This window comes from Hyla sarda, chromosome 9 (genome assembly GCF_029499605.1).
Source record: "Hyla sarda isolate aHylSar1 chromosome 9, aHylSar1.hap1, whole genome shotgun sequence".
Classification (NCBI taxonomy): Eukaryota; Metazoa; Chordata; class Amphibia; order Anura; family Hylidae; genus Hyla; species Hyla sarda.
Genome location: NC_079197.1, coordinates 188649753 through 188721841, shown reverse-complemented (window position 1 = coordinate 188721841; position 72089 = coordinate 188649753).

Sequence of the window (72089 nt, the reverse complement as noted above, 5' to 3'; positions counted from 1 at the left end):
TGTCCTGCCTCCACCCCAATCCCCAAGGATAGGGGAAGGATCCTTAAGCCCATGTTTATTCTAGTTCTGGCATAGCCATAAAAGGAGGAACCCCCCCCCCCAGTAATGCATCTGAATCTCACGGCATCCCAATCCATTTGATATTGATGTTGATATTGATGTGAATTGAACTGATAGGAGTTCCTGCACTTGTAACTAATTCACAAAAATAAAAACTTAAAAATTTAGATTAGTAGTTAAGGACAAATCTATAATTTTGGGGAAATTTTTGAATAATTTGCTCATCTCTAGTCACTAGACGATAAGCTTGGAAAATCCAAATATTTCACTGCTGCTCTGATGGGAGTTGTGTATGCTGCATGTGTAACTTATAAAGTTAGGGCAAAATCTGGTAAATTTGTCCTGTCCAGTCAAGTGTCAAACTTTTTTACAGCAATTCACTTTTAGTGTATTGAGCTTCATAAAATACCTTACAGCTTCTGTCCACAGATTCAATGTATTTGGTCATTTGAAAAAACTTCCCAAACATATCAAAAATTTCTATCGTCCGGGATGTCAGAATTGCTGTGACTATTCCTGTGAAGTTTGTGGCAGCACTCCACTCTCCGGCCATTTCCCAATCTGATTATTTTACTCCTTAGACCTATACAGTCAAAGATTTGGGTTTAATTGACAGCCAGGGAGTGATGCACGAGGCAGCTTATAACTTGTGATCCTTGCGGGTCTTAGGACTGAGAACAAGTGTGATCAAAAGTTTATTTTTTTCAACAGTTACTCAAATGAGAGCAACGCAATTATATATTTGTCTAAAACTAGAACTTCTAAGAAGGAACACTCACATTTTGAGTTTTTGGGGGGAATTTATCACTGGTTTTAGCCTATTTTTTGTGGTGTTGAATTGTTACACTGTTTGTCGTAGTTGTCGTTTAGAGACTTTTTATTGCACATTTTTCTTTAAATGTTTTTTCTAAAATTTTTGTACACATTTTTTTCTACAAATAATGAGCAGTTACCACAAAATACTGTATCTGTCCAGAATATTAGTGTTAGGGTTAAGAGTTAAGGGTTAGGGGATAGGGTTTATGGTTAGGGTTTAGGGTTAGGTTAGGGGTAAACTTTTAGAATTAGGGGTTAGGGTTTATGGTTAGAGTTTAGAGTTTAGGGATAGGTGTTAGGATTTATGGTTAAGGTTAGTGTTTAGGGCATAGGGTTGGGGTTTATGGTTAGAGTTTAGGGGTTATGTGTTAGGGTTAGGTTAGGGGTAAGCATTTAGGGTTAGGGTTTAGGGTTTATGGTTAGGGTTCAGGGCATATGGTTAGGGTTTATGGTAAGAGTTTAGGGGTTAGGGTTAGGTGTTAGGATTTATGGTTAGGGTTTAGGTGTTAGTGTTTAGGGCTTATGGTTAGGGTTTAGGGTTAGGGGTAAGCATTTAGGGTTAGGAGTTAGGGTTTATGGTTAGAGTTTAGGGGTTAGGGTTAGGTGTTAGGATTAATGATTAGGGGTAAGGTGTTAGTGTTTAGGGCTTATGGTCAGGGTTTAGGGCATAGGGTTAGGGTTTCTGGTTAGAGATTAGGGGTTAGGTTAGGGGTAAGCATTTAGGGTTAGGGTTTAGGGTTTATGGTTAGGGTTTAGGGCATAGGGTTAGGGTTTCTGGTTAGAGTTTAGGGGTTAGGTTTTAGGGTTAGGTTAGGGGTAAGCGTTTAGGGTAAGGGGTTAGTGTTTATGGTTAGAGTTTAGGGGTTAGGGTTAGGTGTTAGGATTAATGATTAGGGGTTAGGTGTTAGTGTTTAGGGCTTATGGTTAGTGTTTAGGGCATAGGGTTAGGGTTTATGGTTAGAGTTTAGGGGTTAGGTTAGGGGTAAGCGTTTAGGGTTAGGGTTTAGGGTTTATGATTAGGGTTTAGGGCATAGGGCTAGGGTTTATGGTTAGAGTTTAGGGGTTAGGTGTTAGGGTTAGGTTAGGAGTAAGCATTTAGGGTTAGGGGTTAGGGTTTATGGTTAGAGTTTAGGGGTTAGGTGTCAGGAATAATGATTAGGGGTTAGGTTAGGGAAAAAAGTTTGGAGTTAGGGTTTATGGTCTATGATTACAGTTTAGGGGTTAGGGTTAGGTGTTAGGATTTATGGTTAGGGTTTAGGGGTCAGGGTAAGAGTTTAGGAGTTGGGTGATAGGGTATCTGCATTGAATTTGTATAATGATACATTTAAATCCTTAACTGAATTCAATGTATATTTGTATTTCTTTCTGACCCATATACAGGGGTTGGGATGAACTTCCAATCATTTTCCCTTTTTAGTCCCCTGTCCCTTTAACATTTGCCAATTCATTGAGATCTGCATAAAAACTCTATAAAACAGACTGAACCCAAAGGTTATCTCGGGACGTCAAGGCTTTATTTTGTTGGTGCTATAAATTAAAGCATCCTCCCGCTCCGGAGAAGCTCTGATGTATGCCGGAGAGCGTCTACTTATTTGTTTGTAACAATCTCTTGCTTTTGAAGAATTCTATGTTGGAATATATATATTTTTCCCCAGCAATAAGCCGCTTCTGGTATCATTTCTGATCCAAATTACATCCACTAGTAAAAAGGAAATAGTCAGTGTTTTTGTTTCAGCCGTATTACATATCAATCTTGTTCAAATGTATCGTGCAGTGAACTGAAATTACTTTGCGGTGAGAAAATGAGTAAATATATAAATAATTAAATAAATAAAATAAACAAATAATAAAAAAATAAATAAAAATGAATAAACAAATAAAAAATAAATACATTAAAAAAAGAACCATTAAATAAAATGTTTTCCTTTGACTGCCTTCATATTGTCTCTCTAATGCATTGCACTGTACGCCAGCTGGACTCCGTACACAAGCCGCATCTCAATGAGTATCATATATTCTCTCAATATTACTGACTTTACAGATAGTCATCCCCGGTGACCGAGAAATAGAACGCCATGGTCACTCCAAACTCAATCATCAATTTCAGCCTCTTGCCCATATTAGCCATTTCGGGAGTCTATATGTTTGTACGGAAACAATTTATGGCAGATATGAGGGCGCAAATGTGAAGCGTTTTATACTGTATATGTAGAAGAATGGATCCCAGGTGAGATTGTATTTGTATCAACTGATTGGAAACAAAGCACCTGCGGACGATAAAACAAGTTTTTTATACGCGGAACCAACTAGCGGTTAACCAGATCTAAAAAAAATAAGAACTGATATATTGTAAAATGTTAAATGGTCCCAGACTAGGCGCAGAAGAGGAGGCACTGCTGTTCTAAGCAACAGAGACAAGTAAAAAAATGTGAAAAACTGAATATAAAAAGGGCAACAAAACACTGTAATCTGCACTAGAAAATATCATAAAGAGAAAAAATGGGCACTCGCCCTCTAAAACGTAGCTTTTATTTTCTATATACTAAAACTGCTCTCATGGCAGCTGCCGGTGTCTGTTCTGCTCCCTTGTCATGAGAGCGGTTTTAACCCCTTAACAACAATGGACGTACATTGACGTCCATTGCCGTCTGTATTAAACTATTAAAATATAATGTTAATTAAACCGTAAAGGTCAATGGCGTAAAGAAATATCAAAGTCCAGAATTGCATATATTTGGTCACTTCATATATCGTACAGTTCCATTCCCAAAAAATTGTACAGATGAAAACTTAAAAGGGTTATCCAGGAAAAACTTTTTTTATATATCAACTTGCTCCAGAGAGTTAAACAGATTTGTAAATTGCATCTATTAAAAAATCTTAATCTTTTCAGTACTTATGATCTGCTGAAGTTGAGTTGTGCTTTTCTGTCTAAGTGCTCTCTGATGACCCCTGTCTCAGGAACTGTCCAGAGTAGAAGCAAATCCCCATAGCGAACTTCTTCTACTCTGTGCAGTTCCCGAGACAAGCAGAGATGTCAGCAGAGAGCACTGTTGTCAGACAGAAAACAACAACTCAACTTCAGCAGCTGATAATTATTGGAAGGATTAAGATTTTATAATTGAAGTAATTTACAAATCTGTTTAACTTTCTGGAGCCAGTTGATATATAAAAATAAGTTTTTTACTGGAATAACCCTTTAACACCTTAAGGACCAAGTGCATACCAGTGTGCCCTTGGTATTTTGTACGCCCTGGTCCTGTTGCTAGTGTTTAAAGTGTGCTCATGAGCTGAGAACGCTTCAAACTCGGGGGGTTCCAGGGTCCCAGGAGATCAGCAGACTGGACCCAAGGTTAATGCTGGGCATCGCTAATCGGGCCGATGCCCGGTATTAACTCTTTGATCGCGGCATCTAAAATGCGAGTTTAACAATGCCAGCAGCTCAGCAGAACTGATTGGGACCATCGTGGTAAAATCAGGATGTCCCGATCAGCTGAAAGGATGGCGGGAGGGCCCTTGCCTGCCTCTTTGCTGTTCGATCGGTCTTCGGCTGCTCCAGGAAGCCTCAGCAGGCACGAGTAGCAGAGCGCCGATAACACTGATCAATGCTGAGCTTTGCCTGAACAGCGTTGCAATCGGAAGATTACATTGCATAGCCCCCTAAAGGGACATTAAAAAAATAAAGTGTAAAAAAAAGTTAATAAAAGTGAATTAACCCCTTTCTAATAAAAGTTTTAATCCACCCCCTTTCCCAAGTTTTAAATAAAATAATGTAATAAAAAATACAGGTGACCAAGCTGCACATCTGAGTTATAGCCATGATTGCTGTGACCCCTGATGGTGTAAAAGGTGATCATAGACATGTGCGCTAATTTTCACATTGTTCTGACCAGTAATTTAAGATAAAAGTATTCTTTCAAAATATTGCGCAATCCAATATGGCGGCCAAACCATGTGATTAACCCCTTAAGGACCGGAGGTTTTTCCGTTTTTGCATTTTCGTTTTTTGCTCCTTGCCTTTAAAAAATCATAACTCTTTCAAATTTACACCTAAAAATCCATATGATGGCTTATTTTTTGCGCCACCAATTCTACTTTGTAGTGACGTCAGTCATTTTGCCCAAAAATCTATGGTGAAGCGGGAAAAAAAATCATTGTGCGACAAAATTGAAAAAAAAACGCTGTTTTGTAAATTTTGGGGGCTTCCGTTTCTACGTAGTACATTTTTCGGTAAAAATGACACCTGATATGTATTCTGTAGGTCCATACGATTAAAATGATACCCTACTTATATAGGTTTGATTTTGTCGCACTTCTGGAAAAAATCATTACTACATGCAGGAAAATTAATACGTTTAAAATTGTCATCTTCTGACCCCTATAACTTTTTTATTTTTCCGTGTATGGGGCGGTATGAGGGCTCATTTTTTGCGCCGTGATCTGAATTTTTTAAAGGTACAATTTTTGCATTGATAGGACTTATTGATCACTTTTTATTCATTTTAAAATTATATAAAAAGTGACCAAAAATGCACTATTTTGGACTTTGGAATTTTTTTGCGCGCACGCCATTGAACGAGCGGTTTAATTAATGATATATTTTTATAATTCGGACATTTCCGCACGCGGTGATACCACATATGTTTATTTTTATTTTTATTTACACTGTGTTTTTTTTTTATTGGAAAAGGGGGTGATTCAAACTTTTAATAGGGGAGGAGTTAAATGATATTTATTCACTTTTTTTTTTCACTTTTTTTTTGCAGTGTTATAGGTCCCATAGGGACCTATAACACTGCACACACTGATCTTCTATGTTGATCACTGGTTTCTCATAAGAAGCCAGTGATCAACGATTCTGCCGCATGACTGCTCATGCCTGGATCTCAGGCACTGAGCAGTCATTCGGCGATCGGACAGCGAGGAGGCAGGTAGGGGCCCTCCCGCTGTCCTGTCAGCTGTTCGGGATGCCGCGATTAGCCGCGGCTATCCCGAACAGCCTGACTGAGCTAGCCGGGAACTTTCACTTTCACTTTTAGCCGCGCGGCTCAGCTCTGAGCGCACGGCTAAAGGGTTAATAGCGCGCGGCGCCGCGATCGGCGCTGCGTGCTATTAGAGGCGGGTCCCGGCTTCACTATGACGCCGGGCCCGCCATGATATGACGCGGGGTTACTGTGTAACCCCGCGTTATATCAGAAGAGCAGGACCAAGGACGTACCGGTACGTCATTGGTCCTTAAGGGGTTAAATGTGTTACAGAAAGTGATCATGAACATAACATTGTTCTGACCAGCAATTTCAGTCAAAACTATGTTGTAATGACATCAGTCATTTTACCCAAAAATCTACTGCGAAACAGAAAAAAAAATCATTGTGAGACAAAATTGAAAAAAAAATGCCATTTTGTAAAATCATAACTACATGCAGAAAATGTATACCCCTATAACTTTTTTTATTTTTCCGCATATGGGGAGGTATGAGGGCTCATTTTTTTGTGCCGTGATCTGAAGTTTTTAGCGGTACCATTTTTGCATTGATCGGACTTATTGATCGCTTTTTATTCATTTTTTCATGATATAAAAAGTGATCAAAAATACGCTATTTTGGACTGTGCGGTTTAATTAACGATATATTTTTAAAATTCAGACATTTACGCATACCACATGTTTATTTTTATTTACACTTTTTTTATGGGAAAAGGGGGGTGATTCAAACTTTTATTAGGGAAGGGGTTAAATTATCTTTATTCACTTTTATTTTTTTTTTGCAGTGTTATAGCTCCCATAGGGACCTATAACACTGCACACACTGATCTCTTATACTGATCCTTGTTATCCCATAGGAGACTATAACACTGCACACACTGATCTCTTATACTGATCCTTGTTATCCCATAGGGACCTATAACACTACACACACTGATCTCTTATACTGATCATTGTTATCCCATAGGGACCTATAACACTGCACACACTGATCTCTTATACTGATCCTTGTTATCCCATAGGGACCTATAACACTACACACACTGATCTCTTACACTGATCATTATTATCCCATAGGAGACTATAACACTGCACACACTGATCTCTTATACTGATCATTATTATCCCAGAGGAGACTATAACACTGCACACACTGATCTCTTATACTGATCATTGTTATCCCATAGGGACCCATAACACTGCACACAATGATCTCTTATACTGATCATTATTATCCCATAGGGACCTATAACACTGCACACACTGATCTCTTATACTGATCATTATTATCCCAGAGGAGACTATAACACTGCACACACTGATCTCTTATACTGATCATTATTATCTCTTAGGAGACTATAACACTGCACACACTGATCTCTTATACTGATCATTGTTATCCCATAGGAGACTATAACACTGCACACACTGATCTCTTATACTGATCATTATTATCCCATAGGGACCTATAACACTGCACACACTGATCTCTTATACTGATCATTATTAACCCATAGGAGACTATAACACTGCACACACTGATCTCTTATACTGATCATTATTATCCCATAGGAGACTATAACACTGCACACACTGATCTCTTATACTGATCATTATTATCCCATAGGAGACTATAACACTGTACACACTGTTCTCTTATACTGATCATTATTATCTCTTAGGAGACTATAACACTGCACACACTGATGTCTTATACTGATCATTATTATCCCATAGGGATCTATCACACTGCACACACTGATCTCTTATACTGATCATTATTATCCCATAGGAGACTATAACACTGCACACACTGATCTCTTATACTGATCATTATTATCCCATAGGAGACTATAACACTGCACACACTGATCTCTTATACTGATCATTATTAACCCATAGGAGACTATAACACTGCACACACTGATCTCTTATACTGATCATTATTATCCCATGGGAGACTATAACACTGCACACACTGATCTCTTACACTGATCATTGTTATCCCATAGGGAGCTATAGCACTCCACACACTGATCTCTTATACTGATCATTGTTTTCCCATAGGGGGCTATAACACTGCACACACTGATCTTTTACATTGATCAATGGTTTCTCATAGGAAACCACTGATCGATGATTCTGCCGCTTGACTGCTCATGCCTGGATATCCGGCACTGAGCAGTCATTCGGCATTCGGACAGCAAGCAGGCAGGTAGGGATCCTCCAGCTGTCTTGTAAGCTGTTTGGGATGCCGCGATTTTGCCGCTGTGATCCCGAACAGCTCCCTGAGCTAACCGGAATGGTTTCACTTTCACTTTAGATGTGGCGTCCAACTTTGAACGCCACGTCTAAAGGGTTAACAGCGTGCGCACCACGATCAATGCCGCACGCTATTAGCCACAGGTCCCGGCCGTTGTTAGAGGCCGTGACCCCGCGTTATAGATCGGGAGTGGACTCATGACATAAGCGTACGTCATGGGTCCTTAAAAGGTTAAAAAACATTCTGCAATCTAACAAGGCGGACACACCATGTGATCAATAGACTAGTAATAAACATACATAAGTCTGCATTACAGTCTAACCGTAAACAATAGTTTATACATCTGTAGCTTTAGCAGTTGCAGAGAAACAGATGTTTGAATTTTGAACAACAATTTGCCATAAAACAAAGATGGCTGCCTGGTCATGTGACCTAAAACCTATATGTAGAAAAAGATTAAGCACATAACAGCGCTCTACCATTGAGCCCAGTGTCTTACATATTTGCCCAGCAGTGCGCATATTACAGATATTTAAGTACAGGGGCTTATTGGCTTGCAGTGATTGGCTTGCAGTGATTGGCTAGCAATGGCCATATTGATTATGCAACCAGCCTTAACAAAAATGGTAAAGGAGGTGACCATGAACGTGTCCGCCAAATTGTGAAGGATTCTAATAATTGGTTTCCATAAGGAAGATGTTTGTAGAATATTGCGCAATCCAATATGGTGGCTAAACCATGTGACCAATTGACTTGTAATAAACAAATAATCTTGATGCTATTACCACATACAACAATTTATACATCTGTGTCTTTCTGGTTGCATAGAAGCAGATATATGAATATTTTGCAAAAAACATGTAAAAAAATGAATGTCTAATAATTAGTGAACATTGTGTTATACAAAGAGGAAATACATCTTATCATATAACAGGGAATCGTGTGCGAAAGGGAATATGTAACACCTGTGCAAAGGATTAAGGACAGCGTATAAATTAATAAATATATATTAATAAATATTGTATGTAGAGATATAATGTACGAAGAATCTCTCTGTAAATAAATGTTCATTAATATTTTAACAATAGCAAAGTATTTGTGTAATACAGTAATATTCCGGTGTTATTATTGTTGGGAAATGTAAGTATTTTAAATGGAAAAGCAAATAGTTTGACAGCGTAAGATAAAACCTTGGTGCAAAGGATTATTGGTAACTAATAGTCTTGACTTGGTAGAAGATCTCTGTATTAGTCGTAGTCTGACTACAGGGCCACTTAGTTTCAAACTACAATTTCACGTGTCGGTCTTGTTTAATTGCTACAAACAACATGTGGAAAGAATTATTTTATGATATAAAGATATAAAGATGTTATGAAAAAAAAATAAATATATATATATATATACATATGAAAATATATGTTGACACTAACATGCTGGTGTTGCCCCATACTTTTCATTTTCACAAGAGCTAAAAAGAGAAAAAGACCCCCAAAATATTTAACACAATTTCTCCCAAGTACGGAAATACCCCATGTGTGGACGCAAAACAATCTGCGGGCGCAAAACAAGGATTGAGAGCTTACTATGTACATTTGAGGCCTAAATTGGTGATTTGCACAGGGGTGGCTGATAGTTGCAGTGGTTCTGACATAAACCCCCCTCATATGGGACCCCATTTTGGAAACTACACCCCTCAGCATTTACACCCTACAGATTTTTAGAACAGTGAATTGTGAAAATGAAAAAAAAAATTGCTGTTCCAGAGAAGATTTTTGAATATTGTGCAAAATTGACACAAAACCCAAGATGGTGGCCTTACCATGTGACCTATGACCTTTATATTATAGCTGCAAGCAGAAATACAGGTGGCCAAGCTGCACAGCCGGGTTATTATAGGACATGAATGTTGTGACCCCAAATGGTGGAGAAGGTGATCATGTACATGTCTGCCTGATCATTTTCACATTGTTCTTACCAGTAATTTAAGAGAAAACTATTTATGCAGAATATTGCGCAATCCAATATGGCCACAAAATCTGGTGATCAATTATGGTACAGAAAGTGATCATGAACATGTGTGCTAATTGTCACAGAGTTTTGGCCTGTTATTTTAGAGAAAACTATGTTTGCTGAATATTGCGCAATCCAATATGGACGACAAATCTGGTGATCATCTGTGGTACAGGAAGTGATCATGAACGTGTGTGCTAATTTTCAAATTGTTCTGACCAGTAATTTCAGAGAAAACCACTTATGCAGAATGTTGCACAATCCAATATGGCCGCCAAATATGGTGGCCAATTGTGGTACAGAATGTGCATAGTCTACCATAACTTTTAGATTAGCAGATTACACATATTTAACAAAACTGCACATCATTATTAATACTATCTAAATGTTATTGGCGAGCGGTGGCCATATTGATTATGCAAATGAACCAGCTTTAACAATCTTGGTACAGTAGATAACTATGAACTTGTCTGCCAAATGATACGTTATTCTAACAAACGGTTTAAGATAAGAAGATTCTTGTAGAATAGTGCACAATTCAACATAGCGGCTAAACCATGTGATTAATAGACTATTAATTAAGAAGTCATAATTGTGATCACAGTGTAACCAAATGTAACAATTTATAAATCAATAACTTTAGAGATTGAAGAAATGCAGAGATTTCAAAAAGTGCCATACAAACTAATATGGCTGCCTGACCATGTGACCTTTATGTTACAACAGTTTATACATAGTGAATTTCGGGTAGAAAAACAGACATGGCCGCACATCTACAATCTTGTATAATGATCTGATTGCTTCTCAGCATAATATCAGAAACTAACAGGTTGTTATTATACATTTTTGATCAAAAAGTACAAGCCCACTCGCCACGTCAAGCCCACCTATTCAGAGTGAGTCCCTAACATCCCTAGCATAAAATGGCGTAGCACCGCGCGGCAACCACCACCGCCGCGACACAGGTGCCCACGGGGGGGGGGGAGCGACCCACTGGCAGAGCGGCCCCAATGCCACTCAAACCATTCTATGGGCCGCACCCGCCCGCAGACACAGCGCCACGGCAGCAACGGACGCCGCCCTGCACCACACCAGTGTGAACAAGGTGTAATGGCTCACTTACCATGTGCTCCCAGTCAGACTGGGAGGCTGCTAGGAATGAAATGGCCCTAGTGTGGCTAATTACCACCTATATAGGGTTGGGTTGAGGGGGTGGGGAAGAGTGCAGCACATGTTCAAAAAAAAAAAAAAAAAAAAAGGGAAAGGATAGAAATCACAGTATGAATTTCGGGTAGAATACAGACATAGCGCACATCTACAATCTTGTATAATGATCTGATTGCTTCTCAGCTTCTCAGTTTATACATAGTACTGGGCTCTGCCTTTGGGTAAAAATTCATGAGTTTTGAAGTAACATTGAGGCAATTACAGGCATATTACATAAAAACCCATAAAAATAATAGGAATAATTGATGATATTTACATTATTCAATATGGCTGCCGAACCATATGGTTCAATGACGTCAAATAATCATGTATGAGTCTAGGTCACAGTGTAACCATACACGGCTATTTGTACTTCTGTATCTTTAATGGTTTCCAAAAGACATATTTTTGCATATGGCAATGAACATTGTCGCCTAAAACAAAATGGCTGCCTGCTCATTTGACCTATGACCTTTATATGACAAAAATCTAAAGCACAATAGAGTATTCTACCATTGTGCAAAGAAACATGCATTTTTTATTAACAGTCTACATTTTACACACATTTAAAAAGAATTGCGCATTAATATTAATGCTATCTAAAACTTATTGGCGAGCGGTGGCCATATTGAATATGCAAATGAATCAGCTTTAACAACTTTGGTACAGTAGGTCACCATGAACATGTCTGCCAATTTCTAACAAATGGTTTCAGGAAAGATCTTTGTAGAATATTGTGCAATCCAATATGGTGGCCCCACCATGTGACCAAAAGTCTTATAATGAACAAATCTGACTCTGCACAACAGTGTAACCACAATCAGCAAATCATATATCTGTAGCTTTAGCGGTTCCAAAGAAGAAGATTATTGAATATTGTGCAAAATTGCCACAAAAAACAAGATGGCGGGCTTACCATGTGACCTTTATGACCTTTATATTACACAAGATTATGCACAGCTCATGGGTCTACCACTATGCAAATTCTCATGGGTTTTGGAGTTACCGTGCAGCAGCTATAAGCATTTGAAATTTGTGGTGGAATATTAATAATAATAATAATAATAATAAAAAATATATCTGTAAGCAGCAATACAGGTGGCGAAGCTGCACAGCCGGGGTATAGCACACGATTGTTTTGACCCCCTATGGTGGAGAAGGTGATCATGGACATGTGCGCTAATTTTCACATTTTTCTGACCAGTAACTTAATAGAAAAGTATGCTTGCAAAATATTGCACAATCCAATATGGCGGCCAAACCATGTAATCAAATGTGGTACAGAAAGAGATTACAAACATGTGTGCTAATTTTCAAATTTTTTTGACTTGTGATTTTAGTAAAACAATGTTTGCAGAATATTGCCCAATCCAATATGGCCACCAAATCTGGTGATCAATCTCTACCTTTGGGGAAATTTCATGAGCTTTGAAGTAACATTGAGGCAATTACAGGCATATTACATAAAGCTCCGTATAAATAATAGGAATAATTGATGACATTTACATTATCCAATATGGCCGCCGAACCATATGGTTGAATGGCGTCAAATAAACGTGCATGAGTCTAGGTCACAGTCTAACCGTACACGGCTATTTGTACATGTCTATTTTTAATGGTTTCAGAAAGACATGTCTTTGCATATAGCCCTGAATATTGTCACCTAAAGCAAGATGGCCGCCAGCTGATGTGACCTATGACCTTTATGTTATAAAAATCTTACGCACAATAGGGTACTCTACTAGTGTTCAAAGAAATATACATTTTTAATTAACAGTCTACATTTTACACACATTTAAAAAAAACATGTGCATTAATATTAATTCTATATAAATGTTATTGGCGAGCGGTGGCCATATTGATTATGCAAATGAACCAGCTTTTACAACCTTGGTACAGGAGGTGACCGTAAACATGTCTGCCAAATTATAAGTTATTCTAACAAACGGTTTCAGAGAAGAGGATGTTTGTAGCATATTATGCAATCAAATATGGCGGCAGCACCATGTGATCAACAGACTTGTAATGAACAAATCTGACTCGGGACAACAGTGTAACCATATACAGCAAATAATATTCCTGAAGTTTTACTGGTTCCAGAGAAGAAGATTTTTGAATTTTGTGCAAAATTGCCACAAAATCCAATATGACCTGTATATTACACAAGATTATGCACAACTCATGGGTGTACCACTATGCAAAGTTACCGTGCAGCAAATATAAGCATTTGATGATGATTATTAATAATAATAATAATAATAATAATAATAAATAATAATAATGTGAGCAAAAACAATAGGTGTCCAGTGCAACTTCGTTGCTTGGCCACGTAATAATCATATGTGGTAGAGCCGCGTGTGTAAATGTCCAAACTATTAAAATATAAGTTAATATTAGTTAAACCGCACGGTTGTTGGTGATACCAAAGTCCAAAATTTCATATTTTTGTCATTTCATTTACCGTAAAAAAGTTTATAAAAAGCATCAAAAAGTCCCATCAAAATAAAAATGGTTCCGATAAAAACTATTAAGTAGTAAAATAAAAAAAATAAAAAACTACATACATCGGGTGTCCATGAAACCGTATGGACTTACAGAATAAAGATAAGTATATCGTATGTTTCGCCGTGTAAGACGCACTTTTTCTTCACCAAAACTGGGGGGGGGGAAAGTTGGTGCGTCTTATACGGCAAATACACATTAAAACCCTGTCATATCGGGTCGGTCCACGCGGCTAGTACAGGACATCACTGATTGAGATGATGCCCTGTATTAACCCTTCAGACGCGGCGATCAAAACTGACCGCCGCGTCTGAAGCGAAAGTGAAACTAACCCGGCTGCTCAGTCTGGCTGTTCGGGACCGCTGCAGTGAAATTGCGGCATCCCGAACAGCTTTCAGGACACTAGGAGGGACCTTACCTGCCTCCTCGGTGTACCTACTCCGTGCTGGAATCCTCTGCATGGCCGGCACTCTCCTTCATCGTCTTCACGTAGTCGCGCACGCCATCGCGTCATCCAATAGGAGCAGCGTGCGTAGCGACGTGATGGGGGCGACAGAGAGCGAGGATACCGGGCAGCAGAGACGCTCCGGAGCGACGGGGACACCACAGGGACCCGGCGACAGCGATGGAAGGCAACATCCAGGGCAGCGGTGACGAGCGGTGACGGGTCCGGAGCGGCGGGTACACGTGAGTATTACCTCCTATACCAGTGGTCTTCAACCTGCGGACCTCCAGATGTTGCAAAACTACAACTCCTGGCATGCCCGGACAGCCGTTGGCTGTCCGGGCATGCTAGGAATTGTAGTTTTGCTACATCTGGAGGTCCAAAGGTTGAAGATCACTGTCTTATACTTTACATTGTATTTGGTTAAGAATCTTTTTTTTCTAAATTTTCCTCCTTTAAAATTGGGTGCGTCTTATATGCTGAAGCATCTTATATGGCGAAAAATACGGTAGTGATGCAAAAGACAAGCCCTTATATGGTTCTATAGATGCAAAATTTAAAGCGTTAAGATTTTTAGAAGGAGAGGAGGAAAAAACGAAAATTGGCCAGGTCCTTAAGAGGTTAAGATCACGGCTCAAAAAAATGCCCGTACATACTGTCCCATACATGAAATAAAAGCAAAGGGTTACAGGGCACAATTTTATAAAGGGGACACATTTATTTTTTACAGAAGACAATTTTCAGCCTATTCATTTTCATACAAAAAGTTATAATTTTTTTGTTGTAAAAAAACCAAACCTATAAAAAAATGTTTTTATTGTTTGGACAAGCAAAATGTAGATGATATTGCGTATATATATATATATATATATATATATATATATATATATATATATATATTATTTATTTTTTTGTGGTCAAATGAGTCATGTCGTTAGAAAGTAAAGTCGGTGCCACAAAAAACAAGGCCTCATTAGGGGTCTGTAGGAGGGGAAATTTAAAGTGTTAAGGCTATTAGAAGGCAAGGAGGAAAAAAACAAAAGCACAAAAAAAACATGTTGTTCTTAAAGGGGTTATCCAAGAATAGAAAAAACTGAGCAAATTTCTTTCAAAAACTGCTACCCCTTTGTCTTCAGGTTTGGTGTGGTTTGGCAGCTCCATTTGCAATGTCTTTTTATCTGTATTTTGCCTTTTTGTGCTTTGGATCTTTTTCAGACATTGGGGGACATTTACTAATATAGTCTATTCTGGGTATGCTTATAGACCAGCGCATGTGGTAGTCTCTAGTGTTGAGCGGCATAGGCCATATTCAAATTTGCGATATTTCGCGAATATATGGACGAATATTCGTCATATATTGGCTAAATTTGAATATTTGTAATATTCACGTTTTATATTCGCATAGGCGAAAATTCGCGCATGCGAAAATTCACGTATGCGAAAATTAGCATACACCGAAATTAGCATAAGCAAAAATTCACAAATGTGAAAATTTGCATATGCACATTTTCACATATGCGAAAATTTGCACGCCTCACACAGTAGTATTAGAGTAGTATTTACACCACACAAGCTGGAAGCAGAGAGGGGTGATCACTGTGATGTTTACTGTGAAAAAAAAAAAAATACAAAAAAAAAAAAGAATATTCGTAATTACGAATATATAGTGCTATATTCGCGAATATTCGCGAATATGCAATATTCGTGAATAAAATTTGCATTGAAAATATTCACGAGCAACACTAGTAGTCTCCTGTCTAATTGTGCACCTAATTTATCAAAGGTCTCACAGCCCTTGATAAATTCTGTGCTCAGACTTCAGGGTCTACAGCTTAAACTGCATTTAGACTTGCTCCAACATGGTCGGACATTTCAGCGTATTTTGGGCAGATGCGACTTGTAGCACTTGATAAATTCAGCACCAATGCATTTTCCAATGCATTTCCGTCTAAAATAGACTTGCATGCATCATGTTCTAAAAATCTTCTACAGCAAAAGTCGCAGAAAAGTCGCACATATTTAGACTGCAACTTTCTGTGCGACAAATTTAGACAGGAAAAACCAGTCTAAATCCTTTGATAAATCTCCCCCATTATGTTTATGTCTGAACAGTTTCTGTGTTTATTCACCCTGGTTTGGGAAAAGTTAAGAGTGCGTTCACACGCTCTTTGTTTTTGCGGGTTTTCCGCAGCGTATTTCAAAGGGGCGGGCTCTTCTCGGCTGTCCATAGCAGATTGTCCGCGGCGGAATTTACGCTGCGGAAAATCCGCCGCAGTCCCTACTGACTTCAATGGGGATTGCGGCGGATTTTCCGCAGCGTTAATTCCGCCGTGGACAATCTGCTATGGACAGCCGAGAAGAGCCTTCCTCTTTCAAATACGCTGCGGAAAACCCGCAAAAACAGAGAGCGTGTGGACGCACCCTCAAGGGGTATTTCGGGCAAAAACATTTTATCACCTACCCCCCCCCCCCCCCAACCCCACTTTGGATAGGGGATAAAAAAAAATTGCCCGGAATACCCCTTTAACCTTCCTGACTTCAGCACTGGGAGGTTATATAAGGCTCTTCATGTGCTGCTCTCGGCCTGTTACTCTGACCATGTTTGCTTTATGTTCACTATGTCTATCTGAGCACATGTATCCTGAGTTTTAACCATGGTTATCTGTCCTGTTTGATGTATAGATTTTAGCCTGCTTTGTTTTATATTCTTGTTTTGTTTGTTCAGCATATTCTTTGTATGTCCTAGACCGTGTGTTTGTCAGTCCTGTTTTGACCTTGTTTGATCCTGGATCTCCTAGGATAGAATCCTGTTCTGAGCCTTGTGCTAATCCGTCTATCTAGGAGTAAGTGAGTCTTATGTCTGTACCCGTATTTGCTTGTATTTAGGATTTTTGTTTCCTCCTAGGCCAGTATCCTGATCACTCAGTGGAGGGTGCCCGCTCCCTAGGAGCCTATTTGGCTTTAGTATTGATGTCCCTCTATGCTTGGAGTGGGATGTCTAGTGTGTTTCTTGTTCTTAGTCCAGTGTAAACAGTGCTCTTGATTTCCTGACCAATTTTAGTGTTCTTACATTCAGTTAACCTGTTCATCCCCTGCATCTCCTGGCTTTTGTCTGCTGTAAACTTATCCCCATATCTAGTCATGTTCATATTATCATATCTGCCGTTAATCTTGTTCCTGGCTCTTGAACTGTTTTTTAGTTTGCTATATCCATCCTGGTTTATCTGTTTGTAGCTTTGTAATATTCCCGTTATGTTCCTGACATGTTTCCCAACGTGTACAGTTTGTTTTGTTTGACTCTTACGCCCATGCACTTTAGCGCAGTATAGGGTCGGTCTTCGTGGTTGTCAATCCGTTGTTTAGGGCGGATGGGCAATAGAAAGGGAGTTCAGTTGTATAGACAGTTAGGGCTCACTTCTCTCTGCCCACCTTTCATGACACCATTGAAGTGAAGGGAGCCAGGTTGTAATACTCCACCCAACCTGGGGACAGACGTTGAGCTGTTTTTGAAAGAAAATAGCTATGTTTTTCTATTCCTGGATAACCCCTTTAAGGGTCGAGTGTCCATTTTTTTCTCTGTATGATATTCCCTACTTGAATTGTTCCTGGTTGAAGGCTCTTTGGGTCCCTTTACCTGCAGACTTATTCATAAATAACCTCCAATAAACCATTCACCTTGACTATTACAATTGTACATCCTGAGCCCCACAGTCCAGATATTAATAGGGTGTTATGTTTTTCCTGTAAGATCACCTTTACCATTTTTCCATTAAGAACACATAAATTTCTATATTACAATACAATAAATTGTATCTTGCACCAGCTTAGTGTAGACAAGACTATGAAACATAATAAATAATCTCAGTTTTTATGAGAATTTAAGGGGGAAAAAATCTATTTGTGAATTGAAACTATAGCATTGGTACAGTATTATTGCAGTTTCTATCATTGCTGTATTTTATGCTGTAATGGTGTAATATATAAACTGTTTTCGCGTTACCTCATTCTACGCATCTTACTTTTCCTGAGATAAACCTGGACTATTGGATTGGCAGATTTTATAATCATTGTCCTAGTAAAAACACTCAAGGCTTAAAGGGGTACTCTGGCAGAAAACATCTTATTCACTATCCAAAGGATAGGGAATAAGATGTTTAATTGTCGGGGTCCCGCTGCTAGGGACCACTGCGATCTCCACTGTGGCACCCCAGTTATCTGCTGCACAGAGCGCACTCTACTCTGTGCTGGATGACTGGCGACTACAGCCCCCTCCATTCATGTCTATGGGACAGTCATCACACCCCCTCCCATAGACATGAATGGAGGAGGCATGCCGTGAAGCCATGAAAACGGAAGCTTTGAGCATCTGTGTTCCGGATGCCCAACGCTGGTGGCCCAGAAATCGCAGGGGTCCCCAGCGGAGGGACCCCCAAAATCTAACATTTTATCCCCTATCCTTTGGATGTGTCCATCAAATATGAACATAGGTTGACACCCTATAATAAGCAATGGTTGGAAACATCTTAATGCCTTGAAAAGAGGACAACCCAAGATTTTGAGTTTCCTGGTGACTTACATTTTTTTTACCACCAGATGGCAAATGGATCAATTAATCAATCACTGGAGCTTTGATCGTAGCCGATAAACACTAACACTACGATGAAGTGAATAAGATAACAATGTCGAACATGTAAAAAGCACACAAACTCTTCTTTTATCTTGCTCAGATTCAATTAAATTCCATGGCAACGCAAGTCCATAACAGATCCAATAAGCTGCCTGTGAAAATATATAAATGGAACATTCCTCAATGCATGTCACTCACTGATTTCCTGAAGATAAATAGTAGAAAGGATCTATAAGTACTCTTCATTCAGGGTAATGTTTATTCATGCAAATTTACAAATGGCCTCCAAAAAGTCTTCAATAATGCCGGCTGTTGAAAGATCTCTTAGGCTGGGTTCACATATGTCTGGCATATGGCATCGGTGAACTCAGCCTAAATCTTGACGCAATTGATGCCACAACTGATGACAAGATGTAATCAGTTGTGTTGCATCTGGCATCTATTGTTTCTGGAATCTGGACAGGGGAATGCCGCAAGCTGCGTTCCACTGTCCGATACTGTCCAAGTACTGGATCATTGTGAACTGTCCCATTCACATGATTGAAATCAGTTGAAGCATCAGTTTCCCTCTGGTGCATGCCAAAGGGAAAGTATGCCAAACAACTGATATATGTGAAGGGGGCCTAAGTGATCAAAAAGTTACATGCTTGGTGAAAGACTTTTTGGTGGTCAAAACTTTTCAGTCTAAACAAAGATCTCTTGGTGTACAAAAGTTGCAATTGGAGAAAGTCCTCCATCAGGTGAAAACATTGCAGACTAAAGAAGAATCTACAAAAGTAATCATTATGCAAACATGTGCAATTTTTTGCTCTCCAAAAAGTCCTCCTGAAGCCTTGAGAAAGACCTTGTGAAGGTTGAAATGTTGCAACTTGGAGAAAGACCTATTGAAAGTCAATAAAATGCAGACTAGAAAAAACCCTATTGAAGGTCGGAATGTTCCAGGTTGAAGTAAAATCTGCTAGAGGGCAGGACATTTCAGACTGAAGAAGGACCTACTGGAGGATAAAACATTGCAGACTGGAGAAGGACCTACTGGATGATAAAACATTGCAGATTGGAGAAGGACCTTCTGGATGATCAAGCATTGCAGACTGGAGAAGGACCTACTGGAGAATGAAACATTGAAGACTAGAGAAGGACCTACTGAAGGATAAAACATTGCAGACTGGAGAAGGACCTACTGGGTGATGAAACATTGCAGACTGGGGAAGGACCTACTGGATGATGAAACATTGCAGACTAGAGAAGGACCTACTGGAGGATAAAACATTGCAGACTGGAGAAGGATCTACTGGTGGATGAAACATTGCAGACTGGAGAAGCACCTACTGGTTGATAAAACATTGCAGACTGGAGAAGGACCTACTGGAGGATGAAATATTGCAGACTTGGGAAGGACCTACTGGAGGATGAAACATTGCAGACTGGAGACGGACCCACTGGAGGATAAAACATTGCAGACTGGAGAAGGACCTATTGGAGGATGAAACATTACAGACTGGAGAAGGACCTTCTGGAGGATGAAACATTGTAGACTGGAGAAGGACCTACTGGAGGATAAAACATTGCAGACTAGAGAAGAACCTACTGGGTGATGAAATATTGCAGACTGGAGAAGGACCTACTGGTGATGAAACATTGCAGACTAGAGAAGAACCTACTGGGTGATGAAATATTGCAGACTGGAGAAGGACCTACTGAAGGATGAAACATTGCAGACTGGAGACGGACCTACTGGAGGATGAAACATTACAGACTGGAGAAGGACCTACTGGAGGATAAAACATTACAGACTGGAGAAGGACCTACTGGAGGATAAAACATTACAGACTGGAGACGGACCTACTGGAGGATAAAACATTACAGACTGGAGAAGGACCTACTGGAGGATAAAACATTACAGACTGGAGAAGGACCTACTGGAGGATAAAACATTACAGACTGGAGACGGACCTACTGGAGGATGAAACATTACAAACTGGAGAAGGACCTATTGAAGGATGAAACATTGCAGACTGGAGACGGACCTACTGGAGGATAAAACATTACAGACTGGAGAAGGACCTACTGGAGGATAAAACATTACAGACTGGAGAAGGACCTACTGGAGGATAAAACATTACAGACTGGAGACGGACCTACTGGAGGATAAAACATTACAGACTGGAGAAGGACCTACTGGAGGATGAAACATTACAAACTGGAGAAGGACCTACTGGAGGATGAAACATTACAGACTGGAGACGGACCTACTGGAGGATAAAACATTACAGACTGGAGAAGGACCTACTGGAGGATGAAACATTACAAACTGGAGAAGGACCTATTGAAAGTCAATACAATGCAGACAAGAGATAAATCTCTTTAGGTCAGAACATTACAGACTGTTTTAGGAGAAGATACTTTTTCCCCCCCAAAAGTTCTAAAATCAGATCAGTATTCAGTGTGCATTAGGCTTACTGTGAGCCTTAAGATTGTCCGGGCCTTTGTATTTTCCTCTGAGGGAATGTAAATACTTTTCTGTCTTGAAGAGTCTTGGCAAGGTAAAAATCAAATTAAAAATAATTTTCTGCTCCTGGTCCTCTTTAATACGCAATATCTGACTCTTTAAGTAGAATGGCTCGAATACATTGACCGAATGTGATACAGAAAATGGCAGTAATTTTTTTCTCTTTTTTTTTTTTTTCCCCACATGACACGGAAAACTGTTTATCTTTAATGGACAGTGAGACTATACATCATGTGTGAAAGATGGAATGAATGAAAAGCCTTATCACTAAAAAGCCAGTTCTCCAAAGAAAAATACTGTCATGTTTTTGATGTACTGTAGTCTATAAAACTTACCGAATATTGAAGCATGAATCTTTTTCTTATGTCCCCGTTAAGTACTTAAATAGATTCTTTTTTTTTCTGAAGGTTTTGTGTTAAGAGATAGTTGGCATTCAAAACAATGTTTTTATATTATTTAATGTTTTTTGAGAATGTGATAAAAAAAATAAATAAAAATAAAATAAATTCCAATATAACTTCTTCAGATTCGTAGGTTGAACGGCAGGTAACTTAATCAAAGGGAAAATGACTTTGAGCCGCATCTCTTCGTCTTTGTTCTATAGGCTGAGAAGATTCCATAGGGAAATGTTTTGTATAATGCTTTATTTAGTTGATGTTGCTGCTTTGACTTGATGTAAACCACAGTATATTGACAGCGCATCAGTAAAATTACCTTCCATTCTTGTTAAAATGCTGAAGACGTCCCCTGCAGAGGCCTTGACAGTTCTTTAAGTACAATATCGGTGGAATTATACAAACTTATTGTTATTTAGTATAATGCAACCCCTACTGCGGAATAGAAAGATGTTAGAATTTGCGTGGAGAATATATAAAAAACTTCAAGGTTACTTCTATTATCTTTATGTTGCACGGCGGGAGGCTCATCATTCCTTGGAATATGGCGTCATTTGTGACATGAAAACTATACGATCGTCTTTAGTGCTCGAAATTGTGAGAAGGTTGAATTATGTTTTGAAAGACATTGATTGTATTTTAATTAAATATAATTATGTTGATTGCTGTTCTGATATACATTGATTGATGACTCATTAATTTTAATTGTGCAGAACTGTATTTTTATATCTATTAAATATCGATGTCATCGAACGCTTGGATCCTATCATACATTTTTCATGCAATGTTGAGGTTAATAAAACTATCGGGTTTTCCTTGCAATAGCACGTTGTATCTAACCACATATGGTGCTGTTATGGGAAAACATGTGCAGTAAAAATCTCAAAATTATATTAAATTTTAAAGATATTTAATAAGACCTTTAACCGGTTAAAGTCCAGCCTACTGTGGACTGTGGATAAAGGTCCACATGTGCATCTAATGGGCTTTGCATATAAGTTACAGTACAAACTTAAATGGCTTTTATAAAGTTAAATTATTGATGGGATATTATTAGGAACTCCACATCCACATGGTTTATAGAGGCACAGTGCCATGTGTATAAGTCCGGCTGTGAGTTGCATTACCAGCCAGTACCATCTAGGTCAGGGGCATGAAGTTTAATGGCTTTTGTAAAACTACTGTACATTGTATATGGGCTATTATTAGGAATTCAACATCCACATAGTTTACAGAGTGCCATGTGTATAAGTCTGGCTGTGTCTGGAATTGCAGTTCTGTCCCATACACTTAAATGGGGCTAGGTTTCATTACCAGCCAGTACCATATAGGTCTGGGGCAGCAAGTTTAATGGCTTCTGGGAAGTTAAAACATTCATGAGCTATCACACGGAACCCTCCAGTCATTTGGATTGTGAAGGCACAATGTCATGTATATGATTCTGGCTGAAGCTCAGTCCCATTCACTTTTATTTATGGGGGGCTGCAGGAGTGTGGAGGATGGGGGGCTGTGGGAGGATGGGGGCTGTAGCAGTGTGGAGGATGGGGGGCTGTAGCAGTGGGAAGGATGGGGGGCTGTAGCAGTGTGGAGGATGACACACCCTCCCCCATCTTCCACACTGCTACAGCCCCCCATCCTCCCACAGCCCCCCATCCTCCACACTGCTACAGCCTCCCATCCTCCCACAGCCCCCCATCCTCCACACTGCTACAGCCCCCCCGGGTCTGCGGGCATTACTGGCGGCCACGGTCTGGATCTTGACCGTGGTCCGCCAGTTGATTACCCCTGGCCTAGGTCTTATTTTCGTGGGTAGGGCTTATATTGCAGCCCACCCTGAAAATGTTAGGGCTTACTTTCGGGGTAGGGTTTATTTTCGGGGAAACATGGTAGTCATAGCTCCCTTTAAGGGCCAACCGTTAAACCTGTGTAAACAGTAAGAGGCTATGGAACTTCATGAGGCATCAATGCCCCTTTACTTTACTGATCATGAGGAATCTTGTGGCTGAACATTTAGATATAAGGGTGAAAATCTGAGTCCAAGAAAACTGCTTAAGCTTCTCATAAATGTTATTATCTATTCACCACCAGACTGAAAACAGATCAATTACTGGAGCTTTGATTGAAGCCGATAAACATAACACTATGATGAAGTGATTACGATAACAATGTCAAACATGTAAAAGGCACACAAAATCTTCTTTAAAAAAAATATATATATATATATATATATATATATTGCTCAGTGTCCATTAAACCCCATGGCAACGCAAATCCATAACAGATCCAATAAGCTGACTGTGAATATATATAAATGGAACATTCCTCAATGCATGTCATTTACCAATTTACTGAAGATGAATAGTAGAAAGGATCTATAAGTACTCTTAATTCAGGTTAATGTAATGTTTATTCATGAAAACATGTGCAAATGGCCTCCAAAGAGTCCCCCTCAAGCCTTCAGAAAGATGTATTGGAGGTTAAAACATTGCAGGCTGGTGTCTCTTAGAGGTCAAAAAGTTACATGCTTGGTAAAAGTTCCTTCAGTCTACAGAAATATCTCTTGGTAAACAAGTTGCAATTGGAGAAAGACCTTCATTAGGTCACAGTAATGAAGACTAGAGACAAATCTGCTGTATAAGCACTTTTACTCTCCAAAAAGTCCCCCTATAACTTTGAGAACGTCCTGTTTGATGTCATAACATTGCAGTCTGGAGAAAGACCTACTGAAAGGTGATACAATGCAGACTTTAGAAAAGCCTCTTAAATGTTCCAGGCTGGTGAAAGATCTACTAGGGGTAAAATATTGGAGTCTAGTTAAAGACCTATTAAAAGTCAATATAATGCAGTCTGGCAAAAGATTTTTTTAAATCAATATGATGCAGAGTAGAGAAAAACCCTCATGAAGGTCAATATGTTCAAGGCTAAAAAAAAAATCTACTAAATGTCAGGACATTACAGACTAAAGAAGGACCTATTACAAGTCGATACAATGCAGACTAGAGAAAAACCCTCATGAAGGTCGAAATGTAAGATCTACCAGAGGTCAGAACATTGCAGACTGGCAAAAGACCTATAGGAGGATGAAACATTGCAAACTGAAGAAGGACCTACTGGAGGATGAAACATTGCAGACTGGGGAAGGACCTACTGGAGGATGAAACATTGTAGACTGGAGAAGGACCTACTGGAGGATGAAACATTGTAGACTGGAGAAGGACCTATTGGAGGATGAAACATTGTAGACTGGAGAAGGACCTACTGGAGGATGAAACATTGCAGACTGGAGACGGACCTACTGGAGGATGAAACATTACAGACTGGAGAAGGACCTACTGGAGGATGAAACATTGTAGACTGGAGAAGGACCTACTGGAGGATGAAACATTGCAGACTGGAGAAGGACCTACCAGAGGATGAAATATTGCAAACTGAAGAAGGGCCTACTGGAGGATGAAACATTACAGAGTGGAGAAGGACCTACTGGAGGATGAAGCATTGCAGACTGGAGAAGGACCTACTGGAGGATGAAACATAGCAGACTGGAGAAGGACCTACTGGAGAATAAAACATTATAGGCTGGAGAAGGACCTACAGGAAGATGAAACATTACAGACTGGAGAAGGACCTACTGGAGGATAAAACATTATAGACTGGAGAAGGACCGACTGGAGGAATAAGCATTACAGACTGGAGAAGGACCTACTGGTGATGAAACATTGCAGACTGGAGAAGGACCTACTGGTGATGAAACATTGCAGACTGGAGAAGGACCTACTGGTGATGAAACAATGCACATGTTTTCATGGAGAAGAAATCCCTTCTTTTATATTTGTGTGCTGAAGTTTTGTACTTCTTGTTGATAATAAAAATATCTGCGGAACTGGGAAATAATCTGCTGTGCAATACTTACGACAGTTTGGACCTATATCACTATATGGCGGTATAACAACACATCATCACTCAGCATAGTCAATAATCTTTGCCAGAAAAATGGTGGTGACATATCTGGTCAAAAACCACAAGGTAAATGCAAGTTACGTTTGTGGAGTAAACCCTTTAAAAACTCTTGTAGTAAAATGTTCCACCGTATTTAATATTGTCCATAGTTTTTTTTTTTTTATTCTGATACTTTGTTTAAAAAAACAACAACCCAAAAACCCTTCAGGTTCCTCCAATTGTGTAGTCCACAGGCAGCCCCAATAACAATAATAGGAGCTGTTTCCTGAGTGATAAATAATTGCAGTGCGGGAGCTGGAGTGGCCCCTAATTCCCAGGGTTAGCCGTCTTCACACATACAGTAGAATAGCCATTAATGAACAGTGAAATCCTGCTGGAAATATTAAGTGGACTAAGCCGGGTTCCTCTAGAACAACTATGCCACAAATTGACTATTATAAGTAAAACTTTAATGCATGGCTTTTAATCCTGTCACCTATAACTATAGAGCATAACCTCTTGTTCTACCATAAATCTTTGCTCATATTGTACTGCAAGATCTCCTGCTCTTTGTTGATTTCCAGTCCACGGAGGACGGATATTCCGAACAAAGAGATATGACAGAACAAGAGGTCAGGATTTGTTCTTTATACCTTGGGCTTGGAAAGTAATATTGAGAGGACTGAATCATCCATGCATACAAGGGAAAAACTCATCTGTTACTGTAAAATGAAATAAAATGACAGGAAAAATAAAATCATGATATGAAATAAAGCTAAAGAGGAAAGCTTTAAAAAATGTCCCAAAATAAGAAAAATTATGTTTTAAAATGAATTGGTTGGGAATGTGATTGTTGAACATTTTATTTAGAGCTATTTCTGTAGGTAAGATGTTGGAGATAAAAGAAAATGAAAAACAAACAAAAAATAATAATGATTAAAAAAATTTGTGCACTGAGATTTTTCCGCAGAACCAGGCAAATTGTAGTCAGAGACAGGGACATGGAAGTAACGGTTTTACTTCTTGGAAAACAAAAGTACAAAATTCACACTAAAGAATAAAAACACAAAATAAATCCTGATTCTTCACTGCTAAATATACAGAAATCTTCCCTGTCAATACAGATGGCTTACTACCAGCCACCCAAGAAAATAGACGTCAAATATGTGGTGGCTACGACCTACGAACAACGACCACAGATGCAGGGTTACGGAATCTACTAAATTTTACTCAGGAACTTGCATAAATATACAGGAAAAGTTTAACAGTATTGCAAAGTTCGCTAGAGTTTGCTTCAGGGCACTATGGGACTTGTAGTCCTTGCTGACTAACTAGCTTCTTGCTTGCTGAATTATGTTTCGACTGCTCTGGATTGAATGGTATAGCTTACATAAGACTTGGGGGCTTACACTGACACTGAGGAATACTGAATTAGAGTTCACTGCCAGGCTAGGATTGTAGACATATGGACGAGAGTTGTCCATGGCGTTTCATCTCCTGTTAACCCCTTCTTTGCTAATCACGATAGGCAACTGGAAGCTAAGAAAAAAAAATGGTCTTAGGAGGCGCTGCTCGCATAAGTAACAGAACGGAGAGACTCAGGCCAGCACAGGACAAGCTTATTTATTTTGCAAAAAAGCAGACAACACGTTTCGGCACATATAAAGTGCCTTCCTCAGGTCCAAAATGTACAATGCAAACTTCTTGAATAATATGCAGAGTTACTGGAGAAGATCCTGTGTGCAGTTGCGCTGTCGTTGATCAATGCCGTTCTGTTATTTACGCGAGCAGCGCCTCCTAAGACCGTTTTTTTTTTTTAGCTTCCAGTTGCCTATAGTGATTCCCTACTGGCTCTTGCATTAGAGCCCAGCCCCGGTCGGAGTGCGGCAGCTTCCACCATACCACTCACAACTACATCTTGTGAGCTACTACCAAAATTCTACACAAGATCCAGCATTGCATTCTATACTGGGAGCGCCCCCTATTTTAGTTTTTTTCTCTATTTATCCTTCCTCTAATGGGATCTGTGGGCTTTCTCAGCTCTTCTCCCCACTGCAGACTTACTTCTGACTTGGACGACTTGATCAGCGGGATTATGTGAAGAGTGCTGTCACTCTGGAACAGATTAGTGCTGCAACTGGGTTTTCTGGGCCTGTCCTCATGGCAGCAAAGTAGCAAGGTCAGGTCACAAGCGAGAGGTCAGGAACACAATAAGGCACACACAAGAAGACACTCTCAAAAGCACTATGCACAAAGATCCAGCACCATACTGGCCCTTTAAATTAAGCAAAGCCGGCGCGTGCGCCCTAGGGAAAAGCAGAGCAGGAGACACGCCGGGACCAGGAGAAGGTGAGGAGATGCCCGGGGCTCGCATGCGGGCGTGTCCCTCATAGTGGGTCCCAGAGGCACCGACACAGACAGCAGGGGTATGCTCATGGCCGGACAGAACAGCCGGAGCATTACGCATCCCACACTGCGAGTCCTGGGACCACAGGAGATAGGAGAGAGGGGGCGTTCATGGCCATTCATTCCAGCCAGAGCGCTGCCCGTAACAAGTAGTGGGCCCGGAGCAGACACAGGAAGAGAGTTGTTTTCTGCACTGGGAAAATACAAATATGTTACTCCTGAGTGAACCCTGTGGGAGATTGCTCCATACAGCCAGGGAAATAGTGGCAAATAATAGTCACAGATAGGGACATGGAAGTAAAAATTTTACTTTTAGAAAACAAAAATAGGGCCTTCACATTGACGCATAAAAACACAAAATAAATCCTGCTTGTTCAGTGCTAAATATACCGAATTCATCCTTGTCTATACAGATGGCTTATTACCAGCCACCCTACAAAATAGACAACAAATATGTTATTCACCCCAGATCACAGCCCCATGAAACACTGTGGGAGATTGTTCTGCAGAGCCAAGCACATAGCAGCAAATAACAGAGACGGACATGAGATTGTTCTGCAGAGCCAGGCACATAGCAGCAAATAACAGAGACGGACATGAGATTGTTCTGCAGAGCCAGGCACATAGCAGCAAATAACAGAGACGGACATGAGATTGTTCTGCAGAGCCAGGCACATAGCAGCAAATAACAGAGACGGGCATGAAAGTGAGATTTTACTTCTCAGAAAACTATAAAGACAGCCTTCACACTCAAGCAAATATATCAACAAAGCACAGAAAAAACTTTTCGGGAGTGGTCCAAGAATTTTTCAACAAAAAAACGCAGACTTAAAAAAGCAGAGTGTGAACCAGAACTTACACTTAGTGAGTGGTTCTTGACAAACCACTCACAATCTTAAAACGCCTTTTTCACTATCCCCTGTGGTTCCTTGTCCACTGCAATCCCCTTTGGTCGGTGCAAAAGCCCCTCCGAATACAGCAATGGGAAAAAAACTCAAAATAGGAGAGCGGACATGTTCCACTATAAAGTGCATACATAAAATACGATATTCCAAATGCACTTACTTCACTGAGGAGGGTTCTTAGGTCCTAAACCCTCCTCAATCCTGCATGCCTTCAGAGGTCTGAACACCGTTTTATGACGCCGGGCGTTCTCCTCGTTTTCTCTTTCTTTCCACTCCAAAGGTCTTTTTTGAAGAGATTTAAAATGCAGCGGAAAATTCGGAAATTCTCATTCCTTTATCAAACACGAATTTATTGTACTAAAACATGCATAAAAAATAGAAAAGAGTACTAGTACAAACAGCTGACGTGTTGCGGGGATCATTCCCCTTCCTCAAGGATATACAGACTAATATATAAACATATATATATATATATATATATATATATATACACACACACACACTTATTTTTATATAGACATATATATATATATACACTTATTTTTATATAGACATATATATATATATATATATATATATATATATATATATAAGCAAAATCATCAGTGCTTTTTGCATCACTGGACTAATATGGCTACTCCTAACTAATCTATATATATATATATATATATATATATATATATATATATATATATACACTTATTTTTATATAGACACACTTATATATAGATATACTTATTTATATATACACACACTAATATATAGACATACTTGTGATGGTGCCATTTCCAGAGCTGCCATTGATCAACGTAACAAACTTAAAGCAGCTCATTGTGAATGGAGCCGCCGAAATTGTACAAGAAAATATTGGCGCAGAGCCAGGATTACAGCTAATGGAGTTATATCAGCATCTCACTACAGATTCTTCTTTACTGCCAGTTGTTCAAAGTATTGCTATATTTCTTTTTGAAGGTTCAGAAATTCAGAATTAACTCCTTAAGGACCAACCCATTTTCACCTTAAAGGGGTATTCCTCCCCTTGCATCTTATCCCCTATCCAAAGGATAGGGGATATGATGTCAGATTGCGGGGATCCCACCGCTGGGGACCCCCGGAATCTCCGCTGCGGCACCCTGCTATCATTACTGGACAGAGCAAACTTGCTCTGTGTGTAATGACGGGCAATACAGTGATGTCACAGCTCCACCCCCTCGTGATGTCACAGCCCACCCCCTCAATTCAAGTCTATGTGAGGGGGGCGTGGTGGCCATAACGCCCCCTCCCATAGACTTGCATTAAGGGGGCGGCCGCGACATCATGAGGGGCAGAGCCGTGACGTCACAATGCTCCGGCCCCTGTATTGCCCGTCATTACTCACAGAGCGAGTGTGCTCTGTGCAGTAATGATAGTGGGTGCAGCAGCGGAGATCCCGGGGGTCCCCAGGGGAAAGACCCCCACGATCTGACATCTTATCCCCTATTCTTTGGATATGGGATAAGATGCTAGGGGTAGAGTACCCTTTAAGGATCAGAGCATTTTTTGTTCCTCTGACCACTGTCACTTTAAGCATTAATTACTCTGGGATGCTTTTATTCAGAGATTTTTTTTTCGTGACATATTCTACTTTATCATAGTGGTAAATTTATGTTGATACTTGCTTCATTGTTTGGTGAAAAATTCCCAAATTTATGAAAAATTTGAAAATTTTGCATTTAGCTAAATTTGCTAACTTTCTGCTTGTAAGGAAAATAGATATACCAAATAAATTATATATTGACTCACATATACAATATGCCTACTTTATATTTTCATCATAAAGTTGACGAGTTTTTACTTTTGGAAGACATCAGAGGCTTAAAAGTTCAGCAGCAATTTTCCAATTTTTCACAAAATTTTCAAAATCTGAATTTTTCCTGGACCAGTTCAGTTTTGAAGTGGATTTGAGGGGCCTTCATATTAGAAATACCCCATAAATGACCCCATTAGAGAAACTGCACCCCTGAAAGTATTCAAAATGACATTCAGAAAGTGTGTTAATCCTTTAGGTATTTCACAGGAATAGCAGCAAAGTGAAGGAGAAAATTCAAAATCTCCATTTTTTTTACACTAACATGTTCTTGTAGACCCAGTTTTTGAATTTTTACAAGGGGTAAAGGGAGAAAAAGCCCCCAAAATGTGTAATCCAATTTCTCGAGTAAGAAAATAGCTTATATGTGTATGTTAAGTTCTCTGTGGGTGCACTAGAGGGCTCAGAAGGGAAGGAGTGACAATGGGATTTTGGAGAGTGAGTTTTTCTGAAATGGTTTTTGGGGGGCATGTCACATTTAGGAAGCCCCTATGGTGCCAGAACAGCAAAAGAAAACCCACATGGCATACTATTTTGCAAACAACACCCCTCAAGGAACGTAACAAGGGGAACAGTGAGCCTTAATACCCCACAGGTGTTTGATGACTTTTCGTTAAAGTTGGATGAGTAAATTATAATTTTTTTCACTAAAATTCAGTTTTGTCCCCAAATGTAAAATTTTTACAAGGGGTAATAGACGAAAATGCCCCCCAAAATTTGTAACTTCATCTCTTCTGAGTATGGAAATACCCCATGTGTGGACGTTAAATGCTCTGCTGACGAACTACAATACTATGGTGCCAGAACAGCAAAAAAAAAAAACATGGCATACTATTTTGGAAATTACACCCCTCAAGGAACGTAAGAAGGGGTACAGTGAGCCTTAACACCCCACAAAAGTTGGACATGAAAATGAAAAATAAGATTTTGTTCACTAAAATGCTGATGTTACCCCAAATTTTTCATTCTAACAAGGATTAATGGGAGAAAAAGCCTCATAAAATTTGTAACCCTATTTTTTCTGAGTATGGAATTACCCCATATGTGGATGTAAAGTGCTCTGCGGGCGAACTACAATGTTCAGAAGAGAAGGAGCGTCATTGAGCTTTTGGAAAGAGAATTTGGTTGGAATGGAAGTCAGGGGCCATGTGAGTTTAAAAAAGCCCCCCGTGGTGCCAGAACAGTGGACCCCCCCCCCCCCACATGTGACCCCATTTTGGAAACAACACCACTTACAGAATTTAATAAGGGGGCAGTGAGCATTTACACCCCACTGGCATTTGACAGATCTTTTCAACAGTGGGCTGAGCAAATGAAAAATTACACCTGTGGAGTGTAAATGCTCACTGCACCCCTTATTACATTATGTGAGGAGTGTTGTTTCCAAAATGGGGTCACATGTAGATGCAACTGAACCTTTTCACTGCAGATGTTATAGTAAACCAGTGGATTCGCTGGTCTACTGTGACAAAAGAGTTAAGTTGTGCTGCGCAAAAAGTTTGCCACAAACCAAACACTTTTCAAAAATTTCGAAAAACTTGCTCTAATTATTTCTTATTCTGCAAACACATCACAAAATAATCCTAGAAATCATAGATTTACCTAATTTCCCCCACCTAAAATTATTATGATTATTCAATAAATTATAAGTACCCCCCCCCCCCCCCAAAAAAAAAACACAACAACAACCCATTCAACAAAGGATTATGCAACACACTGCACTAATTTGTGACAGATTCGGAGCCCCATTTATAAAGTTAGTGTTTGGTTATATGCTTTTTGATACCTTTTAAAAGCTTCAACACAGTGCTGCACCAGAGAGTGTTTTGCCTCCGTAATTTTTTGTACCCAAAAATAGTGCAAATATTAAATATAACTAATTCAGGGGAAAAAAAACAAAAAAAAAAACTTCATGTTGTTACAGTGTCAGAGAAATAAAAGAAAACTGATGAGGGTCACTCTTCTTCCAATGATCATTATTTCTATGTAAGTCATGTGACAGGTTGATTATGTCAAAAAGAAAAACAATCAGAAGTTATTTCTATATCTGTTCTTGTCAACTCAATTACACCGCTGAGGACTCGGAGCCCATTTTATCCCTGCACTTAGCGGAATGCATTCCAGACCTTGTTACGTGATGAGTGAATGTCATCCTCATAGCGAAAGACAATCACAAATGACCCGCTGAACCACAAACAGAGGAGCAGGGAGCTCGGTACGTGCCGGCAGCCAAATCTGGTGACCGAAAATGTTGGGGTCTCGTGTTGGTCACAAAAGCGGAATTCACTTTGTCAGGAGGTGATTGGGGAGCAGTGTGTGAATTACCCACATTTCAGAAGGTAAATGAGCCGGAAACATTACATTGTTGTCAATGAGAGTGGAATCTGACGGAAATCTTACATAGAGACTGACGGGAGAACAAAGATATAAAGATGCATTTACCCTATAAAGCAAATTTATTGAACATTAAAGGGGTATTCCGGTGTAATTAGAGAACCGTGATTTAAAGCCGAATGTGATACTACAGCTGTGAAAAGGATCTGTGATTGGCTGGGACGCGCACACCCACCCCCTACTACTGGTTGTTGGGGGGGGGGGGGGGTTGGGGAGGGTGCGTGTGTGTCAGCTGATCAACATCACTGTGTTGTGTAACACAGTTTTCTTTGTACGTTGCGCTGCGGAGGACACTTTATTCATTCATTGGGGATAGCACTGCGGCGGGAGAAGCTGTCAGCTTCTGTTCCCCGATCTCCGCTCTTGGGGATCGGGGAAGAGAAGCCCTGAGGCGCTGTGTGGGAAGCATAACTTATTCTCCATTGTGGGGATAGTGCTGCGGGGGGACACGATATATCCCTGCTTGGGATGCATGTCAGTTTTCCCTAGCTGCGTAGCCAGCACTTCTGTTCCCCGATCCCCGAGAGCGGAAATCGGGGAACAGAAGCGAAAGTAATGTGTCCCTGCAGTGCTATCTATCCCCACAGCGGGGAATGAATAAAGTGTCCCCTGCAGCACCTGTCCCCGATCCCTGAGCAAAAATGGGGGAACAGAAGCTGGCAGCTTCTCTCCCCGCAGCGCTATCCCCACAGCGGGAGATGAATAAAGTGTCCTCAGCAGCGCAACGTACAAAGAACACTAAAGAAAACTGTGTTACAAAACAGTGAAGTTAATCAGCTGACATGCGCACACACCCTCAACCACCAATAGTAGGGGGCAGGTGTGCATGTCTCAGCCAATCACAGATCCTTAGGTGACTCGGCACTTTTTACAGCTGTAGTGTCACATTCGGCTTCAAATCACAACGGCCATAGACATCTTATCCCAATCCAAAAGATTGAGGATAAGATGTCTGAACTGGGGGGGGGGGGGGGGGAGGTGTCACTACTGGGACCCCCCACGATTTCTGTGCTGCACCCGGCATCTCGGAAACCTTGGTGTTTCAGGGACTGGAGACGTGATGTCATGCCACGCCCCCTCATGACTTCACACCACGCCATCACGACCCCTCCCATAGACATGAATGGAAGGGGCGTGGCGTGACATCACATCCCAACACAAATGTTTCCAAGACTGGAGCAGCAGCCCGGCACAAAATGCCTGATGCTGCATGGAGATTGCAGGGGGCCCCACCGGATGTCGCCCCGCGTTCAGACATCTTATTCTCAATCCTTTGGATGGGGATAAGATGTCATTGGCCGGAATCCGCCTTTAACCCCTTGCCGCAAATGGACGTGTATATAAGTCCATTTTTCCTGTGACTTAACGCAAATGGATGTATATATACGTCCATTCCCGATCACGGCGCAGCGAGCATGGGAGGGGTGGTCAGCTCCCCCTGTTCACCAACGGCAGCGCTGCAACACGGTGGTGGGTCGCTGTTGGTTGCTATGGCAGGAAGTCAGATGATGACCTCCTGTCTGCCTGCTATGGAAGCCTGTGCCTGTCTGCAGCTCCCATGAGGCGAGTGAGGCAATCGCCTCAGGTGCACTTTACAACGGGGCACAGTGGCCAGGGCTGCATTGGCCCTGGCCGATGCGCCTGCTTGCACAGGGAGTCCAGCACACATTATACTGAGGAATTGATTCCCAACCAGGGTGCCAGGACACTCTGGTGGGAAATATGGCACAACATTTTTTTAGATTTTCCTGCTCAGGACTGCACACCTGTGAGTCACTCCGAGAGGGAGGGAGATCTGTGTGCAGTGCCAGGACGGGTGATGCTGTAGCTCCAATCCTCATGTATCCTCCCTCTCCTGATGGAGCAGCTCTGGACTCTGAATCCTCTCTGGTCCCTCAGTAGAATGATGGGGATGGAGGGAAGGAGCAGGGGCAGCGCTGACAGAGGCCTACTCAGCTTCAGGTACTAAACCCCCGCCTTTCTGTCATCCCTCTACACCCCTTGTCACCTCTGTATACCCTTCTGTCACTGTGTGGGGTAAGGCTGGAGGCACTGTGGGTGGGGAAGGTTGGAGGAATAAGGGTAAGGCAGGAGGCATTGTGTGTGCTTGTTAGGGGGGGGGGGCTGGAGGCATTTGAGTGCGGCTGGAAACATTGGGGGAGATTTTTCTAAATCTGTGCAAAGTAAAAGTTGCCTAGTTGCCCAGAGCAACCAATCAGATCACTTATTTCATTTTGCAGGGGCCTTGTTAAAAATGAAAGAAGCAAGCTGATTGGTTGCTATGGGAAATGGGGCAACTTTTCCTCTGCACTGGAGTTGATAAATTTCCCCTCTTGTGCATTGTGGGAAGGCTGGTGACCTTGTGTTTGGAGGAGGCTGGAGTCATTTGTGGGGAAAAGGGGAGGATAAAGCTGGTAAAGTGCAGAGCCTAATATGTTCGTGTCGAAGGTTCTGCCCTGAAGTAGTTTTGGTTGGAACAGATGATCATGATGTCCTTGGCCAGATGGGGAAAAAAAAAAAAAAGAATGACTCTGATCAGTGAACATGTCATTTGTGAGTCGCTGCGAAAAAAACGTACTGTAATCTACGTAAGAAACATATTTAAAAAATAATTTGGTAGGGGTGGCCTGCAATTTATTAACTTTTTTCTGAGGGGTGCCCCAAGTCCAAATGGGGGAGGGGGCACAATCTTTTGTTCTTTCCTCAGGCGCAAAAGGAGCTAGCTACATCTCTGGCCAGGGAAATGCAGCCAGAGGTTGTAGTGTGCAGCTCATCAGGTCATACTGTGCTGCGGTACAAACGTATTATAGTATAACGTGTAAAAAGTGGGGGGGGGGGGAAAGAAGTTTGTCAATAAAAGTATGAAGTTAAAATAAATAAATAAAAATTATCCTTTCCCAATAAAAACCCTGTATTATCATCAAAAGAAAACAAAAACACAAAATCATATACATGTAAGGTATTGCCCCATCCGTAATGACGTGTGCTATAAAGCTATTATGTAAATTATCCCGCACAGTGATCGACGAAAAAATAAAAATAAAAATGCACAATATTCCCCAGTTTTAAAAAAAAATCTGGAATAAAAAATATCAAAAGGTAGCATGTATCCCAAAAATGATACCAATAAAAAGTACAGCTCATTCAATGGCGTCGGACGAAAAACAAAAAAGTTATGGCTGTCGGAACATGATAACACAAAAAAAAGGGAAAAAAATAATTTTGCTCTGAAAAAGGAAAAAGAACATAAAAATCTTTATAAAATGGGTATCGCCATATAAATATACCAAAGTTTTCACCCTATAGGACGCACTGGCATATAAGACGCACAGAATTTTAAAGGTCCAAAATCTAGAAAAAAATTATTCTGCACCCAACAGTGATCTTCAACCTGCGGCCATTGGCAGTCCAAGCATGCTGGGAGTTGTAGTTTTGCAACATCTGGAGGTCCCCAGGTTGAAGACCACTGGATAGGAGGTAATACTCACGTGTCCCCGCCGCTCCGGACCGTCAACGCTCGTCACCGCTTCCCTGGATGTCGCTCCATCGCTGTCGCCGCGTCCCGGTGGTGTCCCCGAGGCTCCGGACGTCTTTTTCCCCGGGATCCACGCTCTCCGTCGCCGTCATCACGTCGCTACACACGCTGCTCCTATTGGATGAGGGAACGGCGTGCGCGACGATGTGATGATGATGACAGAGAGCGCCAGCCATGCAGGGGATCCTGGCATGGAGCAGACACCGAGGAGGCAGGTAAGGTCCCTCCCAGTGTCCTGTAAGCTGTTCGGGACGACACAATTTCACCGCGGCGGTCCCGAACAGCCCGACTGAGCAGCCGGGTTAGTGTCACTTTCGCTTCAGACGCAGCGGTCAGCTTTGATCGCTGCGTCTGAAGGGTTAATACAGGGCATCACCGCGATCGGTGATGTCCTGTATTAGCCGCGGGTCCCGGCCATTGATGGCCGCAGGGACCGCCGCGATAGGGGTGTATTCGCCGCATAAGATGCACCAACTTTTCCCCCCCAGTTTTGGGGAAGAAAAAGTGCGTCTTATACGGCGAAAAATACGGTAACTTCACTTTTACCGCACAGTGAACACCATAAAAGAAATACTAAAAAAATTATAATGATTAAAACACCAGAAATTTTCCAGTTTTTCATAATATTTGTGAATTGTTCATAAAAAATGCTTTATGTGTCAACAAAAATGCACCAATTATATAAAGTACAATATGTCACGAAAAAACTATCTCAGAATTGCCCCGCCCAGAAGAAGCGTTCTGAAGTAATTACCATTTAAAAAGACCCAATGTGGGCTTCACGTTGACATTTTTTTACTGGTGCTTTTTCCCAAAATTCTTCAATAGAAATTCTTGAATCACATGATGAATGAATCACATGACTTGTAATGAGAAAAAATGCAGGTGATGAAACTAAAAGGAAAAAACAAGAATGAAACACATTATTTTTGGGGGAAAAAATGCCACAAAAACAGCACATTGGGAGTACAATTTTTATGCCTTTTTGTTGTATCATAGCCTTATAAGAAGCCAAAAAATAACAAAGCGGGCAGTGATTTTGGATTTTAAAAAATTGCTATGCAATAATAACAATAAATAATAGTAGTAATCACAACACTAATAATAATAATAACAATAATAATAACAACAACATTAGTAATGATAATAATAACAACAACAAAAGTAATAATAATAATAACAGTAGTAATAATAATAACAACAGTAGTAATAATAATAATAATAATAATAATAATAACAATAATAATAACAACAACATTAGTAATAATAATAACAACAACAACAAAAGTAATAATAATAATAATAATAATAATAACAGTAGTAATAATAATTATTATTATTATAATAACAACAACAGTAGTAATAATAATAATAATAATAATAATAATAACAACAGTAGTAGTAATAATAATAATAATAACAACAGTAGTAATAATAATAATAATAATAATAATAATAACAACAGTAGTAGTAATAATAATAATAATAATAATAATAACAACAGTAGTAGTAATAATAATAATAATAATAATAATAATAATAATAATAATAATAATAATAATAATAATAATAATAATAATAATTGTTGTTGTTGTTGTTGTTGTTATTATTATTATTATTATTATTATTATTATTATTATTATTATTATTATTATTATTATACAGCTGTTTCCATCACCTTTTAGGTTCTTTTGTAAAAAATAAAACTTTTTGTGGGGAAAGTACAATCTGCTATTTTTTTTCTATGCAATTGCAAGAACTGTCTATTCCTCCTGGCTAGAAGATGTCCAAAGGAAACTCTTTTGCCCCTTGTCAAGTAAATGGGGGCTATAGATACATTGACCATATACCCAGGGGGCTTTTCCTGGTATATGCATCCAATGTAGTTTTCCATGTGTGCTTTACCTTACCTGATCATACATATTAGATATGTGTTGATCGAATCCACCGATTTCCAACCATCCAATGAGTGGAGTCGTCTGATGTTCTCTAAATGGTCGGTTTCAGGGAAAAGACGGATTTTGGATTTGACCTACCTTTATACTTTTGTTCTATTGGAAATAAGCTTCTGGGAGAGAAGGCTCACGGAGGCTGCCCTCTTCCCTTTAAGAACATGCATGTCAGGAACTGTCCAAAGCAATACATGTTCTCTATGGGGATTTGCTTCTTTTCTGGACAGTTCCTGACAAGGACAGAGGTGACAGCAGAGAGCACCATGGTCAGACTGGAAAGAACTACACAACTTCCTGTGGAGCATACAGAAGCTGATAGGTACTGGAAGGATAAAGATTTTTAAATAAAAGTTATTTACAAATCTGTAGAACTTTCTGGCACCAGCTGATTTGAAAACATTTATTTCCAACGGAGTACCCCTTTAAGTATAGCAGTAAACAAGATGGGATGATCCCGCATTCACCGCGTCCATCACTGGGTCAAGGAAGGCACATGGAAGGAATGAGGGTGGAACAGTAGACGGGGCTCAGAGGCAAACACCGGTGGTTTCATGCTTATTAGCACTTCATCCGGCCTATCAGTTTCTTATAAGGTACCATTAACCCCTTAACAACAATGAACGTATATTTACATCCATTGCCGGCTCCCGTTATGGGAAGCTTCATACCCAGTGGGTCCTTGTTGCTATCAGCAACCAGGACCTGCAGCTAATACTGGACATTATTGATCGGGCTGGTTTCCGGTATTAACCCTTTAAACTTTGATTGCGGCATCTAAAAGGGAGAAAAACTGTTTACTGTTGTAGAACTGGCTGAGAGGAAAAGAAGTGATCAGGTACTAACAAACCAAGCAAGAAATCTCCCCAGGTCAGAGGGGCAGGAGATCTTATCTCCATTAAGTAAACAGGAATAAGGCCGAGACAGTTTTGCTTTTGGGGCAGATATCTTGTTTGCCTCTACAGGGGGTCAAGTAGGGCTGGTGGGTAATATACAACGGAGAAGCTCTTTAAGAGTATCTAGAAGAAACCTTCTTTTGGATTGAGATCATCTTTCCCGTATTCTAGGCACAAAGAAAATACGCGGGTGGCACTACTGCATAAGATATAGTCGTACAGTCTATTTGTGTACTAGCCTCATGAAAATGGAATATTTTGGGGGAGGTGCTCAAACACTGAAAAATATTCAGAGAAAATACCAACAACATGTATATATATATATATATATATATATATATATATATATATATATATGTATATATATATATATATATATATATATATATATATATATATATATTAGCTGAGTACCCGGCATTGCCCGGTTTTTCCTTCTTAATCCTTGTTGGGGAGGAAAATAAACAAAGGAGGAAACTTTTGACTTCATATCCCGTCCTCATTTATTGTTGTCATATCCCAACCCCACATCCCGACCTCCTATCCCGTCCTCCTATCTTGACCTCCTGTCCCGACCTCCTGTCCCGATCTCCTATCCCGTCCTCCTATCCCCACCTCCTATCTCGACCTCCTATCCCGTCCTCCTATCTCGACCTCCTATCCCGTCCTCCTATCCCGTCCTCCTATCTTGACCTCCTATCCCGTCCTCCTATCCTGACCTCCAATCTCGACCTCCTATCCCGACCTCCTATCCCGACCTCCTATCCTGACCTCCTATCCCATCCTCCTATCTCGACCTCCTATCCCGTCCTCCTATCCCGTCCTCATATCTCGACCTCCTATCTTGACCTCCTATCCTGTCCTCCTATCTCAACCTCCTATCCCGTCCTCCTATCCAGACCTCCTATCCTGTCCTCATATCCCGTCCTCCTATCCCGTCCTCCTATCCCGACCTCCTATCCCGACCTCCTATCTCGACCTCCTATCTCGACCTCCTATCCCGACCTCCTATCTCGACCTCCTATCCCATCCTCCTATCTCGACCTCCTATCCCGTCCTCCTATCCCGTCCTCATATCTCGACCTCCTATCTTGACCTCCTATCCTGTCCTCCTATCTCAACCTCCTATCCCGTCCTCCTATCTCGACCTCCTATCCCGACCTCCTATCTCGACCTCCTATCCCATCCTCCTATCTCGACCTCCTATCCCGTCCTCCTATCCCGTCCTCCTATCTCGACCTCCTATCCCGACCTCCTATCTCTACCTCCTATCCCATCCTCCTATCTCGACCTCCTATCCCGTCCTCCTATCCCGTCCTCATATCTCGACCTCCTATCTTGACCTCCTATCCTGTCCTCCTATCTCAACCTCCTATCCCGTCCTCCTATCCAGACCTCCTATCCTGTCCTCATATCCCGTCCTCCTATCCCCTCCTTCTATCGCGACCTCCTATCCCGACCTCCTATCTCGACCTCCTATCCCGACCTCCTATCCCGACCTCCTATCCCGACCTCCTATCTCGACCTCCTATCTCGACCTCCTATCCCGAAATCATATCCCGTCCTCCTTTCCCATCCTCCTTTCCCGTCCTCATATCTCGACCTCCTATCTCGACCTCCTATCTCAACCTCCTATCTCAACCTCCTATCCCATCCTCCTATCTCGACCTCCTATCCCGTCCTCCTATCCCGACCTCCTTTCCCGTCCTCATATCTCGACCTCCTATCTTGACCTCCTATGCTGTCCTCCTATCTCGACATCCTACCCCGTCCTCCTATCCAGACCTCCTATCCTGTCCTCATATCCCGTCCTCCTATCCCGTCCTCCTATCCTGACCTCCTATCCCGACCTCCTATCTCGACCTCCCATCCTGTCCTCATATCCCGACCCGTAATATGTGTACCAGGTATTGAAATAGCACCAGCCGTACGGAAGTTATGTGAGAATATACATTTCCCAATGATTTGCATGGAACTTTAAACAAAAACCCTGACCCTCACAAATGGGGGTAGTTAAGGGTTAAATTAACTATCCTATATTTTAAGTGGACATATAAGTAACATGTGACCAAGTATTATTGAAATATCTCCAGCCGTTTGGAAGTTATCTAGTAACATATATTTCCCATTGACTTGTATGGGACTTTAAACATAAGCCCCACTCCTGGCAAATGGGGGTGAGTAAGGGTTAAATTATCTATCCTATGTTTGTTGTTGACATATAAGTAACATGTGTGCCAAGTTTGTGGAACATGCACACATATATACACACATACATACACACACAGACTCGTTGAGTTATATATATATATATATATATATATATATATATATATATATATATATATATATATAGAATTAGCACTCACCCCCTGTTAAACATAGATTTGAGTTCTTCATTAAAACCATGCCCACTGGTAGGGAAAGAACGACTCCACCCGGAGTGAAGAAAGTGACGGCCTGTTTCACGGATTCCCCACAGGGAATCTGTGAAACAGGCTGTCACTTTCTTGGTTCCAGCTGGAGCCATTCCTTTCCTACCAGAGACAAACAGGAGATAAAGCCCCTTCATTAAAGAAGTAGAGAAATGGATGTCAGGTTTTAAGTCCCAAATTGGATATGAGTATATGACCAGTTTATGGGTCCATGGTCCATTCATTGAACAATAAACAAAATGAATGAGGTTTACAGGACTTTACTAGATCGTGAATCTTTTCCTCTTTTCATTGCAATAAAAAAAGAGACAAAAATTACAAATGAAAAACTCCTAAAAGCTTCCAAAAAAAATCAATCAATGTTCTCGAAAGCCAAGAGCTTTGGAATCCAGGAAGATGGCAATGATGGGATGTTGGCTAAACGAGCTGCGCTCTAGACCCTTGCCATACAACACATTATAACAACTACCAAACTACGTGGGCCCCGGGGAGCGGAGAGCGGTGGACGCTGCCAGGTGATGCCCATCATTAACAAGAGTGATTAAATCTGCTCCTCCGCACTACACGGCAGTCATTAAAATGCTGAGCGGAATCATTACCATAGGCTGACGGAATGCTGGAATCACTAACAATGATCATTACAAGAATATTATTATTGATTCTGGAAGCAAACTAATAATTAAAATGATTTAATAATTATGTCTGCAGGTCCAGTATGGGAGGAGTTCTCATGTAGTAAAGCTGAATTCATCTGATAGTACAAGTGTTATCTAAGGACAGCAACAAAAATCTAAAGAGACGTAAACTCCAAGTGGTGTCCTAGGGCACAGAATGACATGTTTAAAGGGGTACTCCGGTTCAGGACATCTTATCCCCTATCAACAGGATAGGGGATAAATGTCTGATCGCGGGAAGTCCCAGTGGTCAGATCCTCTGCCCCCCGAATCCCCCTCCCTCCCCACATGGTCAGACACTTTTCCATGAACCGATTACTGTTGACCATCACACAAACCTTCCATGTATCTCTATGGGAGAGGCAGAGATACACTAACACTGTCCTATAGAGATACATAAAGGGGCGTGTCTTACAGTGCTTTGTGTGGTGACAGTAATACGTGTACGGAGCAGTGGTCACTTCCTACAAGGTGAGAGCTGGGGTGTTGCGTAGGAGATCGTGGGTGGACCAAGCAGTTGGACCCACCATGATCAGACACTTATCCCCTATCCTGTGGATAGGGGATAAGATGTTCAGCACCAGAGTACCCCTTAACTTACATAAATGCTTTAGATCTCAAATGGGCCAATGGGTACATAGGGTAGTAACTTTTAAATTACTATTATTTAGCTTAGATAAATCATGAGATTAAGGGAGTCCAGTGGTAAAAGAGTTGACCTAATGTAGCAGAAGGAATGACATCCTAGGCTGGGTTCATGTGACAATTTGTTCCTCCGAGGCACGGATATGTTGGAAATTGTCACAATGACATGCTGATGTATTTGTGTAGTGTAGTCAGCTAGTGACTACGTTCAGGTAATTTCCCAAACAAGTTTTGGCTAGGACTAAGAAGCATGGCTTGCAGCACTTGTAGTCTGTTAGAAAGATTGGATACAATTGGAAAAAAACCTGAACGTAGTCACTAGCTGACTACACGCCGGCCATTGGACTGAATGGGGCCTATGCCTGTCTGCGCACCGATACGTTTGGACGTCATTTTGACAGTTTCTCAATGTATCCTGGAGGCACAAATTGTGGTGTGAACCCAGCCTTACAGGAGTTCTATCACACTTTTAATGATGTATTTTGGCTTTATGGTCAGTATCCCCGTCACATATTGATGAAGTGGAAATAAGATCCTTAGTGATTGGTTATCCTGAGTATTGCCGAGATTTGTGCTGGGTGTGATGTCATTTAGGGTACGTTCCCACACGGCGTATTTGCTGCGTATTTGCTGCTGCATATTTTATTTTCCCTGTTGAAGTCAATGGGTAGGAAAATACGCAGCACCAAATACGCAGCAAAATACGCCACGTGGGAACGTAGCCTTACTGAGTATAAATATCTGCGCCAGTCCATGTGTTGGTGTCAAGGCATCAGTATCCTCCTGAAGATGTTTTAATACAGTGAAACATGTTGAGAGGGGCAGAGTTTATTGCGTTAATATTTGGAGCATACTGTGCTAGTGTGACAGAGTTCTCCAGCCTCTATACACTATATTTCTGACTGCGATAATATATGGATGTTTTCCACTTTAGTCCATTGTAAACCGGGGGTTTTACGCATGTTTGGTCACTATATTACTTATTAGTTATGCTGTATTTTATTAGTCTTATTAAACCTTAAAAAGTACCTGTCACCAAATAAACTTTTCTAAACTAACTCAGGCTATGTTCCCTTATTACTCCTAACACTCCTCCCACCCTTAAAAAAAAGAAAAAAGTCAGAGCTTTAAAAAGCTGTGTATCTTACCTACCGTATTTTTCGCCATATAAGACGCTCCGGCATATAAGACGCACCCAATTTTAAAGGAGGAAAATCTAGAAAAAAAGATTCTGAACCAAATACTGTAGTAAAATATTTTATATCAGTATAGTTCTCCCACAATAGTTGGCAGTATAGTTCCCCCACAATGGTAGGCAGTATAGTTCCCCCACAATAGTTGGCAGTATAGTTCCCCCACAATGGTAGGCAGCTCCCCCCCCCCCACAATGGTTGGCAGTATAGTTCCCCGCAATAGTTGGCAGTATAGTTCCCCCACAATGGTAGGCAGCTCCCCCCCCGCCACAATAGTTGGCAGTATAGTTCCCCCACAATAGTTGGCAGTATAGTACCCCAACAATGGTAGGCAGCTCCCCCCACAATAGTTGGCAGTATAGTTCCCCCACAATGGTAGGCAGCTCCCCCCCCACAGACATAAAGCTTCCAGCCATATACAGTGTACAGCTGGAGGCTGTATGTCTGTGTGCTGCCCCCACAGTGTTCCGGTCACCGCTCCTCCGGCCCGGGGCCACCATCTACTGCTATGGCCTATAGACCATAGCAGTAGGTGCCGGGACGAGCGGTGACCAGAACACTGAAGATTACTAATTCATGTATACTAAAAACCAGGGTGACTCCAGCTGTTGTGAAACTACAACTACCAGCATGCCCTGACAGCCTTTGCCGGTCCGGGCATGCTGGGAGTTGTAGTTTCACAACAGCTGAAGGCACCCCTGTTTTTTGTATACAGTTATTAGTAAATCACCTGCCCGGCGCCCGGAACTGTATGTTCCAGGCGTAGGGCAATAAACATAGCCGGTGTGAGGTGAAAAATTGACCGGCGGTCATGAGGCTGCTGCGGGCGGGGAGCGGGAAGCTGTACCGCACCGCTGCAGTCTCTGTACTTACCGCTGACTTCCCGATCTCGCCCACAGCAGCCTTGGGCGTATATTCGCCGTATAAGACGCACCAACTCCCCCCCGTTTTGGGGAAGAAAAAGTGTGTTTTATACGGCGAAGAATACGGTATATACTTGCTCACATAGTGCAATCTCCCAGCAGGAGAAAGTGGGCTTTTCCCAGCAGGCATGACATCACTAAAGCCTGCTGGTGGACCATTTCTGCCCTCACATGGTTTCAGTGCTGTGATGAATAGAAGACCTCAGTCTCTTTTCAGATTTCAGTGAGACTCTGTGCAGCTGTCAATCAAGTTCAGTGCAGAGAAGCAATTCCTGAGTTTGGTCTCCTGCCAGGCCAGGAGGAGAACAAACTGTATTAATTGTGGCAAGGAACAGAACAGAGCCACCTAGTGGCTAATTATTCTATTAAACTTTCAACAAATTTAAGTTGGTAATTTTAAAAGCAAGTGAATGGGAAAGTGTCTGCAAATTACACAAGGAATACTATATTAAATGTTTTATTTGGTGACAGGTTCTCTTTAAGTTATATGGTGGTGTAGTGTATGCGTTCTCCATAAAACAATAATTGGCTATACAGTGAGGCGGTGACTTCATGACTGTCCTGGTCTGTCCCAGTATATGGGTCTATCCAGGAAGGACTAGTCATTCCATACAGTAAGGATCCATTATCCTGGAACCCCGAAATATTCCATAACCAGATCAACCATCTTCTCCCATGGATTTGTTCTTGTACAGAACCTATATTGTATCTCTGGACAGATGTGAGGAAAGATCTTCATGAGTTTTCTCTAATCCACATTAAATCCATTGGATAAATCATCTTCATAGCTTTAGGATTTATTGATCCATTCCTTGTGATCTATGCGAGTCAAGTCACTGTAAAGATAAATTCACTCAGCTCTATGTAAGTCTGATATAAACTGGAAGACCAAGAGCTTTATGGTAATATACTGGAGATATCAGTGTATGTAACAGGAAGAAAACATTGATGGAAAAAGGGAAGGAAAACTCTATTATAAGTATAGAAAAGGAAGGATGGCACGAAGAATGTAAGGGAAGAGAAAAGGGAAGAAAGGAAGGAGAAAAAGAAGGAAGGAAGGAGGGAAGAAAGGACTGAAGAAGGAAGTAAGAAAGGAAGGAGAAAATGAAGGGGAAAAGGAAGGGTAGCATGGAGAATGTTGGGGGAAAAGGAAAGGGATGGAAGGAGTGTAGAAAGGAGTGCAGAAGAAAGGAAGACAGGAAGGAAGGAAGGAAGGAAGGAAGGAAAAAAGGAAGGGAGAAGAAAAAAGGGAAGGAAGGATGGGAGGGAGAGAGGGAGGGAGGGAGGAAGAAAGGGAAGAAGGAAGAAAGGAAGGAATAAAAGGAGAAAAAGAAGGAAGGGAGGAGAAAAGGAAGGAAGAAGAGAAGAAAGGAAGGAAGGAGGGAATAAAGAAGTGAAGAAGGAAGGAAGGAAGGAAGGAAGAAAGGAAGGAGAAAAGGAAGGAGAAAAGGAAGGGTGGCATGGAGAATCTTGGGGGGAAAGGGATAGAAGGAAAGAATAAAGGAGGGAAGAAAGGAGTAAAGAAGGAAGGAAGGAAGCAAGGAAGGAAGGAGTGAAAAAAAGGGAGGGATGAAGAAGAGAGGAAAGAAGAAATGAAGGAGAAATGATCGTGGAATGGAAGGAAGAAAGAAAAGATGGAAGGTGATGTTGTTCATAGAAAAGTAAAGAGAAGAGGAGGATAGAAAAATGGAAGGATGAAAGGAAAGAGGGGGAGGTATCACTAAACCATAGTGACAAAATTATAGCCTTTATTTGATATAGACTAAAATAATCAAATCCGTCAAGGTCCAAACAAGTAAATACAAAACCAAATAGTATCAGGATGCTCAATGGGCGAAGATAGATAAGTATGAAAGTGTATCCAAAAATGGAAAGTACTCCATCACGTAAACCAATGTATATGACCGTCCATACAAACTCAATAAATCCAGTACAAGGTGGATACAATAAACCAAGTGCTCAGCAGATACAGTCACATAAAGGTGGGAGAAAAGATTATATAGGAGAGGAAGATGGAAAGAATAAATGGGGTAGATAAAAAGAAGAAAGGAATCTGGAAAGAAAAACAGAAGGAAGGAAGAACTCAGCTCAGACTCCGGATTCCTTCACTAGATAAAAATCTTACAATAATTATTTACATTCATTATTTTTATATTCTTTTAATTCATCTCCATTCATAGAGGAATCTTCCCTTCAGACTCTTCGTGTACATTGTTGCTGTTAACTGTAAATATTCGTTACACATCGACATTTTTCATTTATTTATAAAGTTACGAAATATTTGTGCGGAAGGTAAAAGTTTCTTCCTCCCCGAGTTGTTTTGAACTCTTGAGAGTATCCAGAAGGGCACCTGAACCGTCTCATAAATATGATTTATTTAAAAGTGAACATCCCTTCAGGACGGGAAGCAGAATGAGCCGTGATGAATTTATGTTTGCCGTAAGGTAGGGATGAGATGTTTTTTACTTATTGGCCAAGTGATTGCAATCTATTAAAAATGAGTTTCACAGCTTTTTTATATAATGATATTGCTTTAGGAGTGTCAGCTGCATACACCAGATGGAATATTCTGAAAGCCTTTAGGGGGTAGAACTGTACAGAGGAACATGTTACATTTCTACTTAAACATTCATTTTCATTTTGAAAGAATATCAACTTGTTTTAGAAAAATAGTAAATAGGAAGCGGCACGCCAAAATGACAGTGAGCACAATCGTATTAATTACCCATTGAGCGTGTCATATAACAATGGTTCAATCCTAAAATGTAATCAGTGATCAGGTATAATATATATACATGTCCCAGCACCAATAGCTGTCCTGTGGCTTTGGACTGTCTCAAGCAGCTTGGTAGCGTATGGTGTTGGGCCCATTAAAAGACTTACTGTTAAATTTAATTATGATTACCTTCTATTGCAAAGTAATATATTTTTCTAAATTAATTCTAATATATATATATATATATATATATATATATATATATATATATATATATATAAAGCAAAATGAACAGTGGCACACCAAGTGTCAAAAAAAGAAAGGTGGTTTATTAAAAAAAAAAAAACGTCTTGGGCGTCGTTTCAGCTGGCTCACCCAGCCATTTTCAAGCATTTTAAGGCTTGAAAATGGCTGGGTGAGCCAGCTGAAACGTTGCCCAACACGTTTTTTTGAATAAACCACCTTTCTTTTTTTGACACTTGGTGTGCCACTGTTCATTTTGCTTTGTGTTTTGGAGGGGTCCCCAACCTGGACCTGACACATTAGGCCCCCGTGCACCGCTTTTTTCTTCTGGAGTGCTGCTTTACTGCTTTTTCTATATATATATATATATATATATATATATATATATATATATATATATATATATATATATATATATATAAGTTTTATGTGTTACTGTACCCTTACATGAGAGCAGTGAACCCCATGTGACCCTGCCTGCCAATGGGAACCCCTAAAGTCTCTCCTAGCTCAAATCTAATCTCTCTGGTCATCCTGCAAGAATCAATCTCAAGGAGGAAATTCATGTCCCTTGAGAGAAGGCTTCAGTACCTTTACAGGACCCTACCTACCAGGATTCATCTTTCTGTCTCACAAGTCAATATTAATCTGTTTGGTGTAAACAAAACACGTCCCAACAAAGCAACAGGGCTCCCAAAGGGTTAGACTGTACTCTCCCCCCAAAAGCCAGCTGTACATATAATACTATCTGCACCAGATCAGTAAAGACAGTTATCTGGAACATGATGTCGGTGTGTTCATTTACTCCCCGTGTCTGGCCCAGGAGAAACTGTCTCCAACCTCGGACCGTGTATAGGATAACGGTGCCCTGGTGTCACAAAGTGATCAGGCATTCTTACTAACACATGGCTAATATATATATATATATATATATATATATATATATATATATATATATATTGAGAGAGAGAGAGAGAGAGAGAGAAGCCTATGTGTAGGAGCCTATTATATAGTGAATTGATAGTGTTAGATAGGGTAGGTGGTTAGTTAAGCAGATAGGTTCTAGTGTGGGGTATAGTGTTGAAAGATATAATCGCTCATGCTCACTATACAAATTTCATTACGATTTTCCATTGGAAAAAAAGTAAATGAACATAGCGAATGTGCAAATTTTGCAAACAGAGCACGAATATTCGTCCATATATTCACAAAATGTCGCAAATTTGTATATGGCCCCTGCCGCTCATCCCTATATTTGAGGTGTTTTGACTGGTATGAGGTTTAGTTTGTGCCTGATGTTCAGGCCAATAGTCTCATGTGGGAGGTGACACCGCTGGGCTGCGGAGCATTATGTGTAGCCGCTGATATGTACGGCCGAGATAACATGAAGATGGGGGCCTCTTAGGCAGGATACATTAGGAAACTATTGAAATAACCTGCGGACGTATCTGTGCTCGGACAGGCAGGGGCGCCATTTATTTGAGTGTAGTCGGCTAGTGACCACATTTGGGTGATTTTCTGAGCGTATACAAGTTTTGACTCAAACTGAAAAAAAGTGGATTTGATCTAAACACTCACTAGCAGACTCCACACCGGCCATGGATATGAATGGAGACCCTGCTTGTCAGCATTTTCACAGTTTCCCAACATAACATCCACAGAAGTTACCATTTGCGCACACTTGTTAGACTGTAATAAGCAACGTCCTTGATAGTCGGGCTCTACGGACCCCCACAGCACTGTCTTCCAAAACAGTTATCAAAACTTGTTAATCAGCAGAAAGGTAAAGTATATAGAAAGAATCTTCTGACACCAGTTACTTGGAAATAATTCCAATGTATTCTTATTTATTCTTTAAACTTCAGTATCACATTTTACGTTTCATGATATAGATGATTCCATAGAGCAAGATGGATAAAGCACATACCCTGGTCAGATGGAGAGAGACACGGGTACAAACCTGCCGCACTACGTTTCAGGGGCGCGCTCCCTTAGTCTTGTGCACAGGATCGTGGCTCAGGTGAGTTTAAATGGGTGAGCAGTGGAAGGAGACTTCAAAGATTAACCATTCACGTACTGCGTGTACTTCCATTATACTTCGTTACCGCACTGTTCGCGCAGAACAACGCACCTATACATAAATAGTCACAAAACGACTTTTAAGTTACAGTTCTCATTCAAGCCTCTAGGTTCCAATGATTCCACTTCTACAATCCAAAATGTTTCCCTTTTCAGCAAATTTCATTTGTTCATGTCCAGATTATTCACTATCGGTACCTCTTCTATTACCTGCCATCTAAGATAAGATGCCACATGACCTTTCTCCTTGAAGTGTCTTCCCACTGTTCTTTCCCCATATTTCGATACCGCACCTGCACCAGCCCCCACGTGTGTATAGCGTCTTATAGCCGATTTATGTTCACTCAATCTTGTCTCAATAGTAAGAGACATCTGACTGCATATACAACCCCACACGGGCATTTCAGTAAGTAAATTATATTGGTGCTGTTGCAGGTATGTTACCCTTTGACTGGAATTTTGTGACCTTTTGTGGGATGTCGGATGTCGCTCCCTTTAATAATGCCATTGCACTGGGTGCACTTTACTTTTAGCTGCCATGAATGTTTGTCATCTTTCTTTTTTCCAATGTCACTACGTATCAATTTACTCCCAATACTCATTCCTTTTCTGAACGCAGACATTGTTAGATATTTAAACAATACTCCTTACTTTTTGTCATTAGTCATTGATTTCCAATACTTTTTAACCTTCCGCTGAACAATATAGGAACATTTGTCATATTTACTTATGTACATGATTCGGTTATTCCTTTGTTTCTTTTCTGTCCTATCTCTAGGTGTTCTCAGGAGCTCACGGTTTATTTCACCCACCTCTGCTCCTATTTTTTCCACCTTTTTGAACAAATTTATGAATTATTTTATTTTTATTTTTTAGATATTCACTGTCATTACTTGAAATCCTCTTCACCCTCACAAATTGGCTTCTGCGAACAGCCCTACGTAATTGCCACAGATCCACTATATCCTGCAAAGCTCAGGAAACTAATTACAAAATCCTCACCAGATGGTATAGAGTACCGGCTCTATTAGCCACCTTTTATCCGGGGCTAGACGACTCGTGCTGGTGTTGCCATGCTTCTGCGGGCTCTATGTTGCATGTCTGGCTTACCTGCCCGATATTGTCAGACTTCTGGTCCAATGTCTTCGCTATAATCTCCCACATCTCCTCGACCCCCTTACCTATGACACCGGAGACAGCGCTATTGTCTATATTCCCACCAGGCTTGTTAAAATCCTGCTCCTGATTAATCTCCTTCCTGCTCATAGTGGCAAGGACGGGGATACCTAGACTATGGAAGTCTTCCCAGCCGCCCACTATCTCTTCCTGGCTTATGGAAGTGACCCGTATTCACAGGATGGAGGAACTCCTGGCGGATTCTCCCTCCCGGCTGGCGAAATACTGCTCTACCTGGTCCCCTTGGCTGTCTTTCCTCTCCTCAAAGCAATTCGAAACCATGGGACTATCCCACACCCTCAGTATCTCTTCTACATCCACTACCCAACCCATCTCTCCCCTGCCAGGTAATACTACATGAGCTGCATACGACATACCTCCTACCACTTGTTTTCTCACTCACCATGGTCCAGTTGGAGTCTGCAGGGGATATGATCCCAGAGTCTGCTGCGATGTGTGTATGGAGCGGTGACCAACCTGTACTATACCCTCTTTCCTCTTAGCCTTCCCCTCTTTGCTCCCTCCTTCCCCTTTCTTCCTCTCTTTTCGTACTTTCTGCTTTCTCATACCCCACATTACCAGTATTGATTAGTAGACAACTTTATTATGTTCTCCTTGTTGTTGCTGTATCTCTTTGCATGACATAGGTTCCTCATTCGTTGTTTTTTCCTTTTGCGGAACTAGCCTTACTGTTCTGCTCACCAGCAGCCTTCCTCTCTTATAGGGAATTATTATATCCATATTAACAAACTGTTCTGTGTATGTACCCTGTCCTACTGAGACATGTAAAGATTGATGCAGCTGTTATTTGAGACTCCCTGCATGGAGCGCATTTTCATGCTCTACCTTGTGCTTATGTGTCTTAGGCCCTCCAGGCTTTGTTTGTTTTCTTGTGTTAAAATCTTAATAACATTTACTTAAAAAAAAAAAAAATGGCTTCTGGGCAAGCCCTTGAATACTGTGGGAGCATAATAACTGTTACAGTGCAGCATATTATTCCTATCTGTGGGCTTTGTAAAAAGTGTAGTAGCAAACCCTTTCTCTGTTTTTATAATTTCTACATCCAGAAAGCAAATTTTATAACAAGCGTTCAGCTGCTCAACAAACTATAACAAGGATTGCTCAGGTCTCTTCCATAGCATGAGGACATCATCCATGTAGCGCAGCCACGTGGACGACGTCTCCAGGCCAAAGGACCCAAATATGTAAACCTCCTCAAAATTAACCATAAAGGTGTCAGCCAATCCATATACAATATACATATACAAAGTATACACTCTTGTACGTCTAACGTGAACAGAAAGATTGCATCACTGCTGTCACATTTTTCCAATCTATCCAAAAAATCATTAGTGTGGACTAAACATCTCTCCAAGTTTTTGATCTGCAGCTGTTTATAGCTATCCAAAAGGATTGTGATGAATCATGATCAGTATATGGAGGAGACATTGATCACTGACCATCCACGTGTTCCTGTATTTTATATGCTTCCAAAGGTCTACAGGGATCGAGAGCGACCTCCGGGACACCCAATTGTCTCGGGCACGGGCTCCCTGTTACAGCCGTTCTCGATCCTTGTGAATAGCTATATACAGTCATAGATCAGAGACTTGGAGAGATGTTTAGTTGACACTAATGATTTTTTGGATAGATTGGAAAAATGTGACATCAGTGATGTAACCTTTCTGTGCATGTTAGACGTACAAAGTTTGTATACTAATACACCGCAGAATGAGGGGAAACAATGTGTCAGGGAGTTATTATCGAGGGATGTACTTTTGGATAATAGGAACATTTATTTTCCTATGACATTATTGGAGTTTGCGCTAACGAAGAATTATTTTAGATTTGACAGTGATTTTTTTTCTTCAAAAGTATGGAGTTTCTATGGGGTCTTCTGTAGCCCCTGGATTGGCTAACACCTTTATGGCTAATTTTGAGGTTTACATATTTGGGTCTCTTGGCCATGAGATGTCATTGCCGTGGCTGTGTTACGTGGACAATGTCCTCATGCTATGGAAGAGACCTGAGCAATCCTTGTTATAGTTCAATAAGCAACTGAACGCTTGTCATAGTACTATTAGATTCACTTTGGTATCCATAAAATTAGCTTTCTGGATGTAGAAATTATGAAAACACTACACTTTTTACAAAGCCCACAGATAGGAATAACATGCTGCACCATAACAGTTATCATGCCCCCACAGTATTCAGGGGCTTTCCCAGAAGCCAATTTGTGAGGGCGAAGAGGATTTCAAGTAATGACAGTGAATATCTAAAAAAAATTAAATCATTCATAAATTTGTACAAAAAAGGTTATAATAAAAAAAAAATGGTTTAAAAAAATAGGAGCAGAGGTGGGTGAAATAAACCGTGAGCTTCTGAGAAAACCTAGAGATAGGACCGAGAAGAAACAAAGGAATAACCGAATCATGTACATAAGTAAATATGACAAATGTTCCTATATTGTTCAGCGGAAGGTTAAAAAGTATTGGAAATCAATGACTAATGACAAAAAGTAAGGAGTATTGTTTAAAGATCTAACAATGTCTGCGTTCAGAAAAGGAATGAGTATTGGGAGTAAATTGATACGTAGTGACATTGGAAAAAAGAAAGATGACAAACATTCATGGCAGCTAAAAGAAAGGTGCACCCAGTGCAATGGCATTATTAACCCCTTAAGGACCAGGCCATTTTATACCTTAAGGACCGGAGCGTTTTTTGCAATTCTGACCACTGTCACTTTAAACATTAATAACTCTGGAATGCTTTTAGTTATCATTCTGATTCCGAGATTGTTTTTTCGTGACATATTCTACTTTAACTTAGTGGTAAAATTTTATGGTAACTTGCATCCTTTCTTGGTGAAAAATCCCAAAATTTGATGAAAAAAATGAAAATTTAGCATTTTTCTAACTTTGAAGCTCTCTGCTTGTAAGGAAAATGGATATTCAAAATATATTTTTTTGGGGTTCACATATACAATATGTCTACTTTATGTTTGCATCATAAAATTTATGAGTTTTTACTTTTGGAAGACACCAGAGGGCTTCAAAGTTCAGCAGCAATTTTGAAATTTTTCACAAAATTTTCAAACTCACTATTTTTCAGGGACCAGTTCAGGTTTGAAGTGGATTTGAAGGGTCTTCATATTAGAAATACCCCATAAAAGACCCCATTATAAAAACTACACCCCCAAAGTATTCAAAATGACATTCAGTAAGTGTATTAACCCTTTAGGTGTTTCAAAGGAATAGCAGCAAAGTGAAGGAGAAAATTCAAAATCTTAATTTTTTACACTCGCATGTTCTTGTAGACCCAATTTTTGAATTTTTGCAAGGGGTAAAAAGGAGAAAATTTTTACTTGTATTTGAAACCCAATTTCTCTCGAGTAAGCACATACCTCATATGTCTATGTTAATTGTTCGGCGGGCGCAGTAGAGGGCTCAGAAGGGAAGAAGCGACAAATGGTTTTTGGGGGGCATGCCGCATTTAGGAAGCCCCTATGGTGCCAGGACAGCAAAAAAAAAAAAAAAAACACATGGCATACCATTTTGGAAACTAGACCCCTCAGGGAACGTAACAAGGGGTAAAGTGAACCTTAATACCCTACAGGTGATTCACGACTTTTGCATATGTAAAAAAAAAATATATATTTTTTACCTAAAATGCTTGGTTTCCCAAAAATTTTACATTTTTAAAAAGGGTAATAGCGGAAAATACCCCCCAAAATTTGAAGCCCAATTTCTCCCGATTCAGAAAACACCCCATATGGGGGTGAAAAGTGCTCTGCTGGCGCACTACAGGTCTCAGAAGAGAAGGAGTAACATTTGGCTTTTTGAAAGCAAATTTTGCTTTGGGGGCATGCCGCATTTAGGAAGCCCCTATGGTGCCAGAACAGCAAAAAAAAACACATGGCATACCATTTTGGAAACTAGACCCCTTGGGGAACGTAACAAGGGGTAATGTGAACCTTAATACCCTACAGGTGTTTCACGACTTTTGCATATGTAAAAAAAAATATATATTTTTTTTACCTAAAATGCTTGGTTTCCCAAAATTTTTACAATTTTAAAAAGGGTAATAGCAGAAAATACCCCGCCAAAATTTGAAGCCCAATTTCTCCCGATTCAGAAAACACCCCATATGGGGGTGAAAAGTGCTCTGCTGGCGCACTACAGGTCTCAGAAGAGAAGGAGTCACATTTGGCTTTTTGAAAGCGAATTTTGCTCTGGGGGCATTTTACATTTTTTAAAAGGGTAATAGCAGAAAATACCCCCCAAAATTTGTTAGGCAATTTCTCCCGAGTACGGCGATACCCCATATGTGGCCCTAAACTGTTGCCTTGAAATACGACAGGGCTCCAAAGTGAGAGCGCCATGCGCATTTGAGGCCTAAATTAGGGACTTGCATAGGGGTGGACATAGGGGAATTCTACGCCAGTGATTCCCAAACAGGGTGCCTCCAACTGTTGTAAAACTCCCAGCATGCCTGGACAGTCAGTGGCTATCTGGCAATACTGGGAGTAGTTGTTTTGCAACAGCTGGAGGCTCCGTTTTGGAAACAGTGGCGTACCAGACGTTTTTCATTTTTATTGGGGAGGGGAGGGGGTTGTGTAGGGGTATGTGTATATGTAGTGTTTTTGACTTTTTATTTTATTGTGTGTTAGTGTAGTTTAGTGTTTTTAGGGTACAGTCACACGGGCGGGGGTTCACAGTAGTTTCTCGCTGGCAGTTTGAGCTGCGGCAGAGGGTACACTCACATGGGCGGGGGGGGGGGACATCCAGCTGTTGCAAAACTACAACTCCCAGCATGTACGGTCTATCAGTGCATGCTGGGAGTTGTAGTTTTGCAACAGCTGGAGGCACACTGGTTGTGAAACACCGAGTTTGGTAACAAACTCAGTGTTTTGCAACCAGTGTGCCTTCAGCTGTTGCAAAAGCTACAACCCACAGCATGTACGGACAGCGGAAGGGCATGCTGGGTGTTGTAGTTATGCAACAGCTGGAGGCATACTACTTTGGCTGGGGATGCTGTGGATTGTAGTTATGCAACAGCTGGAGACACACTGGTTTGCTACTTAACTCAGTGTGCCTTCAGCTGTTGCAAAACTACAACTCTCAGCAGTCACCGACAGCCAACGGGCATGCTGGGAGTTATAGTTTTGCAACCACCAGATGCACCACTACAACTCCCAGCATGCACTATAGCTGATTGTGCAAGCTGGGAGTTGTAGTTTTACAACAGCTGAAGGTACACTTTTCCATAGAAAGAATGTGCCTCCAGCTGTTGCAAAACTACAAGTCCCAGCATGCCCATAAGGGAATGCTGGGAGTTGTGGTGGTCTTCCTCCTGCTGTTGCATAACTACAGCTCCCAGCATGCCCTTTTTGCATGCTGGGAGCTGTTGCTAAGCAACAGCAGGAGGCTGTCACTCACCTCCAACGATCCTCGCCGCACAGGTCAGTCCCTCGTCGTCGCCGCCGCCGCCGCTGCTCCTGGGGCCCCGATACCAACATTGACGCCGGGGATCGGGGTCCCCAGCACCCGAGGTGCACGTCCCGCACCCGCTCACGTCCTCCGGAAGAGGGGCGGAGCGGGTTGCGGGAGTGACACCCGCAGCAGGCGCCCTGATTGGTCGGCCGGTAATCCGGCCGACGAATCAGGGCGATCCTGAGGTGGCACCAGTGCCACCTCACCCCTGCTGGGTCTGGCTGTTCGGGGCCGTCTCTGACGGCCCGATCAGCCAGTAATTCCGGGTCATCGGGTCACTGGAATGAATTGTCCAGCGATCTGCAGCCATCTCCGACATGGGGGGTCATAATGACCCCCCTGGGCGATATGCCCCGATGCCTGCTGAACGATTTCAGCAGGCATCGGGCACCGGCTCCGTTCCAGATGGTTGCGGGGGGCCGGTAAAACACATGACGTTCTCATACGTCATGTGTCCTTAATTTAAGGACTCGGAAATGGAGACGTATGAGAACGTCATGTGTCCTTAAGGGGTTAAAGGGAGTGAAATCCGACATCCCACAAAAGGTCACATGTGATCGTTAATAAAGTTCCTGCTTGACTTCATCCTGCGCTGGACATTCCTTCTCTTAGTTCTGCCTATTGGACCGGTGGCTCAGCCGGTTAGTCCGGAAGCGGATGCGAGAGTCCGGCTGAGGTGGGCCGCCAATTTTGCTGCAATTCTACTATGATTTTTAGAAGGTGAGAAAAAAAAAATGAAAGTACAAAAATGGAAAAACTAATTTCCTTAAAGGAGTACTCCGGAGCTAACCTTTTATGGGGGAATTGGAGCATGAGGCAAAGTTATATAACATTCTAATATACTCACGTTTTCCATATGGTTCTTCTTCCCGGTCTTCTCCTCGCTTTTCTCTCCGGCCGGAAGCTGGGTCTTTTGATAACGCTCGACCTGTATTTCTTCTTGATCCGCCGCCATCTTCGCCTGGTGACTCATCGCTTCCATGAGTCAGTGCAGGCTCTGCCGGCCTCCTCACCCGGAGTCGGCTACTCCCCCAAAGTTAATTTATTCTATGCATGCGCAGTACTACGAAAATAGCGTGGGGCTAACGCTAGGCTCCTATTGCTGCCTACATTATCCCTACGCTATTTGCGTAGTGCTGCGGCATTCTTGTGACACCGAAGGCTGTCCGGGCATGCTGGGATTTGTAGTTTGTAGGATCAGTGGGCTAGTGGGCACATGGATGGGTGGATCAGTGGGCTAGTGGGCACATGGAGAGGGCTGATGAGCTGGGAGGGGGAGGATGGGAGGAGATAACCACAAGGGAAGGAGCTGTGGGCGTCACTTTATTATAATTTATTATACTTTCCTGGGGGGGGGGAGAGGAGGGGGAGAGAGCAGCAGCTTACAGGAAGCAGGCGCAGGGAGTCATGGGAAATGTAGTCTTTATGACATGGTTGCTTACTGCTACAGGTGGCAATTACAAGAGAATGGCTGGGCCAAATTTGACAAATGAGGCATCGTTGGAAAGGTCTTTGAAAGAGCTACCAGAGGAGGTAAACTTTTTTTTTTAAGTACCAGCGCTCTGGAGTACTCCTTTAAGGGTTTAAGACAAGAGTGAGTGAACATAAATTGGCTATAAGACGCTATACACACGTGGGGGCTGGTGCAGGTGCGGTATCGCAATACGGGGAAAGAACAGGGGGAAGACACTTCAAGGAGAAAGGTCATGTGGCATCTGATCTTAGATGGCAGGTAATAGAAGAGGTACCGATAGTGAATAATCTGGACATGAACAAATGAAATTTGCTGAAAAGGGAAACATTTTGGATTGTAGAAGTGGAGTCATTGGAACCTAAAGGCTTGAATGAGAACTGTAATTTTAAAGTCGTCTTGTGACTATTTATGTATAGGTGCGTTGTTCTGCATGAACAGTGCGGTAACAAAGTATAATGGAAGTACGCACAGTACATGGTTAATCTTTGAAGTCTCCTTCCACTGCTCACCCATATAAACTCACCTGAGTAACGATCCTGTGCACATGACTAAGGGAGCGCGCCCCTGAAATGTAGTGCGGCAGGTTTGTACCCGTGTCTCCCTCCATCTGACCGGGGTATGTGCTTTATCCATCTTGCCCTATGGAATCATCTATATCATGAAATGTGAAATATGATACTGAAGTTTAAAGAATAAATAAGAATACATTGGAATTATTTCCAAGTAACTGGTGTCAGAAGATTCTTTCTATTACCCACCGAAAAAGAAAACCCTGCCAACGTGTGCAGGTAGTGGGTGCAATAATATAATTACTCACCGAAATAGAGAAAAGGCACCACAATAGGTTTTATGCCAAAATATAAATGATATATCTTTATTTCATTACACATAAAATACACATAAAAATAGTACCGCATGTACTCGAGTATAAGCCGAGTTTTTCAGCACTATTTTTCGTGATGAAATCGCCCCCCTCGGCTTATACTCGAGTGAACTCTCCGCCTTGTCAATCCCTTCTCAGTGGTCTTCAACCTGCGGACCTCCAGATGTTGCAAAACTACAACTCTTAGCATGTCAGGGCATGCTGGGCGATGTAGTTTTGAAACCTTTGGAGGTCCGCAGGTTGAAGACCACTGCGGCCTTCGTCATCATCCAGTCCCCCCCTCCCCTTTTGTTTTGTACTCACCTCCCCTCGTTAGGGTGAGCTGGTCCGGGCCATCTAGGGACCGTCCGGTGGGGAGGGTTAGTCGTTGCGGGCTGTCCATTTTCACCGGGGGGCCTCTTCTCCGCGCTTTGTGGCCCGGCCCCGGAGTAGTGACGTTGCCTTGATGACGTCGCACAGGGACTTTCATGCTGCGTTCACTAGTCCGGGCCCGAAGCGCGGAGAAGAGTCCCCTTCCTTCCCACCAAGGGGAGTACAAAACAAAAGGGGAGGGGGGGCTGGATGATGACGAAGGCCGCAGTGGTCATCAACCTGCGGACCTCCAGAGGTTTCAAAACTACAACTCACAGCATGCCTGGACAGCCGATGGCTGTCCGGGCATGCTGGGAGTTTTAGTTTTGCAACATCTGGAGGTCCGCAGGTTGAAGACCACTGATGAAGGGATTGACAGGCGGTGATGATGACGGGGGTCTGGATGATTATTTCCTACCCTCAATAACTTTTCCTGGGTTTTTGGGGTAAAATTAGGGGTCTCGGCTTATATTCGGGTTGGCTTATAATGGAGTATATACGGTACATATAAAGTGAGACAAGCAGCACCAGACGCATACACGTATAGGTGGGAAGGCTGGCCCCCAGAATATATATAGGAAATGGAACAGGTCACAAAGGTACTAGGTCAATGCAGTATGAAAAACGGAAAAGGAAATATAAAGTGCAAGCATACATAGCTATTGTAAATCTAGAACAAAGGAGGAAAGGCTCAACATAATAAAGAGTTCCAACCGTACCTATACAAACCCTCAACGATCGTTTCACTGAAAATTCGCTTCCTCAGGGGGCGTGAACGCCCCATGAGGAAGCAAATTTTCCGGGAAACGATCGTTGGGGTTTGTATATTTTGCCATATTTTTATATTTTGGCATAAAACCAATTGTGGTGCATTTTCTTTATTTCGGTGTCAGATTCTTTCTATATACTTTACCTGTCTGCTAATTTTCATGCGTTGGAAGAAAGTTTCCCAATGTTTCCGCGCCACAGAGACCAAAATTATAATATGAACACCGGCTGAGTCTCCCCCTCTCTCTGTCTTCTTCCTCAGACACCGACCGGACACGATGGGTCTCGTATCTATACAGAAGATTGTGCTGAGATCTATGAGGCTTTCGATGTCATTGTATGAATTATTCCACCACATGTTTGACAATTACCTTTATTATGATCTATATATTTTACAGTATCTACACCTACCTGTGCTGCGTTGTCCGATCTAATTAAATCAATGTTTTTGGCGCATGAGCAGAGTTCACGACGATCATCTTAGCTTTTTCACCGCAGCATCCTAATTAGTGATGAGCGGCATTGCCCATATTTGAATTTGCTATATTTTGCGAATATATAGACGAATATTCATCCTATATTCTCGAATTTTGCATATTCGTTACATTCGCATATTCGCATAATCGCCTATTCAAGAAAGAAAACAGTGAGGGGGTGGGTACTTTACTATTGGTTGCTAGGGATGTTGTTGATAACCTCTGACAAGTGTATTTGCATCTTTCTAATTGGCCCAGAAGTGAAAAAAAGGAATATGCAAATATTCACATATGCGAATATGTGGGAAAAAAGTGAATATTTGCAATTTCGAATATATAGCGAATATATTCGCAAAATTTGCTAATTCGCGAATTTGCGATATTCGCGATAAAATTAGAAATGCGAATATTCGCGCCCAACACTAATCCTAATAGTGATGTCAGGGTACTGTAAGTATGCCTATGATAACTATGGCGATCCCCTCTCCCCATACACCAGTGGGCGCTGGCTACTAATTTCCATGTTATAAGCCTCCATTAATATATAAATATAAAGTATTATGCCATATATATATATATATATATATATATATATATCTACAAATCCCAGCACTGTGCGCTACATTTCTTAAATAGTTTTCACTTATTTCATGTTTTCCTGTATTTGACTCCTATTTCTCTGGGTTGGGAGAAGTAACAGAGAATAACACTATAAGTAACTACCGGGAGCCGGAGAGGGAAATACAATGTGACAGAGCGGATGATTCCATGTCATGTGATGTCGCTTTTACTTTTACACAAAGGGAACATGAAAGAGCAGGAAAGAAAGAAATATCAAAATAAAAAATAAAGTACAACAGATGCTGAACCTCACCAGCAGAATAGTGAGTGCAGCTCTGGAGTATAATACAGGATATAACTCAGGATCAGTACAGGATAAGTAATGTAATGTATGTACACAGAGACCTCACCAGCAGAATAGTGAGTACAGCTCTGGAGGGTGTGGCCACTAGGTGTGTTTGTTGCTGAGCTCCTGAGACTCCAGACTTCCAGAGGAGAGAGGCTGATTTTTCCACCTGCTTTCCCAGGAAGGTGGCAGATTCCTGGGGAAGAGCCTCCTGCAATGGAGCCTCATGGCTCCACTTCCCGTTCTAGGCTGGCGGGAGGTGGAGGGAAAACTTCAACAGCCATTGTTCCGGCTGGGAGAAGATCTGGCAGAGTCTGCAGCAATGCAGGCTCTGCTTCCCAGGCTACGGGTGCCAGCCGATCCACTGGTGGAGATCCACTGGTGGAAGAAGGGCACGGAAAAGCAGCGTGGAGATGTGGACGGAGAGTGGGCCCGGGGAGTCCAGTTCCACGTACTGCTCCCGCATTGCCGCAAGGTTTGCGGAGTATGAGCAGCGCGGCAAGGAACTGAGGATGGCCAGAGAGGATCTGCGTGTGGCCCAGAGTCTGATGAGCGCTGGATCCATAAAGAGCAAGCCAGAACTGAAGAAAATGATAGCATCGCTGAGAGGCGAGATTGTGAAGCTGGAGGCGAGGAGAGCGGAGATACTGGAGGGGAGCGGTCTCTTCAAGGAGAAACTTATCAACAGCGATCGGTTTGCCGCCATGAAATCCCCAGGTAAGGTGGAGGTGGATGATGGGGAGAGTAGTGGCGGTGAAGATAGTGAGGATGGTGGTGAAGAGGAAGAGGAAAAGATGGAGGAAAGTGTGGAAGTTGTAGCTACTCCATGTGAAACCCAGACCCAGGACAGCTACATTGAGGCTGGACAGGTGGCACTACCACCAAGCGAGAGTGAGGAGGATGATGTGGAGGGTGAGGCTGGGGGTCTATTGAGGGCAATTGTGATGCAAGAGTCCCCAGCCCACCTCCAGAATTTCACCTTTGGGGACGAGGAATGTGAGGATGTGGTGGTCCAGCAGAGGTCCAAGAAGCGCAAGACGAAGGAAACGGTACAATATGTGTTTGTCACTTTCCAGCAGTCTGGGCCAGCTGCAAAGCTGGTTCAGGCTGCGCGCTCCCCCAAACTGCCAGACTCCATTCCTGTGGTGGAGCGGGGCCAGCATGGGGAGTACAGTATGGCGTCAGGAAAGGCTAAGGGCGCAATAGTTGTGAAGCCCACCCATCCTGTTGGTAGGGAAGGGCAGGATGGGCTCATGCTGGGCAGCTCTGGCACTGCAGGACCGCCCCAGGATGGCAGGGGACGTGTCCAAGTGCCAGAGGCAAGCTACACTGCCGTGTGCTAGGGGGGCGGTTCCCCGAGTACTGTGGGCACTACTGGCGCCGCGAGGCACTCCCCTGTGAGGGGGGGGGAGTGTCCGGGCGCCGGAGAGCGTTGAGTCTGGGTGCTCGGGGGGCGGTCCCCTGAGTACAGTGTGTTCTGCGGGGCACTCCCCTGTGAGGGGGTGGAGTGTCCCGGTGCCGGGATAAGTGTCCGGCAATGGCGCCATGGGAGGAGCTGGGGTGCGCTCGGGGGGCAGCCCCAGACTCAGGAGGCGTCATTGCCCAGTCAGGAGGAGGAGCCATCATCAGCAGCATTGACCCCAGCAGCAGCCAAGCCAGAGAAAAAAACTTTGGTTAAACCAGCCATACTACAACTCCCAGCCAGCCCAGAGGAAGTTAGGCAGGGTATGAGTGCAGGATGTGAGAATGCTGAGTGTAGTAGTGTTGTGGATAAGAGGAGTGTCAGTGGAGTGAATGTTGGTGGGAGTAGCGGTACGAATGGGAAGGCTGGTATGGATGGAAAAAAGGATGATGTGAGTGGTGGTGTGAATGGTGGTTCTGGGTCTGGGTCTGGTCCGGCTGCCCCCCCAGCAGTGACTGCTCCTAGGAGCTATGCTAATGTCGCTGCCGGGGGTCCAGGGGGGTCCCCGTCTCCGTCCGGCCCCGGGGGTTACTTGCAACAGCTCCTCCTGGAGCTCCAGGTAGAGGGAAGGGGTGAGGTCGACCTGTCTTTCTGGATAGAGAGGCATGGTTTGGGGGCTTTCCGAGAGCAGAATGGGGAGGTGGTCTGGTCCCTCCCGACAACCGGGCAGGACAATAACCGCAGGAATGTGGTCCGTCTGATTTGGACGGGTGAGGATGCGTGCCCACCTCGCGCTAAAGTGGTTGAGCTCCTCCTCCAGAAGGAATTCAGGGCGAGTGACATCTTTGCCCTGATCCACCCCTACGGTTCGTCCGAGTTTGACGTCAGTTTCGTTCGGCCAGAGGGTCTCGAACTCTTCTGGTCAAACTACGAGGTGGCGAAGAACGAGCCCGGCTGGCGGGATTTTGCCGTAAAGGCGATTTCCCGTCAGAACTCAGTCAAGAAGGTGACCGTTTTGACCCGTAACAAGTCACTTTCTTGTTATGACATCCTGACCTGGCTCGGTCGGTATGGGGATGTGACGGACATGCCCAGGAAAAACTTGGATGAGCACGGGATCTGGTCCTGGGCCTGGACGTTTTCCGTCAAACTCAGGGGTTCAGGGAGTATGGTTGCCCACATTCTGTCAGCCGCCTTCCTTGGACGTGACAGGATCCAGGTCTTCTACCAGGGGCAGCCTAAGGTCTGTCACAGGTGCAGTAGCCCCACCCATTTTAGCACAGCCTGTACTGTACAGGTCTGTGCTTTGTGTGGTGGGGTGGGTCATCTGGCCGCATCCTGTAGGCAGATCCGCTGCCATCTGTGTGGTGTCCTCGGGCACCCTTTTAGCCGTTGTCCTAGTGCCTTCGCTCGTGCGGCGGCCGCTCCGGCTGGGGAGAGCTGTGAAGTTGCCTCGGCTGGAGAGGGTATGAGCAGGGATGGGGGCGCACCATGGCTAGTGAGGAGGAAGGGCCCTGCCAAACTAAGGTGGGAGGAAAATCGGAGGAGGAGTAGGGAGCTGAAGAGTGCCCAAGTGATGGGGGTAGCTCCGGCCCCTGCTCCTGAAGCTGGCCCTGAAATTACTGAAGCCCTGGAGGAGGACGTGCTGGATGAGGAGATCAGGAGACTGGGCGAAGAGGAAGGCAATATGGCCGACTCTTCCGATTCCTACCACTATGAAAGTGTGGATGAGGAGAGTGTAGAGAAGGCCAAAAAGAAAGACAAGGGCAAAAGGAAAGGGAGAAAGAAGAGGTCCAAGCCCTCTCTCCCTCATACTGCGGGCCGGGTCCAAAACGGAAGATTGACTGGCCCCCTCTGGTTGACCTGTCAAACCGGTACCTCGTCCTTGATAACATCTCCTCCCCCTCCTTGGAGGGGGAAGGTGAGGGCGAGGTGCCTAGAGAGAAAGAGCCTCTGGGGGGAACTGGGCCCTGTCCTGTTGAGGCACCTTCCTCGGAGGGCAGGGCTAGACCGGGGTCGGACGGAGACGGGGACCATTTTGACCAGAGTGAGTCCAAAAAAAGAGGTAAAAGCGGTCCTGCCCTTTCTTCTTCTTCTGGGGATGAGGGGACGAAGAAGAAGGGGAAGAAAAAATAAAGGTGAGGCCGTCTAACTCAATCACCCATGATGGCGGCACTCATCCCATTGACGCTGGCATCCATTAACTGTGCCAGCATAAAGTCGGATACGGCTAGATTTGCAGCCTTTGATTTTCTCGGCCGTGTTGAAGCCGACATTTTCTTTTTACAGGAGACCAGGTTGTCAGATCTAGCCTCTCTGGTTAAAGCCAGAAGAGAGCGGAGGTGCGGGCCTTCCCACTGGTCTCTTGCGGCTGAGCCGTATAGTGGGGTGGCGGTCCTTTTTACCGCTCCGGTTGAATGCCGACGGGTTATTGAGTTAGAAATGGGGAGGTGCCTGATCTTAGATGTCCTCATGAAGAGGCAAGAGGTCCAGCTCATTAACATCAACGCCCCATAATCCAAGTGGGGCCGCAAAGATCTCTTTATGAGGATCAAGCCCTTCCTTTTTACTAGCCGTCAAGTGATTTTTGGAGGGGACTTCAATAATGTCACGAGGTCCCAAGATAGGAGAGGTTCCAATGGTCCGCTGGCTTACGATAGCGTGGCCCTCAATAATATAGTTAGGGAAGCTCGCCTAGAGGACGCCCACATCCGGAGCCCCTCAGGCCACGTGGGTTTCACCTATTATCGAGGTAGCTGCAGGTCTAGTATAGACAGGTTATATTTAAAGGAGGAAGCCGTCTCTTCCGCAGTGTCCGTGGTTGAGGTGGAATTCTCTGATCACTGTATGATTTTGTTTTCCTTGAATGTTTCAGAGACCCCCCGGATGGGTTAAGGTTATTGGAAGCTGAATTCGTCCCTCCTGGAGGAAGCGGAGATAAGACAGTCCTTTGAGGATTTTCTTCAGAGTCAGGTGCCTTTACTGGGCCTATGTAGTAGTAAGTCAGAGTGGTGGGAGATATTCAAGAAGCGGGTTGCGGGGTTCTTCCGCCAGCTCTCGAGCCTCAGGTCCCTGAATAGGTACCGCCTGTATCAGGGTCTGAGGAGGAAACTCGAGCTCCTTGTCTCGACTGGAGGTAGCCGGGAGGATATCTCCAGAGTGAAGTCCTTGCTGATGAGGTGTCAGTACGATAGGCACGCATCTTTGGTTTTTGAGAGGGATTACGGGAGGTACCGCTCGCCCGACCCTTACAGGAACTGTAAGATGTCAGTGAGTAGTAAAGTAGTCTCAGGACTGGTTGATAGTACAGGATCTCTGAATCGGTCCAGATCAGGGATCCTGGAGGTCGTCAGATCCTTCCACTCGCACCTCTTGGGAAGGAAGGATCTAGATTGAGACGGGATGTCGGCTTTCCTGGCTGAAACCATTCCTGAGTCAGGGATAGACCCCTCTCTTGATGTTTTGGCAGAAGAAATCAGGGAAGAGGAAGTGAGACTGGCGATCGAGGGGCTCGCCCCCAAGAAGTCGCCAGGTCCGGATGGCTTAACATCCGAGTGGTACAGGACCTTTAAGGAGTCTTTAGCTCCCCTCTTGACTGAGGTATTCAATGAGTGTCTCTCCTCGGGCACTCTGCCGAAATCAATGAGGAGGTCGGCCATGATTCTTCTCTCAAAGGGTAAAGATCCTAGCCGGATTGAGAATTGGAGGCCCATAGCTCTTCTCAATACGGACAGGAAGCTTCTGGCCAAGACACTGTTTAATCGGTTGGTGAAGTTTGCACCCCGGCTCCTTTCGGGGGCCCAGCACTGCTCTGTTCCAGGCCGAAGCACCTTAAGTGCTGTCCTCAGTGTCAGGGAGGCAGTGGAGTGGAGTAGTGCGGGTCTCTGGAATGGGTACATGCTGTCCTCTGATCAGGCCAAAGCATTTGATCGGGTGAACCACAAGTACCTCTGGTCCATCCTACTAAGATATGGCTTACCGAGTACTTTTGTGAATTGGCTTGTCACCTTATATGCAGGGGCAGAGAGTTTCCCGCTGGTGAACGGGTGGTCTGGCCGCTCTTTTGTGGTGGGATCCGGAGTCCGTCAGGGTTGTCCTTTGAGCCCGCTGATATACGTGTTCGCAATCGATCCCTTCGTCCGGATGTCGCCCAGGGAGTGGTGGCGTACACTGATGATGTCACTATTTTCGTCTCCTCACGGGAGGGGGTCGATGTGGTGATATCAGAGGTGGACTGCTACTCAGAAGCATCCGGGTCCAAGATCAACCGGGATAAGTGTGAAAGTCTCTGGCTGGGAGGGGGAGATCCCACATTTGATCTCCCGGACACCCTTCCAGGGCTCCAAGAGTCAGCAAAAATTCTGGGCTTCACATTCGGCCAGGATGATTATCCCACCAAAAACTGGGATGGTAAGCTCCAGGATGCCACTCAGAAGGTGAACCAGTGGAAGGGTTGGTCTATGACCCTCAGGGAAAGGGTACACCTGATCAAATTGTACCTGCTCCCCTTGTTTATCTATCTGGGCAGTGTATGTATCTTGCCAGAGGCTTACTACACTAGGGTCTACAGCCTGTTTTTCCAACTGTTATGGGGGAACAGGTTGAACCTAGTCAAGAGGGAGGTTACGTACCACACGAGGAGACTAGGGGGTTTATCTATTGGAAACCCTGTGGTGTTCTTAACGAACACCTTCTTGAAAGCCAACATCTCAAACCTCTGGTCAGAGAGGGCTCCTCCGTGGGTATTCTCCTGCAGGGAATGGTTTCGGCCTTTCTTCCAGGAATGGGAGACAGGAGGGCAAGGGAAGGACCTCCGTACGTCCCATGGATATCTTCCGGCTTACGCTACCCCGACTCTGAAGGCGATACGTCGGTGGGGTCTGGGAGTGTGGGAGATCAGGACCCAGTCAAGGCAGTTCCTTAACAAACGGATTCTGTTGACCCACTTCCAGAAGCCTCTGGCGCTCAGGGACTGCCCAGGTCGGGATCTGAGGGTGGGGTTGTATCTTTTAAACATGAAAAGGATCCCCCAGAAGTTTTGGGACTTGGCCTGGCGCTGCTTTCAGGGGAAGCTATGTGTAAGGGACAACCTGAAGTGTAGGAGCTCTGATGACCGGGGATGTCCCCGAGAAGAGTGTGGGGACACGCTGGAAAGCATGGACCACTTCCTGCTTCATTGTCCCTTTAACATAGGGGTCTACAACAGGGTGGGCGCTTCCATCGGCTGGAGTCAACTTGCCGGCCTTGCCTACCCGGAATGGGCTTATGGGGCACTCAGGAACCTGGGTGGCCGAGATCGGGGCACTTTATTCTTAGTCAGTTTAGTGGTTAGGTACTACACGTGGAATGCACGGTGCTTAGTGTCAACCCAACAGAAAATCCTCTCCGAGGTGGAGGTCTGTAGGAACATCACCGGTGACCTCGGGAAGATCAGGTCTTTGGAGTATGGCAGTCTTGGTACCAGTAGGGCTTCTCTCCTGTGGAGAGGTTTCTCATTTCATGTGCCCTAGGTACTAAACCTTTTGGGTAGAGTACCTTTTATTTTGGTTAGGGGCAGTGTTATAGGGGTAGAGATAGGGTGAGGGCAGGGTCAGATTTATTGTAGGGATAGAATAAGGGAGAATTGTAGGGGGAGTTAGGGAAAGAGTATAAAATGATTTATGTATCTGGTCTGCCATCCTTCTCCCTGGTGGTGGGCTGATACATGTGCACATTAGCTTTTTGTTTTGTTTTCAGTTGACATGGTATGAAGGGCTTACAGGCAACAAAACTTGGGCCTAAAGGGGGTTGTGGTTATGAGTGTATAAGTTTGTATATAAGTTGGTTGGGAGGAGTGTTAGGTGGGGAGGGTGTCAGTTAAGGACTGGTCAGTTAAGGACTGGTCTTTGAGAACTGTATGGACGGTATGGACTCTGACCCATGTACAGGAGGGGTGGTGTGGGTGAGGGGACAGTTTTAGTGTAGGTGTTTTCTGTTGTTTTCTGTAGTGTATTTATTATATTTTTGTATACTTTCTGTGATTTTTGTATATATTGTGTTTTGTATTTATATTGTTTTATATTATATAGTATATAGTGGCAGTCGGGCCAGTAGTACAGTGGTGTCATATGTTTGTTTGTGTATTCATAAATTTTTATTATTATATTTTTTTTTTCTCCTTGGGGGGGCCGATCCTCTCCGGTGTGTCTCTGCTCTCCTCGCCTCCGGCTTCGCAGTCTCGCTTTTTGGCGGTGTTGTCCTTCTCTTCGGTTCTGGCTTGCTCTTTTTGGGTCCGTCGCTCGCCGGATTCTGGGCCGCGCGCAGATCCTCTCTGGCCGTCCTCGGCTCCTTGCCGCGCTGGGCGGGCCTTGCGGCCGTGTGGGGGCGGTGCGTGGGGCTGGGATCTTTGGGCCCTCTCTCTGGCCGCATCTCTGCGCTGCTTTTCCTTGCCCTTCTTTCACCTGTGGATCTCTGGCTGGGAGGCAGAGCGTTATTTTCTATCTAGTTGTGCTGTGCAATTTTTTTTTTTTCCCCCTGAGTAAGGATAATTTATAGATAATTTAGAGTTATAGCCAAGTTGTGCTACCTTTATGTTCCTTTTCTTTTTGTTTTGTTATTATAGCCAAGTCGTGCTGAATATATATATATATATATATATATATATATATATATATATATATATATATAATTTTTTTTTTTTTAAGCCAAGTTGGGCGATTTTTATGTTAATTATTTTTTTATTTTTTTGGTATGCTTGTTTGGTGTGAGTTATTTTGGTATGAAAAAGTGGAAAAAGTGTATTTTAGTAAATTTGGGCTGGCCGGTTAGGCAGAGATTGTTTTTGTAATTTTATTTTTGTTATGTTTGTTGTTATAGCTGGTTAAGCTTGTTTTTGTTTTATGTTTTGTATTGGATGTGTTTTGTATTTTTATAATAAAAAGAGTTACAGGATAGAACTCAGGATCAGTACAGGATAAGTAATGTAATGTATGTACACAGTGACCTCACCAGAAGAATAGTGAGTACAGCTCTGGAGTATAATACAGGATATAACTCAGGATCAGCACAGGATAAGTAATGTAATGTATGTACACAGTGACCTCACCAGCAGAATAGTGAGTACAGATCTGGAGTATAATACAGGATATAACTCAGGATTAGCACAGGATAAGTAATGTAATGTATGTACACAGTGACCTCACCAGCAGAATAGTGAGTGCAGCTCTGGAGTATAATACAGGATATAACTCAGGATCAGTACAGGATAAGTAATGTAATGTATGTACACAGTGACCTCACCAGCAGAATAGTGAGTACAGCTCTGGGGTATAATACAGGATATAAATCGAGATTTTCCTAGCTTGTGACGGAAAATATAAGTTATATGAAGACATGAGGCGAGTATCTTGCATTAATCTTTCTTTAATTAATGCCCATAGCAGAAAAATCTTTATACAAAACATATTTAATAAAAAATATTTTAAAACTACATATCCCAGCAGTCCCCTGTGAACTCCTCCTCCTATCCCAGCATGCTGGCTGCTATATAAGGGACTGCTTGAAGATCCTCTTCCTCTTTCTTTATGCGAACTGCATGACCGTCACCAGAACCACGGAACGCCGGAATCCGGGACAGCTCCTCCTCGGCACCTCCGAACCTCCGGCCAACAGGACCGAAAACCGGGAACGAAACTGTTAAGGAACAATTGCAACAGAACATATCAGGCTGCACCGAAACACCGCTGTCTTCGTCTTCTCCTTTCAATACCTTGGAAGGAAAAAACAAAACACCATAACAGGGAGGGTAGGGAGGGAAGATACTCGCCTCCTGTCTTCATATAACTTATATTTTCCGTCACAAGCAAGGAAAATCTCGATTTATATATCAGACAGGAGGCTCATATCTTGCAAGTTTTAAGCTACTACTTAAACATAGACAATAAAACAAATCATAGAACCGATACAGAAACATGATCTTTCTGTCGGAAATAGAACTGCCAAAAAGTCGATTCAGACGACCAGTTAGCGGCCATTAAGAGATCTGAAAGAGAACCACCAGAAATAACTACTTTAGTGGCCATAGCCCCTCTCGAAGAGTGGGCACCAAACAGGGAAACGTCAATCCCCGCCATCTCCATGGCCGACCGTACCCACCTGGCCAAAGTGGCCGAGGTGACAGGCAAATGAGGTTGAACATAAGATACTAATAACTGAGTATGAGAAAGAGATCGCAAAGACGCTGTGCGTGTCTCATACGCTTGAAGACAACGTACCACACATAGTCGGTGATGTGTCGGAAAAAAAGGGTAAAAGACCGACTGTAGTCCTGTCTTGGTCCTGCGAACAACAGAAAATCTGACCCCTTCAGGTGAAAACTGCCGTCTAGAGATGTCGAGAGCTCTGACATCCGACACCCTCTTAATGGAAACCAGACATAATAACATAGTCAATTTGAATGACAGAATCTTTAAGGACAGTGAATCATTGTCTTCCCAAGAGGAAAACATGTCTAAGACCCGGGAGACATCCCAGGTCGACTGATATCGAGGACGAGGAGGACGATTAAATTTCACTCCACGTAACAGTCGG